The sequence below is a fragment of the Miniopterus schreibersii genome (genome assembly GCF_964146895.1).
Source record: "Miniopterus schreibersii genome assembly, chromosome: 8".
NCBI lineage: Eukaryota > Metazoa > Chordata > Mammalia > Chiroptera > Miniopteridae > Miniopterus > Miniopterus schreibersii.
Genome location: NC_138109.1, coordinates 81374383 through 81445795, shown reverse-complemented (window position 1 = coordinate 81445795; position 71413 = coordinate 81374383). Strand labels below are relative to the sequence as shown.

Below are 71413 nucleotides of genomic sequence, written 5' to 3'. Positions count from 1 at the left end.
TTCTTAGATATGTGGATTGATTGATTGTATCAGAGATGGAACATTTTCAGTCATTATTTCTGCAAGTAATTTTTGATTTTGCCACCTGTATCTCCTCTTGGACTCCAATTATATTTATATTTAACTGCTTGATATTGTCCCACAGGTTGCTGAGTGTGTGTGTGCGCTTGTCTGTTTTCCCTTCTATTATTTGAATATTTTCTATTGCAATGTCATGTTCACTGATCTTTCTTTTGCAGCATCTGTTCTGCTGTTAAAATTGTCCAATGAAATTTTCTCAAGAGATAAGTGTATTTGTCTTCTCTGGAATTTCCAAATGATTCTTTTAAAAATATTTTTCATTTGTCTCTTTAGCATATTCATGTTTTCTTTCAAAATCTTAAATATATGTATAATAGTTTTTAGAAGTTCTTCTCTGCTATCTCCAAAATTTCTGTCATTTATGGATCTGTTTCTTTTGACATTTTCCTTCTGGTCTATGTATCATAATTTGCTGATTTTTTTGCATGTCTAGTAATTTTTGATTGGATGCAGGACATTGTGAGGCTTATATTGTTGAGTATTTGGAATTTTTTTTCTTCCTTAAAGAGTTTTGAAATTTGTTTTGGTTGACAATTAAGAAATTTGATTAAACCTTACCAGACTTGTTTTTAAGCCTTTTTAAAGGGCAGTTCTGGAATGGGCTGTACTTTAGGGATAAGTTAGCCTTACTACGAAGGGGTGACTTTTTTGGTATCTCTACATAGTGCCTTTGAGTGGTCAAGAAGGGGAGTCCACGCTGGCTGGCTAGAATCTGTGTGCTTCCCAGCCCTGTGAAAGCTCTGGGAACTGCTCTGATTATAGTTCTTCAATTCTTGGTATACCCTGGTAGATTTTTGCCCTACGAATGCACAGATTAGTATTCAGTCAAAGACTCAAGGAACCCCCTATGCAGATTTATAGAATTCTTCTTTGCATAGTTCAATTCTCTCTGGTACTTTGCCACAAATTCCAACAGTCTTAGCCTCTCTAAACTCTGATCTGCTTCTCCTCAACTCATTGAGATTGTGGAGCTTCTCTTCGCTTCTTCTGTTCCTTTGCTGTTCTTTAAAATTGCTTTCAGCCCTGGCCTGTGTGGCTTAGTGGTTAGAGCATAAGCCCATGCACTGAAGAGTCATGAGTTTGATTCCCAGTCAAGGGCACATAACTGGGTTGCACATTAGATCCATGGTGCATTCAGGGGGCAACCAATGGCTCTGTCTCTCCCACACTGATGTTTCTCTCTCTGTCTTTCTCTCTTCCTCCCTCCCTTCATCCTTTCCTTTCTCTCTAAAAATCAATGGAAAAAATATCCTTGGTTAAGGATTAACAAAAAATAAATAAATAGTTTTCACACAAAAATTCAAGGTGGTTGTAAAATTTATCTCTTTTGTTTCATTTTCTCAGGGATCACAGTGATATTGCTTGATATCTTTTGCCTGAAAAAATTTAAAAATATATTTTGTACAATTTCTATTGTTTCGGGGAGGAAATATATTCAGTACCACTTTCTAATTCATGGCCAGGATTTTGTCATAATTTTAAAGGACAGTTTATATATTTGAATCAGGATTGAAATAAAGGCCACACATTTTGATAAATTGGTGTGTATTTTTACTTTAATGATTAAGTTCATTTGTCACCTTCCTCATTGTCTCCTTTTCCTTCAGTTTTCTCTTGCTGAAAAAAACTGCAAGGTTTGTATGTAGAATTTCCCACATTGTGGATTTTATTGATTGTATTCCTGTGATGTCTTTTAATATATTTTTTCATCTGCATTCTCTGGTAATTAGTAATTGAATTTAAAGATTTGATGAGATTCAGATAATTTGTTTTCAAGACGATTTTAAAGGTGTTGGTTTGCTTTTTCATCAAGAGGCACGTGTCATGCCCTGGCTGGTAATGCTCAATGGTTAGAGTGTCATCCTGGGTTCGATTGTCGATCAGGGTTCATACCCGGGTTGTGAGTTTGATCCTGAGTCAGAGCTGTGCATGAGGCAGCCAATTGATGTTTCTCTCTCTCTCTCTCTCTCTCTCCCTCCCTCTCTCTCCCTCTCTCTCTCTCTCTCTTCCTTTCTCTCTCTCCCTCTCTCTCTTTCCCCTTTCCCCTTCCTCTCTCTCTAGAATCAATGAAAAAAATCCTTGGGTGGGGATTAAAAATAATAATAATAATAAAGCGGCACGTGTCTCTTTTGGTAACCTCAACAGCCATTGATGCTAAATAACTAGACCAGAACACTTCTTTTAATTTGTTAATTTATTGTAGAGACTGGGCCTCTGCTAGGCTGAATTTCTAGACCATGCAACTGGGATTACTATTTCTAGCCACGAACTTGTTTTCGAAATATCAATTACAATGACAGATTGGAGCTCCAATGAAAAGGGGAATGTTTTTAAACTTGCTCAAGGAAAAGTTGACCCATTTTTACAAACTGGAAGGAGGCCAGCCTGAGTTATTCCAATCCATACATGTTACTTTCAAGGTTATGCTCCAGCTAAAGTTGGGCTCAAATGTCTGCCAGGAGAGAAGGCTCCCCAAGTCTCTTCAGTGAGAGGCAGGAATGGCTTTTCTACCAGTCACAGACAGGGGTGCTGCGGGAGTGCTAAGGGCATGTAAAAGCTGTTTCTAAAGTAAATTTGTGCAACTTTTTTAAATGCTAGCTTCTGGAGTGACTTATATTAGCTCTGAGCATAGGATTTTCTCAGCAAAGGTGAGCATCTGTCCTAACTCTTATACTGCTGGAATTGAAATTATTTATTTTTATGAAGCACTTTCTACTCCTTCATTTTTCCTTCCTCATTATTTTTCCTGGTTTTATCAGCCTTATTTTGTGCTAAGACTTGGAGTCGGGCGCAGCTGAGTGGGGGCTTGGAGAAGTCGTCGGGCGTGGCTGCAGGCGGTCGCCCACCCGCGCTGCCGCTGGGACACGGTGGGAAGCCCTCGCTGGTCTCCTCACTCACCGCGCCGTGCGGAAGACCAACGCGACGCCTTCTGAGAAGAGTTGGGGACAGTCACTGCAGGCCAAGCCTGCTCGCCGTGTCTTGCTTTGAACTCCATTTCTCCGCAATGTCTGGGAAACTCTGGAACCCTTTTCTAGTGTGTTGGTTGGTCTTCAGTGGTGTGCTCAGTAAATTGTGTGTAGGTTCCTCCCCCAAATGGTCTGAGCCGTGCAGGCAGCCGGTCTGGGCCTACCTCATCTGCATCTCACCCTTTTTCTTCTGGGATGCTCCCAGGATGATTTGCATACTTGGTAAAGCACAACCTTGGTTTCTCAAGCCCTGTGCTGTTTATTTTGGGAGTATTGCACATTGGCGTTCCTTCCTCCACCGCACTCCAGGTGCGCCTTCGAGGGTAACTCCTCCTCTGTAAGTTAAAATATTTGTTTAGTGTGGGATTTTGATCTCAACTTTCTGGAAAGTATTTTTCAAAAGCTACTTTAGCAATCTCAACTCAGGTGTGGCGTCACCGTCTTAGCATTGATGTGGCCCGTCGTTGGCTTATTGCCAAACAAGGCCTGATATTCTTTGCCTCTTTGTCTCAATCCTTTGAGGGAAGTAAAGTTAAACTTTGTTTTCACCATTCTTGTAGAACAAAAGCCACCATAGATCCCGGATTTGGGAACAGTCCTACTTTAGACTTTCTGACCAGTGATCTACACCGACTGGGGCGGTGCTCGGGAACTCTGTCTATTTCAGGGCTCAGGCCATGCCCCCCAGACGGCCTCCCTGGAAGGAGACACGGCACAGAGACATTTTGTGTAAGGCCTCATGTCCTGTTTGTTGATTTTAAAACTACCGTCATTGAATTGTACTGCAGGAAGTGATTTGTCTTAACCGCATGATTGGGTCACTCTGAGGCAGAGCCTGGAAGAGCGGCCTGCGTGCAGGTACTTTATTAGGGCAAATAACGTCAGGGGTCAGGAGTGAGGAGCGGAGACTGGGAGACAGGGATGGGAAGCTCCTCTGTGATGCGTGTGGAGAGGAGACCAGCTCCAAGAGGATTCCTCAGGTGCCTTAAGAACTGTCTCTCGGAACTGCCCACTTTCCCCCAGAGGGTGAAGCATTTATCGGTGGCTTCAGCTCCCCTTGGACAAGGGTGGCCCAGTGGGCGTTAAGCCCCTACTTCCTATTTTAGTGCCCAGAGGTCCCGGCAGGCAGCAGAGAGGCTTTGGGCAAGGTTTGTGGAGCCCCATGTGCTCAAGGCTGCTGGCGGAGGCTGGGGCGAGGTGGGCCCAGGCTGGACGGGGAGGTGAACCACGGGCAATTTCAGCGGGGCAGATACTGTATTGGGGAGGGGGGGGAAACAAATGCCAGTGTATGCATCCCTTCTTTTTTTATTCTCAGCCTAGAATATGTTTATTGATTTTAGAGGTAGAGGAGGGGGGTACAGAGAGAAATATTGATGTGAGAGAGAAACATCGGTCGATTGCTTCCTGTACTCACCCCAGATGGGGACCAAAGCTGCCACCTAAGTGTGCCCTGACCAGGAATTGAAGCAGCAATCTTTTTTGTGTACGGGGTGATGTTCCAACCAACTGAGCACCCAGCCAGGGCAGCATATGTCTCTTTAAATGAAAACATCTTCTTAAATTTTACCAGACCTCAATTCACATTGATAGGTGAGTAAAGACGAAGAGAGTCTGCACCAGTAAAGAGCTGCCTGCAAGTCCCTCCCGCCATTTCATCTGGGTTACATTTGAGTGTGTGCTTGGCTCTGGCCCTGGGAAGAGGCACAGAGCTCACAGTAAATGTAATTTAAACAACAGCCGCTTTTGAAGGACTGATGGTGCACTCCACGCAGTTCAAGCAGATTGTATGTTTATTTCAGTATTCCCTTTACCTTTCATTATGTTTTACAGGCCATTTAGTATCACCAGAATTGCACGAAGGGATTTGTACACATTAAAATGCACTCAGCTGTGCACAAGGGCCTAACAGCGACCAAGGCTGTGTCACAGTGAAGGGCCACAGGGACGTTCTTATTCACATGGGCGGTCAGTTTGACGTGGCAGCGGAAAAGCAGCCTGTTATCCCCAGAACTGGACAGATGTGCAGGCTGTGTTAACTGAGAGATGCCTCCTGTTTCCCCCAGAGTCCTACCAAGGGGATGAAGGCATGCGCTGGCACCAGAAAACAGAATGGCAGGAACCGCAGTCAGGGAATCCACCTTTTACTGAGCACTTACTATGTGCCAGTCAGTGTGTTAAGCTCTTTATGTATTTTAATACATCCAGTCCTTATACTAATCCTATGAGGATGCTAATACCATGCCTCAGTTTACACATGACGAGAAAAAAGCTGAAAGAGCATATTCAGGGTGGCTCAGCTGGTCGGTGGTGAGGGGCGTTTGGATTTAGGTCTGGAAGGTGCCAGAGTGGTCTTTCATCTCTTTCTAGCAACACAGTCTCGTCAAGTTCCAGGATCCCTCAGCAGTGGTTTCCTCACTAGGAAACAGGAGGTATCATAAGGATTAAAGCAAATGTGATGACGTTCCTGAAACAACCAGCTTAGAAATGTAGAGAAAAGATGCCCGGCCGGGCGTGGCTCAGCAGTTGAGCATTGACCTAGGATCCAGGCGATTGGGGTTCGATTCGCGGTCAGGGCATATGCCCGGTTTCGGGCTAGATCAATGACTCATCATTGATGTTTCTGTCTCTCTCTCCCTCTCCTTTCCTCTCTCTGAAATCAATAAAGATATATTTAAAAAAAGAAATGTAGAGAAAAGAGAGCAATTTATGGGATCTGGACAGTCTGGTGCTAAACCCTGGCAGCTCCTAAGGAGGCCCCAAGTCCATGAGCTGGGACCTGCCTACACAAGGCCTCGTGTAAAGTTAGGCCACTTGTGTGATGTTTACAGTTTGAATTTGGAAATGCTCAGGCTGGGCCCAATGTCTCTGTGTGTGTGTATGTGAGAGAGTGTGTGTGTGAGTGTGAATGTGTGTGTGTGTGTGAGCGTGTAAGTCTGTGAGTGTGAATGTGTGTGAGTATGTGTGTATGTTTGAGCGTGTGAGTGTGAGCATGTGAGTGTGTGTGTGTGTGTGAAATGGTGGGGAGTTTGCACACTGACCTGCCAGCAGGGACTTCTCACAGTTGGCTCAACAACACCTGGTTCTTTCTCCTGCCCCTCACTGCTGGTGCTTCAAGCATTTCCAGACTTGAGGGACGACTCAGAGCTGGGCTCCTTCACTGGACAGGTTCGGAATGTGGGAGACCCCAGAGACCAACTTCATTTTGCAACAGGCCATTCTGTGCAGTTTGGTTCTTTGCACCCCGCTACTGAGAAGCTGGTGTGAAGAGGGGAAATCATGGTCTTCCCGTACCCTTCCCCTCGCACTGATCGAGTCCCTGGGAAACAGCGACTTTAGTCGAATCCCTTAAAAGATGGCAGGGTCTTCGCCCCAAGGTTTCACTAGGCGGGGAGAAAAGGCGCAGCAGCAGGCCTGTGGGTCCCTACGGGATCAGCACGCTCTCAGCTGCCATGGGGTAAGTATTCCCCTCCCGGGCCTTATGACCTAGCTGGGACGAGCAAACCCAGGTGAAACAACTTGAGAATGCCTAGCAAGGCACTAACAGCAGGCGGAGGGCAACGTGCAGAGATCAAGTGCTGAGAATCTACAGGGTAGGACCCCGCGTCCCCTCAGAACCCCGAGGGAGGTGACACTTCCCACCAGCTGAGTTTGGAAAGGGCCTGGAGAAACCCGTCCACAGGCTGGGCGCTGATGGCCGCACCCCGTCCTGCTGCCGCCAGACCACCCTGGCCGGGAGGAAACTGCAGACCTGAGGCCGGGGGGCGTCTCCCGGCACGTGCGCAGCGCCGCCCTGTCCCCTGCGCGCGCGTCGGTGCAGCGCCGGGCAGCCCCGCTCCGCGCGTCCACTCCTCGCAGTGGCCACGGCGGGTGGGCCGCAGAGCGGAGGGCGGGAGGCGAGCTGCCCAAGGCAGGGCACTGCGGGCGCCTCGGCCGGGCTGGCCGGCCACAGAGCCCGTCCTTCGCCCCCGGGTCTTCCGCCCCGCGCGTGCCCAGGTGGGTCACGGTTGGGGCCGCGTGCGCCAGGCGCATGCGCAGTGCTTCGTGGCCCTTTTGCCCTCGGTCCGTAGCCCTGTAGCTCACCGCTGCCACTGGCCTAGGAGCTGAACAACAGGCACAAAGACAAAGCTAAGGGTAAAGCAGGTCCCTCCTGGTGCACGGTGGTTCTCTCCGCGAGCTGCACCGTCAGCCTGCTACCTGAGTTAGTCCTGCTTCAACGTCCCGAAGGGCTGGCTGAGGCTGTGCTCCGTGGAGGGTGAGGCAGTGCGTGAACACGCGTGTGCATGTGTATATATGTCCATGTGTATGTAGGTGTGCGCAAGCATGTGTATGCATGTGCACGTGCGTATGTAGGTGCATGTGCATATGTAGGTGTGTGTAAATGCGTTTGTGTGTATGTATATGTATGTGCATGGGTATATAGGTGTGTATGTGCACGTGTGCATGCATGTATATATGTGTGTGCCTGTGCATTTGTGTGTGCATATGTAGATGTATGCATGTGTGTACATGTGTGTGCATGTAGGTGTGCGCATGTGTGTATGCATGTGTGTGTGTGTATGTGCGTATGTGTAGGTGTGTGCACACACACATGAATTACTTAAGTATGGAGGAAAGAGGATTGGAGGAAAGTTTGTGTTCTTAGAAACGTGAGGATATAACTGGAGCTTTGCCATCTGATTTCTGTTCATTTTTCGGCCAGTGACCGGCTATGTAACTTTGATCAAGTCCCGTAACCTATCGTTCCATCAAATGTTAAATACAGGGATTGGACTGGATTTTCCGAGTCTTTCCCACTAGGACAGTGTGCGATGCCAGCATGAGTGCTCCAAAGCCTTCATGATCCCTCACTGAGGGCAGCGGAGGCCGGTGCAGCCTGCGGTGCTGGTGCCTTCTCCCGCAAACAGGCTGGCCTGGGTAGCGAATGCCCTGAATAACGTGGGGAACCTGTGCTCCATTGTGCCAGCTGTTCTTGTAGGCTTTTTCTCATCCTTCATTTTGGGAACATTTGTTTTGGCTGCATTTCTGAATTTCTTCCTTGTGTTTGGTTTTACCTCTGAATGAATCCCAGTATTATTTCATGTAAATATAATTATGCCACCTTGTATAATCAAAGGCAAAGACCTCTAGGCCTGTGTGCTAGTGCAGGAATAACCAAGGAGGCACCCGATTGTTGACGACAGGCACAAGTGGCAGGGAAGCACCTCAACTAGAATTAGGGTGTTGGGTCGATCACTGCCTTGCTCTTCAGCACCTGCAATGTCTTGTGGGACACTTTGGGAGACACATAAACTGAACTAGTTCAATAGTAGGCAGCTGAGGCATAGCGAGCCTTCCTGTGCCTCCTGTGAGTGCCCACAGGGTCTCTCCCTTCCGTGCTCATGATCAGGAAGAACCCCAGGCGGGGCAGAGGCCCTCTGCTGAGCACTCAGGGTCCTAGAGGCACCAGCACTTGATGAAAAATTTCTTAGGTAATTTCCAAGCTACTCATTTTGCTAATGAGGAAACCGAAGCCAAGGGAGTGGAACAACTTGCTTATGGTCACACAGCAAGTCATCTCCTGGCTGGGCTCCAAGCCGGGACCTCTGACTCCGCATTCTCTCCATCGCACATGTCCCACCTTCCGGAGGATGCTCTGTAGCCAAAATTCAGTCTTCCTTTCAGTAAAGAGTGATGTGAGTTTGAGAACGAAAACAAGAGAGTTTTAGATCCCTATGAACATACCAAGTGATAAAACCCCACTTCTTGGGGGTTGGCAGAGTGGCACAAAAAGTCGTGCAAGGGGGAGAAAACTCAGAAAGAGACCCATTAAAGGGAAAATTACCACTTCCTGGCTCAACCTTCTGCCCTTCTTCCAGTGCTATATGCTCTATGACCCAAACCCCTTGGTGCTGGTGATCGGGCCACCAGCAAAACCCAGCAGCTTCCGCTGGGCTAACCTGCCAGGGTGCTCCATCAGTCTCATTGCAGTCACTGCTCAAGTTCTCACACTAATTATAAACAAGGGAAAGTTGCAAATTGGGTATGAATACATTTCATAGAGAATCAAAGTGGTAGCAAAAATGACAATGAATTAATATTAATATTCTTAATATATAAGGAGATATTTCTAATTAATAAGAAAAAGATGAACACTAACTGAAAACTGGGCAAAGGACATAAACACAGAAAACTCATATATAAACACGTACATAGAAGAAACACAGAATTAGCACGTGAGCACTTGCATCTGGAAATATATGGAAGCATAATGCCCTGCTCCACAGCATGGCTTTGGGGCAGACCTGCCCAGACTCAGTTCTGGGTTCACTATTTGCTAGCTCCATGACGTTCAGCAAATTGACCCCTCCAAGTCTGTTTTCTTTTGTGAAATAGGGATATTAACTGTACCTACCTAGCAGGGCTATCATGAGAACTAAAGAAGTGATTCTGTGAGGTGCTGGCCCGTAGTACACTTTCAGTGGATGGTGGCTACTATCACCACTATATGAGCATGACAACAAGTAATATTAACAGCACCTCACTGAAATCAAAGAAATGCAATTTAAAATAGCAGTGAAATGTTACCTGTCAGATTGGAGAAGAGTGAAGGAAATGATGGTACCCACTGTTGTTGAGGTGCTGGGGGTGGGAATGGCACCCTGTTTCTGCAGGGCTATTTGACAATGTGCATTAACATTGAAAATGCAGGTGGATTATGGTTTATTTCTCTCCTAGAAATTTACCCCAAGGAGATCATTGGGCATGTGCACCATGATATATGTATTAAAATGCTTATCCTGGTATCATCCATGCAAGCAGCAGTTCTGAAGCATCTGTAAATGTATCAAACCGACCATTGTACATCTTAAACTTACTCACTGTTTTATGTCAATTACATGCCAATTAAAAATTCAGAAGCAACTTAAGTGTCCTTCAGTAAGATTCATTAATAAATTACGCTTCATTCCGATGCAGGGATACTACACAGCTACTGACAACGGTGTTCTCGATCTTCATTCACCATCACAGATCAAGCTCTCTGACCTATTGATGGATGAAACAGTGGGTCGCAAATAACTTCTGTGCAATGTCTGCGCACCTGTCAGCTCAGGAAAAGAAACAGGTTTGGGAAGATGCACTTTAAGGTGCTGGCACTCCTTTCTTCTTGGGAACTAATTTTATTATTTGATTTTTGCATGTCTATTATCTCTTTAATTAGAAAAAGAACAGGAGCAGACTTTTCCGTCTTTTAGCGTGTACCCTAAGCAGAGATCTACATGCTGATTTTGCTCGTGTAAACTGGCTCGGAGCTGCGTTCCAAGAACACATCAAAGCTTTCTTCCTTTTCTCCTTGTTTGCCTTTCAGAAGTGTTTCTTCATACTTCAGTGTGTGACTCATGCAAAGAGACATTAGAACCAATGTTTTGCAAGACCTTTCCATGCAGTGGAAAGAACATTAATGCCGCCCCAGTAAGAGGCGTGCGCACGGCGTTGCCTCGTTTCAGCAGGAAGTGAGGGCCTTGCCTGGACCTCCCACCGCCCGTGGAGTGGGTGGGCTGAGCCAGGAAGAACTGACCAGCACTCGACTTTCAGGTGCTATGAAGACCAGCCAATGACACTTCACAAAACAGACTTGAAACTTCCTTTGCTTGTGTTGCTTAGAATCATTGCAGTAGAAGGATTCCTGAGGCATCGCCTGGACTGTGCCTCGCAGCCGGACACATGGGGGAACTGAGAGGATGCGGGTGCTATAACTGGAAGATCTGTAATGCTCCCTGAAATCTCCAATAGTTCCCAAGTAATGTCATTATCCATCTCTTCCACCATACACCAGAGGGTCAGCCTTGTCCTTCAGGGTGGCCAGTGCTCCGTCTGCCCCGCATAGCAGGCCTGTGAGGTCGGCAGAGCAGGACCTATCGTCTCTATTTTACAAGTGAGGAAAGGGCTCAAGGGGGTTATGAGACTTGGCTGGGAACACACAGCATGGCCAGGACTAGAATCCAGATCCTCTGTCCCCATTGGTTTTTTCTTTTTCTGCTGTGATGTTACAACTTTTCTGAAAGCCATTGTCATTGTGGATTGAGTATAGCCCAGTGCAAACTCCATGGGCTGCCCAGATCTACCTCTCAGCTTCCTGAGACACACAGCTTTACACTGTGATCACACACACACACACACACACACACACACACACACACACACAATGAATGTTTCAAGAAGCAAAGCTTCAGCCTGGCTGGTGTGGCTCAGTGGTGGAGCATCGATCTATGATCCAGGAGATTGTGGTTCAATTCTGGTCAGGGCACATGCCGAGGTTTTGGGCTCCATCCCCACTGTGGAGCGTGCACGAGGCATCTGATCAGTGACTCCCTCATCATTGATGTTTCTCTCTCTCCCTCTCAGTTCCTCTCTCTGAAGTCAATAAAAACACATTAAAAAAAAAAAAAAAAAAAGAGGCAAAGCTTCATTCCATTCCATTCTACTCTTTAGAACAAAAAAGGGAGGAAAATGTTGCCCATGACTCAGTGACTTGATTTCGTGACCCCTGGAGATGGTCCTTGGGCTGCATGTGGCACCGTGCACAGCAGGGGTGCTTTGTTTTCCTGTGTGGACTTGGGAGACACGGCTACTTGGCCCTTCATGGAGATTGGAACTGGAGACAAGGGGGCTGAGATTCACGGTTAGTGTTCTCTGCAGGAGGAAAGGGAGCCTGGCAGAGTGGGTGCAGCCTGAGTGGGCAGGTGTGGATGGAGCACCTCAAGGCAATGGTCCAAAGACCTGCTTCAGTTTTATGACTTCCTGTCTTTCTTTTGTGCTGAGAATTTTACCAGTAGGGTAGGGGCCACGTGACTCTGCGGGCAAGGCTGAGGCCTGACATGTGCTTTCTTCGGCTCCGGGCGTGGCGGGCCTGTTTCTAGGGAGAACCACGGGAAGGGATGCAGCTTTCCTGATCCACTGCTCGCCAAGGCCATCAGCATCACGGCTGCAACCAACAGTGGAGGAGCCAGACTTCGGGCATGTGCCCAGGGTAACTGGCCTCAGGGCTCCTGGAGTTGGAAAGGACCTTCTGCTGCCCTGGGCTGGGTCCAGGCGGAGCTGCATCTCCACAGAGCACCACCTGGCTGTTGGCAGGTGAGCACTAGGATGGGTTCTTTATCTTTTCAGGTGACAGATCCCTTTGAGATCTGATGAACACTGTGACCCTTTTCTTATAAAATATACACAAATGCACAAGTAAGAAAATCACTTAAAATTTCTTGGGTTTCAGAGATGTAGAAGTCAGTGTGTTGTCCAAAGCCTTGTGTGGGGTGTTGCTCAGGAGAGTCCTAAAGGTTGAATTCAAAGAAGATGGTACCAGAAATTAATTCGGGAGGAGAAATTCCCCCTTGCCAACTCGCTTTTATCCAGACTGCCTGTCGAATCTCACCATCAGCTTGCTTTTGGCGTCACAAACTAGCCCTCTTCATTTCCATACCCCTCCCTAGAGATCGTGCAAGTTCTCCTCTCGTCTCGTGCTGTTTACCCTCCGCGCTGGCGCCTGACCGTGCACAGGAAGAACCCGACCGAGTCACGGCGCTGCTCCTGCGCCCCGCCGGACGGCTGCCTGGGCTGGGCTTGCTGCAGCCGCCACTTCCAGGTCTGTATCCACACCTGCAACACAGGGAGAAGAAAGCCTTCCCTTGAAGTTACTGTGAGGATTACGTAAGATCTTGTATAAAGTTTAGCGCAATGTTAAGCACATAGTAAGTGCTCAGTAAGGGCTCATTGTCACTGTTGGCACTGCCTTCATTCTGAGGCTCTGCACGAACTATTACTTCATTTGCATTCGGTGTCAGGACGGCCTTTCTCTCAGATTTCTAGAGCCTATGTTAACCGTGTTGTTGCGTTTTCACAGAACCTATTTACTCAGAGTGGGACAAAAGTAGGTTTACAGTTGTTCACATGGAAAAATAATACAATAATTAATAAATAACAATACAAGAATAAACTCTGTTTTGCATAATCACAGCTCTACACCCACTCTTGCCCCACCCTGTACATTTTTAACTGTAGGTCTAGACCCAAATTCAAGCAATATGTATAGAATGGTCCCTGCATGTGGAGCGCCTGCCGGCATCTCCGCATGTGCCGCTCGCTTCGTGCTCAGAGCGGGACGTGGAGGGGAGCGTTCGCAGGCCCATGACTGCAGTGAGAATGTCCAGCACGCGGGCGGCGTGGCCAGTGTTGCTGGCCCATTAAGTGGTGGATCTGAGATCTAAGTCTTCATGTCAGATCTAGTGCCCTTTCTATTAAGCCACTGGGTCTCCTTTAAGCTACTGCCTCGAGTCTTCTTTCAGAAAAAGGGCAATTTCACATAAACTTCAGTTTTCCACGAGTCTTACTGAGTGCTCACAGTGTCTGGGATGCTCGGCATCATGGTTAAAACGTTCCCTTATAGCCATATTTTCTGTTGCAGTGAGCGAAAGGGCCCTTTGATATATAAGGACGTTTGTAGACTGTTACTGTGATATATTAATTTATATTTAAACAGACTTATAATTTCTGATTCTGATTTCTGGTTTAAACAGAAACACAGAAAAATATCCATAGTTAAAAACTGATGTGGTTTCCATAGAATCATAGGAAAACTCATATGGCTATTGTCGGGGACCCTGACAGCAGGAATCACTTTGCATTTTTGTCCCCTGGCTTCTAAGCTCCTAGGACCGTGTAGGACACATGTAGACACTCAGTTAAGGCTCAGGGACACCTACCAAGCTCTCAGTTTATACGAAGCAGCAGCTATGAGAAGATGCATGAATTAACAAGACGGTATAGTTTGGTCCAAGAGGCCGATTTCAGAGAAGGCTGAGCCCCGCCGAGGCCGTGCAGGGCGAGCTGGCCTCTCTCCCCCCGCAGCGCCTCCCTAGAATGCTGCCCCTCTCCTGGCCTAAGAGGCACATGCTCTGGAATAGTCGCAGGAAGAAAACAGCTAACCAGCATGGTCAGCGCGTTGCATAAAGAGGGTAAGATTCTAGATCACTCCCAGATGCTTATCATTTGGGACAAAGTGTCTGAGATGTGGAGGCTCCTATTGCCTTTATGGGAGACAGATGTCATGGCTGATATAGGGCTCTGGGCTGCGCGGGTGAGAGAATTGGCTGAGTTTGGTTAGTAGTTAACGATGCAGAGCAAAGGTCACCAATGGGCCGTGAGGAATCAGCACCAATGAGGGAAACTGGACAGTTTGCTTCTTCAGCTGAAGAACCCGCTGTTTTCAAGTCTGCCTCCCCCATGGTGCACTGTGGTGTAGACAGAGATATAATGTCCTCTGATCACAGGCAGCTTTTCCGTTGTAAGAGAGTCGGCTTGGATCACTCAGCTGGTGACACATTTAATTTAGAGAAAACAGAGGAAATAGCAATAGCTTCTCCATAACCTTGTTGCCTGTATCTGTGAGGAATGAGATTAGTTATTAGTGAGAGAAACTCAGATTAACAGTGACTCAGACACTAAATGTTTGAGGCACCTTTACAAGGTAGAAAGGGGGAAGTGCAGGGCTGGTCGGGCTATTCCACCAGGCGCCCAGAGGCTCCGTCCAGGTTTCCACTCTGCCCCTCCCGAGGCTTCATCCTCCACAGAGGATGTTCAGGCTCCTGCCAGCATGTCCACCCTCCGGCCAGCAGGAAGGAGGAGGGGCGATGAGGTGGCCTCTCCTCTTTGTATACATTTCCCAAGAGGTGCACATTACACGCCTGCTTGTACCCCATTGAGCAGAATGTGTTCATGTGGCCACGCTGGACACAGGAGCCTGGGAAATGTGCCCCTAATTCAGGCAGCAGGAGGGTGACTAAGAACTGGGAGCTCTACCAAAAAGACACAGGGGGAATCTGTATTAAGAGCCCGGTGTTGGTTTCTGGCACACTGTTTTTGGGACTTGATTGCACACCTGGATGTGGGACTAAGAGGGTCTCCTGTGAGACCCTGGGAGGGTAGATTTTAGTAACTTAAACTCTGCTCTACAGAGCCGAAAACTGCGGGGGACTGGCCCGTGTGCTGTGTCCTGGCCTTTTCCTGTTCTGTGCACTGACCTGGGCTGGGCGAGAGGAATCGTCTGGTAGAGCGGGAGAGAGGAAGAGGCAGAGCTCCAGGACACACTGGAGGACAGTCAACTGTAGTGGGCAAGCCAAGGCTGCAGAGGCACCTGAACTTGGCTTTAAGCCCAGGTCTGCTGTGTGGCCCTGGGCACGTTCCATAGAAGCTTCGTTGTCCATCAGCACCATGGGGAGACTGGTATTCACCTAAGAGTTGCAGGCAGGCTTAGGTCGCGTGATGTGCGTAGAGTTTAGTACAGACTATGGCAAGATGTAGGTGTCCAGACATGGTGTCCACTTCCATAGTTGTCAGCTTGGGAGCCAGACTGGGGTAGTATAGCTGGAAACCCTTTGGAGCCTTTTGGTCAAGGGGCCACCTTGGGGGTGACAGGGCAGCACCATGACCCTCTAGGCGCAGGCAATGGACAGGTTACTGCGCTGTGCCCTCATCTCCCCCTCTGTCCCTCTCATCCAAGTCACCAATCCCTTAAACATGTATTTTTAAAATATCCACTCCGTCTCCCCCGTTCACCACAGCAGCCCTACTTCAGGTCCTTGTGTTTTCTTGGGGTTATTGCAGCCGACTGAGAATGCTGACCACCTCTCCTGGCCACCTGCCAACTCGCCACCAGCACAGCCATCTTTCTGAATCACAAGCCACCTCCTTGGCCACCCCTCCACACCTCCCATCAGTTTCAGGACAAAAGCCACCTTCCTCTGCTGGCTCTCCATGTCCCTGACCTTAGGTACATGTCAGCCTTCTCCCTGGGCCTTCTCCCTAACTGAGCCCCTGCTTTAGACAAATCAGACATTTCCCCTGTGACTCTGTGTGTCTCCTCAGTACCTAGCAGAGGGGCTGACTCAACAAAAGGTTACTGAATGAATGAATGAATGAATGAGTGAATGAGAGGTGTTATGGGAGTTGACCTGCTCAAAACAGCCCAGCAAGAACCCTAGAGAGAGGTTCTCTTTGCATTTTTATGACCTGAAGTACAAAGTCATTTGGGAACATTGCTAAGGGCACAACATGTTATTTAGTTGCCATGGGGCTCTAAGGGGAGGGGGTCTCTCCAGCTCTATATTTAGCCAGCCTGTCTGTTGTTGAAGGATCTTGTTTCCTTGTGGTAATGAAAATATTCAGTGCACTATGTGTCTTGTGTTAACAACGATCATGTAATGATTAAAAGAAAAACCTTTGTGCTTCTGGGGAATGTGCTAAACCAGTTCTGTCAAAATGCAACTAGTGGGTGCCGGTGATCACAGTTAGAGTGGAATGTGAGGAACAGAAAAGAAGAGAGAGCAACCGCTCCAAATTAATTGTTCAGGTAAGTCCCTGGAGGGCAGAAATGGAGGCTTATTTTGCTTAGCTGGCCTCCCAGTTAAGCTGATGAGGGTTTCCATGCAGCATTGTGAAGCTCAAGCATTTGACGCAAGATTACTTTGTGTGGGTGACATCTGACTGGGACAACTGCTGTTCTGACAGAGGGTGGCTGGCTCCAAATCAGGGCAGTGGGTTCTTCACTGGGCCATAATCTAAGTTGATTACTTCAATAATTCCATAAAACATTGAAACAGGATCAGGGTGTGTAAGTATGAAGAGTAGTCCAGCGGGAAGTGAGGGTCCTGCCCTTGGGTGCAGGGGGCTGTGAACTGCCCGTGGAAGCCCTGCCAGGGCGTTTTGCAGACTGGTGAACAGAGGCTTTCTGAACACAAGGACTGCGTTAGAGCCTAGACTCTAGATCGACTCTTCAGCAGTGCATCGTGGTGCTTCAGAGCTTGGCTCAAATTATGCAGATCAAGGTTCAAATATCACCCACGTATAGGCTGGGTGACCTTGGACACACTGATCTAACGTCTCTGAATCTGAGTTTCCTAATCTGCAGGCCGAAGGTAGTGAGAGTAGGGGTCGCGGGGGACTGTGGTGAGGGGAGCACAGCGCTCACAGCTGCCTGCCTGCGGGGGGAGGACCCCTGTGGCCCGCCTGCCGGAGCCAAGCCGAGCTGAGCTGAGCTGAGCGTGGGGTCGGGTCGCGTCGCCCCAGGAGAGGCCGGGCTGGGCGAGCCCTGGTCCCTGCGAAAGGGAAACCCACGCGTCGCTGTGCTGAGTGCTGGGACTGCAGGAGAGGGACCTGGGCAAGAGGGCATTTGAGTAACTCAGTGCAAAGCGCTGTAATTTCTGTTGTAAAGTTATATTGAAAGAACAGTGCAAACCCCTGTTTCCCTCAGTAATTCGGCAGCACCCTCCTCTGCCCCGCGGCAGCCCGGGCTGGGAGGCAGGGACCCTGGCCGGCCTCCGCTCCAGCGTCATCAGCTGGCCTCGGGCAAGCCCACAGCATCCAGGCTTCCCCTGGAAAACGAGGCTGTTGGCTTACGGAGTCCAAGGTGCCTTCAAGCTCCAAAATCCTACGACTTCTTAACCTAAAGCTGCTCAGCACAGTATTGTGGCACAAGGCATTTTAAAAAATTTTTATTTTTCAATTACAGCTTATATTCAATATTATTTTGTATGAGTTTCAGGTGTACAGCATAGTGGTTAGACAATCATATACTTTACAAGATGCTCCCCCTGATATTTCAAGTACCTACCTGGCCAACCTTTCATAGTTATCACACTGTATTTCCTATGACTTTGTTGTGACTGTGTTGTGACTACCAATCCGTACTTCTTAATCCCTTCACCTATTTTCACCCATTCCCCCACCCTCTTCCCTCTGGCAACCATCAGTCTGATCTTTGTATCTATGAGTTTGTTTCTATTTTGTTTGTTCATTTAATTTGCTCTTTAGATTCCACATATAAGTCAAATTATATGATATTTGTCTTTCTCTGTGTGATGTATTTTACTTAGGTCCCTGCATGTTGTCTCAATGTAAGATTTCATTCTTTTTTAAGGCCAAGTAATATTCCATTGAATATATGTACCAGTCTTCTGTATTTAGTCATCTATTGATGGATATTTAGGTTGCTTTCATAGCTTGGCTATTGTAAATAATGCTGCAATGAACATAGAGGTGCATATATTTTTAAAATTAGTGTTTTGGAGTTCTTTGGATAAATACCCATAAGTGGAATCGCTAGGTCATAGGTAGTTCTATGTTTAATTTTTTGTGGAACCTCCACACTGTTTTCCATAGTGGCTGCCCCAGTCTGCATTCCCACAGCAGTGTACCAGGGCTCCCCTTTCTCCACACCCTCCACAGCACTTGCTGTTTGTTGATTTGTTGATGGAGCCATTCTGACAGGGGTGATGTGATATCTCATTGTGGTTTTAATTTGCATCTCTCAGATGATCAGTGACTAGAACATTTCCGGTCTCTTGGCCTCTTTACTTCCAGTGTGTGTGTTTTTTAACCTGTGGTGGGTCTTTTGTAGACAGCATATATATGAGTCTGGCTTTATTGTTCATTCAGCTTCCCTATGTCTTTTGATTGGAGCATTTAATCCATTTACTTTTAAAGTGATTATTTATAGGTACATATTTATTGCCCTTTTATTATACCTACTTATGTTCCACTTTTTTCTTTCTTTCTTCTTAAAGAAATATCTAACATTTCTTGTAATGCTGGTGTGGTGGTAATGAACTCCTTTAGCTTTTTCTTGTCTAGGAAGCTCTTTATTTCTCCTTCAGTTTTAAACGATAGCCTTGCTGGGTAGAGTAGTCTTGGTTGTAGCTAGTTGCTTTTCATCACTTTGAATATTTCATGCCAATCCCTTATGGCCAGAAATGTTTCTGAGAAATCAACTGACAATCATATGGCAGCTCCCTTGTAGGTAAATAACTGTCCTTCTCTTACTGCTTTTAAGATTCTTTTTTATCTTTAACTTTTGTCATTTTAATTATGATGTGGCTTGGTGTGGGCCTCTTTGTGTTCATCTTTTTCCTAGACTTGTGCATCTTTTTCCTTCACCAGGTTAAGGAAATTTCCCATAATTATTTTTTAAAAAAATAGGTTCTCAGCCTCTTGCTTTCTCTTTTCTCTTTCTGGTATGCCTGTGATGTGGATGTTGTTATGTTCAGTGCTGTTCTAGATATCCCTTAAGCTACCTTCATTTAAAAATTTTTTTTTTTTCCTGCTGCTTTGTTTGGGTGTCTTATGCTACCTTATTTTCCAAATTGTTCATTTGGCCCCTTGCTTCACGTAGTCTGCTGTTGATTCCGTCTGGTATATTCTTCATTTTTGATACTGTAGTCTTAATTTTTACTGTTTTTTATGGTTTCTATGTTCTTTTTTTATGCTTGCTATCTCTGTGCTGAAGTTGCTCACCGAGTTCCCTGAGCATCCTTCTAACCGCTGTTTTGAATTCCATATCTTACAGTTGTTTCCTTTTCATTTAGTTCATTTTCTGGAGTTTCCCCCTATTCTTTCATTTGCTGCTTGTCTTACTTTCTCCCTATTTTGGCTGCCTCTCTGTATTTGTTTGTGCATTAGGTAGATCTGCTATTTTTCCAAGTCTTGAAGTAGTGGCCTTATGTAGTAGGTGTCCTATGGGATTATTGGCACAGTGTCCCTTATCACCTGATCTAGGTGCTCCAGGAATGTCCCTCGTGTGGCTTATGTGGGTCCCCCTATTTAGTTGAGGATTCATTGCTGTTTGCCTGTCATGGGTGGGGTTGGCTGACTAGGAGGACTGACCTCAACCACAGTGTACAAGCTGCTTTGTGGGGGCTCACCCCATGAAGCTAAATTTGCCCCAGCAGGTTCTGGTGCCTGCTGAGATCTTCCTTTGTGAGCATTGCTGAGAAGCTAATCAGGTCATGCTCTGATGTGTTCTGAAGCCAGCCACCCGGTGTTTGGGATCTGGGACCTCTTTGGGGGACTCTGGTGCAGGTCAGTGTCAGATGTTGCCTGTGATGAGCCTTGAGCTGTTATGAGCTGTCAAATGATCCATGCTTGGTGGCTACCTCTGCTGGGCCTGGGTGTGCATGGGAGGGGCCAGTTGCATATGGAAGCTGGCTTCCACCAGCACCAAGCCTGGGGCAGGTTAGCAAAAGGCCAAAGGCACCCCAAGATCCACCTCCTCCTATGGGCTATCTTTTTGGCTCAGCCACTGAAATAGCCTCTGGCAGTGCTCAAGTTGTATGAGGCAGATTCTCAGTGAGTCACCAAGTAGGAGCAAGTGGTGCTAACCAGGTTGATCCAGACTCATGTTCAGCACCAGTGCTGGGTCTGAGGTCACTCAGCAATAGTCTCATGTACACCAAGGCCAGCCACCATCTGCCTGGGGCTTGTGGGACTTTGTGGTGGGGTGGGGTCTCAGGCAGACATCAGGGTGAGGCCAGTAGAGTTCATTATGCTAAAACAGAGTAAGATTTGGCCGTGTGAATGGAGGGTTCTGCATGGAAATGGTGGTGCCAGTAGAGGCCATGGGGAAGAATGGCCCCCTCTCTAAAGCCACACAACTCAGTGTCTCCCTGTGCATCTCTGACAGCCCCTGAGGTTCCCCGGACCACCTCAGGAGCCTTCCAACAAAGACTGCCATGTGGGCTCAGGCTGGCTGCAGTCAGCAGACTCCTTTGCCGGACAGTTTGGCAGGGCAGGGCCCAGAGAGTCAGGAGGGTGGGGCTAGTGCATTCCCCAGGCTGAGGCCTTATGGAGGGGAGTGCTGGACCCATTAAAAATGGTGTCTGTGGGTGACAGGACAGAGGGACTCAGCAGAGGAACACTGGTGGCTGTCCCTCCAGTCCTCTCCCTGAAGCCCCACAAACCAATCTTTCTTGTATGACTCTAGTCCACTCTGAGTCACGGCTCCTCTGCTGGAGCCTGGGGTGAGTGCCAGTGAATGAGAATTTGTGTCCTGGCCCTTTAAGAGGGCGAGAAGACCTTTTTTTTTTTTTTTTTTTTGATGCTTACACAGTTCAGTTGTTCTTAAAATAGTTGACATAAGCAGAGAGAAAACATATTATTTTTTATTTACTTTTTAGGCATGAGTAAAGACTGACAAATGCTCTCAGGTAAATTTTGGTGGTAGAATCAGTTGTGTGTGAAAATCCACATTGAATATCTAATGGTCTACAGCTGGAACAGCAACTCGGCATTCAAAAGTGGAGGGTAGAGCTAGGAACTGGGACAGGGAGAGGTCTCTGCTGGACTCTCTTCACCTCGCGATCCAGTGACTTTCACGGGGAAATTGCTGTAGAATTGTCCACAAAATGTCTCTAAATGTAATTTAAAAATTATCAACAGCACCAATTTTATATTAATATACTTAACCGAGAATTCCTATCACATTAGAAGGAGGATTTCTGATTTTCTCTCGTTTGGTTATGAATGCGTGCCTATGGGGAGGAATGGAAAGGAGAAGAGGTGCCGTCTCAGTGGGCTCAGCGCCTGAGTGCACGCTGGAACGGAGGGGGCTCTGCGGAGCTGTCAGTGTTCGGGCCCCACCTCCAGGCTATGCCTCAGTGGTCTGGGATGAAGCATGGGCACCCCTAAAGGATTTGTATGTGGAGCCAAGCCTGGGAACCACTAGGTTAAATAATCCTGCCACTACCTCCCTCACCCACTTGCTGAAGGTCAGTTGTTTCGGGAGTCCCGCTGAGGTTGCCGCTTTGCTCCAGGGAAGGTCCAGGGTCGGCAGATTTCCTGAGTCCCTCTGGGCCATGGTGCTTTGCCAAGGGGTTTCTCGAGCTGAATCTCCTTTGTCCCTAAACTGTGTGATCATGCTCTCTGAAAAATAGCCTATTGGTCCTTTCCCTCTAGGCATATCTAGAGCAGTAGTGTCCACAGAATGTTCTAGAATTACACTGTCTAATGTGGTAGCTACAAGCTATAGGTGACTCTGGAGCACTTGAAATATAACTAGTACGACTGAGAATTTTTGTTTTCATTCAATGTTACTTAGTTAAAATTTAAATTTAAATAACCCCCGTGGCTAGTTGCTACTCTACTGGACAGCAGGTTTAGACAGAGGGTGCGTCACAGAATCTTTGAATGTCAGGCCTAGTGACTTGCACTTTATTTTATATGAAATGGGGAACAAGCTGAGGCTTTTGGATAAGTTCAGGGAGCTGGGACTGGTGACAGGGAGACAAGTTGGAGTTGGCTGTGGTGACTCAGGTGAGCGACCAGGAGGGACCTTGCCTGAGGTGGTGCCAGTGGGGAGGAGGAGCTGGTGGATGGACCAGGAAGGAGTTAAGGAGGGACACAGACTGGGCGTCGCCAGGGAGGTGGGCTCGGGCTGGGCAGCTGGGCCAGTAGCGGTGGTGCTTTGAGTCAGGATAGAAACTTCAAGATGCTCCTCCCTCTGCTGTGCGGTGGGGGCTCCTCCTGCCTCCCACACAGGGGCTGCCCTCAGGCGGCTCATTCCTGGAACCCAGGCGACAGTGCTGGGCCCGCCGGCAGGTCCCTCCTACACCTTCCTCAGACCCCACCCCTCTCTCCACCAGGCCTGAGCCTGCCCCTCAGCTCATCAGGTCGCTTTGTCACAGAGACCAGAACGGAACGCCCCTGGCCTTCCCGGCTGGCTGACTTCATGTTTCATCCCGCCGGCATTGCTGAGCGTGTGGCCAGTTTCCAGGGTCGGGGGAAGACGCGAAACTGAATGAGAAGTCACGTCTAGCCCCATGTCTACCCTGGACGAGTTCAGAGTCTGATTGCAAAGACAAGCAACTCAGCTATCACACAGGAGACGGCCTGCCTTGGAGGGGCGGTGCTCGGTGACCAGCTTTACCCGGGCCTCTGCGAGAGGCTCTTAAGGGGCGCTGACAGCGGGGCTCAGGGAAGCAGGTGTCCTCCGAGTGAGGAAGGGGACGGCACCCGACAGAGGGCCACTTGCGCATACCTTGTGGTTCCTCTGAGCACGTGGCGCGCAGGGATAGCGTGGGGCTGTGTGAGCAGAGCCCGGGGTGCTTTCAGGAAGGTCGGGAGGGGTGCGAGTGAGGCAAGTGAAATGGACTGGCCCCACGAGGAGGAGCCTGCACGTCTTGCTAAAGAGCTTGGGCCTTACCTAGTGGACACCGGGGCTTGGTGCTGATTTTAAACCCAGGAGTGAGGCAGTGGTATCTGTATGTTTGAGTTTGCACAGTTTCTCTTGGATCATAACCAGAGAGCTTCTGCTTTGGTCTCCCTCCCTCTCTGCTCAACATTTCACTGTTGTAAAATGGGTGTGTGAGGCTGTTGAAGAATACTTGATGCTATAGAGATGTGGAAACAGCTGTCAGTGCTATCTAAAGTGATCATTGTTCGCAGTCAAGGAGTTACAACGGCAATTACCTAATTGCAAGCACGGCTGGATCCTTTCCCCTCCAATTAGCTGATTGCAGGTGCAATTAGTTTGCAAGAACAATTTTTTGCCTAGGTGCAAATTTTCCCAAAGCGCAAAACAGAATGTGTAGAAAACTGAGGCCAAGTTGAGTTTCTTTAGAGTTTGTCCTAAATGTTTGGTAATGCCTGGCCTGAGGGAATTACCAAATTCGTTACTTCCCTTCTGTCGTTTATAGATGACTTGCATGAGATGCAGTCCTACTTATTTCACAGTCTCTGAGGCATCGCACCACCGGGAAATCCTAAAACTCTAAAGCCTGTAAATAAGGAAGGCGTGCGTAGGCAGTATCCACAACTGAAGATCTTCAGGGGTCCTGTTTGCTTTTCGAGGTGAGGGTTGAAGGATAGTTGGTGTGACAAGGGCAGGGTCTGCAGCCAGGGGGAGGGTCAGTGATCTTGCATGCAAGCTGAGAAGGGCTGGCCAGGTTGGGCCCCACGGGAATGAAATTACCAAATGCCATCCCGCCCCTGGAATTCTGTGCTGTGGATGGTGGTGGTGGGTGCAGTGCTGGCTCTAGGATTGGGATTCCAATATGAATGCTGGCTGATGTTTGCTTACCATTAGCAAAATGAGATGAAAGTGAAAACAATGAAGACAGGATGTGATACACTTTTCTGTTGAACCAAACAGTAGTTTTCAGATTCTGGAGTAATATTTTCTTAATTATTTTGAGATACTTACAGTGTAATGTCTACAGGTAACCCATTTAAAAGCTTAATCTGCAGTATTAATATTTTCTCTATGACTTTCTGATGTCTAGACAATCAACAAAACAATAAACCAAGCCCTGATTTACAGCATGTGCCAATTTCCACAGTGTAAATACTCCTACCATGGGAAATTTCAAACCAGCAATTGTTTCACAACCAGCTCACAGAAAATTTAGCAACTAGCTCCAGTGAGCTGGCAGGAGCTGCTTCCAGCATCCTACTGCTGCTGGTAGAACTTAAACAAAACCTTTTAGGAGCCAGTGACAGATGTATTTTAGTTTCCATGATTTGAAAGAAGCATGGAGATTTGGAACAGATGTGAAGTATCGTGGGGAGCGGAGAGGGAGAAAACCGCTTGCACAAAGGTGTTTGTAGGGAAAAGCATCCCTGCTGTAAAGGGTCACCAGATACGTGGACGTGGGAAGGAGGAAAATCAGGATGGCACAGGACAGGAAGAGGCTCAGCCCCTCTAGGGTGACAGGCACCATGGTTTTCAGTAGGTCTGGTGGATATTCATTCTCCCGCTGCCCTGGGGAGGTGTCTGCTAATCTATATTTGAAGATGCAAAGACTGAGGAGCACAGGCTGTGACTTGAGCTGAGTTAAGAAGTCAAACAAAGTCAGAGATAAGGGAAGCTTTTATTATTTTAGCCTATGTTAGGCTTTCCTTGTTAATGGGGAAAAGTCCACACGGTTATCAAAGCACTGCAGAAGGTTTCATTTATTGGGGGCCCATTAGGTTGTCGGCATGCCAGGCAGGAGTGCTGTGGGCAGACTCAGGGCCAGAACCGCTCTTCATCTTTAGCGCGGCGGGGGACACGCCTGGGGCTTCCTGTTTCGTCCCACGTTCAAGTTCGTCGGCTGGTTTTCCAAGCCCTCCGTAACCCAGGCCTACTATATTTCTCTAAGCCAGTGATTTTCAGCCTTTTTCATCTCATGGCACGTAAACTAATCACTAAAATTCTGTAGCACACACACAAAATATATATTTTTTTCCCACCTGACAAAAAATATAATTTTGCTTCATTCACACTGGATGGCTATTGTTGTGTTGGCTGTTGTCATTTTTTTTGTTTGACAATCTCATGGAAAAGAGGTCAGTGCCCCTGACTAAATAGTCAGGCATTGCATGTTTTAAACATTCTTGCGGCACATGGTTGAAAGTCGCTGCTCTAAGACAATGTTCACACACTTCTCAAGGGATCCAGACACTCCCAAGCCTCGTCTCCCTGTCCCGGGAGCGGCTGGGCTCATTCCTGCCCGGGGCTGGCTAAGAGCTCAGACCGCAGAGCTTTTGGGCTGCATCATGCTAGGGGTTCCCAGGCATCATTCCCTTTAATCGTCACCCTAATGATGTGAGGCCACTATCCTTTCCCCGCTTTACAGGGAAAATGGAAACAGAACAGGTAAGGACTCAAGATCACACAGCCAGCAGAGAGGTGCAGCAGGAGTTAGCGCAGGTCCGGCGGCTCAGAGGCTGTGCTCACGCCCCCGGGTCGGCTGCCTCTTCGCTCCCAGCGTTCCTTTCCCGCCCTTTCCCCTCTCAATTCCAGCTGGGCCTCCTTCCATTCCCAGTTCTCAAGACCTTCATCTGTCTTCTGCGCAGTCTCCCTAACTTACAAGCTCCCATTCCCCTCCTGTGGGTCACTGCAGACAAATCCTAAAGTGCACTTCGCCTCCCAAGTGCGTCCTTCCCAACAACAGCATCAGGCGTTTAGGGAAAGCAAGCACGTCTCCTCCTGCTCCGTGTCCCACGGTGTCTTGCACATTTGGGGCCTGAAGACAGATACTCAACCAATACTTGTTGATCGATTGAGTCAGGCCTACGCTCAGGTCATGCTCAGCACCATCTGCCCAGCAGGTCTAACATCAGGCCCCGAACTGCAGATGCAAAGATGAAAGACATTCCCTTAGCACAGATCTCCAAACCCAGGCGAGCGAGCTGGCTAACCAACAGTCCCAGTGCTCCCTGATCAGTATAAGGCCAGGTTCTGGGGAGCCCAGATGAGGAGAGTTCTCTGGGTAGGACCCACTGAGAAGGTCGCAGCTGAGTCTTGAAGGACGAGTGGAAACCTGGGTTCGCCCAGAGCTGGCGCACTGCATGCAATGTTCAGTGTGAAACTGAACAGCCTGATGTACTTGTCCAAGCCCTCCCCTGTTTGACTTTCAACTAGTATACTTTAAATCACATTTGATACATACCTATGTTTTCTTTACATTACATTAGTTGAAGTATGTTTACTTAAGTGCAGGGCAAGCAGTGACATGGGAAGGAGCAGGTGACTGATGCCACCACAGGTGGTGAGGGTGGCTTGGGCTGCCTCTCTGAATGAGAAGGGAGGGGCTGGGGAGCCCTTTGTGGTACCAGGGAGCCCACCCTCCTCTCCTGTAGTCTCTCCGTGGCTCCCATCCCCGGTCCACCCGCTATACTCCTCTTCTCTACACCATGTGCTTGGCCGCCTCTCTTTTCCTGGGGCGGGGGGGTGAGGGGGGACAGTGGCAAGCAGCAGTGTCCCTGCAGGGGGTCCCACACAAGGGTAACTTCCCAGCGAGTTCAGGATCCAGACACACTGGAAAAGGGACTTGCAGGTGATGCTTCTTCAAGTATTTGATACAAATACTTTACTGGGAAATTCTGATTTTCTCTCTCTAGCCTCTGTCTCCCTAGGCCTTGGTAACTGCTTACATTCACCACCTCCGGGGCAGAAGGACCAAGCAGCCCCTGAGGCTTGAGGAAGCTGCTGGTGGAGGCTAGGTAGATATACCTCTATTTTTTATTTCTATAACACCAACTCAACAGAAAAATCCCTGTCCTCCCTTCTCTTTCCTTGAAAAAACCATATATGCTCATCCACCCCATGGCCATACATGCATGTGCGTGCGCACACACACACACACACACACACACACACACACTCAGAGTAGGGAAAAGGAAGGGGAGCTGTTCAGATTTTTTTTAATCCTCACTCGAGGATACCTTTTCCATTGCTTTTCAGAGAGAGAGGAAGGGAGAGAGAGAAAGAGAGAGAGGGAGAGAAACATCGATGTGAGACACATTGATTGGCTGCCTCCCTCCTGCACATGCCCAGTCGGGGGCTGGGGATCAAACCTGCAACCTAGGTATGTGCCCTTGACTGGAATCGAACCCGGGACCCTTCAGTCTCCAGGTTGACGCTCTGACCACTGAGCCAAACTGGCTCAGGCTGTTCAGATATTTTAGATCAATTCAGTAGTAACAGTTCTGCTCAATAAACGTAATTGAATAGAAGTAACATGGTTTCCTTTCTTCTTGAAGGAGAGAGATTTAGGAAGTTGGGCGGACCTCTGGAGTCAAACCATTTCATCCTGTGCATTTAGGATTCAGAACGTGTGTCCATGCAGCTCATCAAATTCTAGGGACAAGGGACACAAAGTCTGGATTGACCCATACAGGTCATGCCCCAAATCGGAGCCCCGAGTAGAGTAGAACATTCCTGTCCTGTGCCCATTTTTGGATACATTTCAGGGTAATGCTATCATTAAATAATGAGCCATTAAAATCAGGCTGGCATTTAAGAAGCCTTATGATCTATCCTTTGCAGTAATATATCTCTTCTCCGCCAGACAATAGGCAAAAAATAATTATACTTCACTAATATGAAATTCCGTTGTCCTTGATTCACTCTTGAGATTTCTGATTCAAGAATAAAGAACTTAGATGAGGGAGGGCACACGGATTCCAGTTCAGCTGCCAGCTAGATGGATGGGCAGATGCTGTCGGAAGGTCTGAGAGGGCGAGAGGCAAGTCTGGACCCGAAGGGGAAGGGCGGTGTCGCGGGCAGCTGCAGTCGGCCTGGGCTCCGAGGGAGGCGGCGCGGTGCCTCTGTCTCGCACTTACCACCCTGCAGAACAGCTGAGAGGGAGGGTGTGCGTGTGAATGTGCACGTGTGTGCGAGCATGTGCACATGTGTGTGAGGTGTGAATCTCAATGTGAATGAATGTGTGTATGGATGTGTCTGAGTGTGTATTGTGTCTGAGTGTGTGTACTGTGTGTCTGAGTGTGTGTGTGTACTGTGTGTGTTTGTGTGTATTGTGTCTGTGTATGTGTGTATTGTGTGTCTGTGTGTGTGTATTGTATGTCTGTGTCTGTGTGTATTGCGTGTCTGTGTGTGTTGTGTCTGTGTGTATGTATTGTGTGTCTGTGTATATGTGTACTGTGTGTGTGTATTGTATGTCTGTGTCTGTGTGTACTGTGTGTCTGAGCATGTGTGTATGTATGTGCTGTGTGGTTCTCCCAAGCTCTTCTTGGACCTTTCTAATAGAATCCACTTTGCTTCATGAGGCTCAACTCTCCATTTTATTTATAAGGTAAAGCACTTGTGATAAGTCATGTTAGGTTTGGAAGCAACATTAACTCCTGTCCCCCATTCCTTGCAAGCAAAAATAGTTCCTAATTTTCTTACTGTGAGTGCTGAGAAGAGGAAACGCCTCTCTTGCGAGCCTCTTTTCTGCGCAGGGCAGCGCTGGGACACCCATGCTTTCGGTAGGAACGAGGGAAGGATGGCCAGCGTCGAGCTTAGGAAAGGAGGCTGGTCGGGTGAGTTCTGTGTTCTGCCCACTGAGTCTATATGCTGTCTTTCCTGTGCAAAGTGGATCTCTGCTAAGAGACCAGCATTTGTCCCTACTGCTCAGAGAGACCAGGGTGGCTTTTTCATACGTAAATTTTAAAAGCAGTCAGTTCCCAGGGTAGATTTGGGGAAATCCTGTCTGATATTTCACCCCAAATGACTTCCAAACAAATATACTTTTATCTTCTAAAAAATCATTTTGGCGAAACATGTTGTGGAATTTTTCATTGCTCAATCTATTTACAAGGGTAGTTTTTATAGAGGCCCTTATTTTCAAAGAAATACATGCTGCATGTTGATCTAATGGGCCCGACAATGCCTAAGGAGCAAATTACATAAAGATTATCACATGGACTTAGTGTGTGTTTTAGTCCAGTGACTCATGAGGCAACTTTTCTGTGTGGCATTTATGGGCAGAGGTGTTCTAAAAAAACATTTGGAGAGCAAGAATTGTAAAAGAATGCCAGTCATTAAAAACTTCTGCCAGGACGGGTGCGTTTACAGCTAGAGACAATGCTGAAAGTACTGTTGAAGTTTGAAATATGTCATGAAAGCCAAAGAGCTTTCTGCAGCTCAGCTGCCTCAGCACAGCCCTTCTCCCATTAGGAGAGCTCAGTCCAGGCTTAAACCGAAGCCGTTGCCCCAGAAATGTCCCTGCTCCTCACACGTGTGGCAATGCCAGGCGTGCTGAGGAGACAGCGTGTACAGTGGTGGCTGTGGTTGGGTGCCAGGGTGGGCAGAGATGGCATAAACTGGCCATAGCTTCTTTGGGAGAAGTGGGGTTTTTGTTTGTTTTATAAATAATAGCTGATGCTATTTTTTAAAATTATGGTAAAATACCCATCACATAAGATGCATCGTGCTAACCTTTTCCGAGGGTAAGCTCGGCAGCGGTAAGTACAGTCACACGGTGCTAGCACCATCGCCACCGATGTCCTGCAGAACCGAAACTGTGCTCACTAAGCGCTGACGCCCCCTCCCTTCCTTCCAGCGTGGCGGCCACCCTTCGACTCTCCACCTCTGTGAGCCTGCTCCCCCAGGGGCCTCATCTAAATGGAATCTTGCGACAGGTGTCCTTCAGTGACTGGCTTATTTCACTGAGCACGGTGCTCTCGAGGCGCCTCCAGGCTGTAGCTCATGACAGAGTTCCCGTCCTCATTAGGGCGGACTCCTGCTTCATTGTGTGTTTATACTACAGATGTATCACCCGCCATCTGTTGAGGGACACTTGGGTTGTCTGGGGGACATTTTGATTCCTGTTTTTTCTCAAGCTGAACGCAGCCCTTGGGAGCAGGTGTGCCGAGTGTGGAGCAGCAGAGAGGAATGTCCTCCTGGGTCCCGTGGCCGACGTGGCTGCGGGTGGACAGTGCCGCCTGTAGGAACAGCACTCACGGGCTGGGTGAAGCCGCTCAGCTTCAGGCCGCCTCAGCTGCACACAGTTGGCGGCGCAGGTCTGCTGGTCGCGCTGCGCCACAAAGGTTAGCTCTCTGGCGGAAGGTTTCTGTCCCCCTCATATTTGTACGGTGAAGCCCTAACTCCAACGTGGCTGTTTCTGGAGATGAGACCTGGGAGGAAATGATAAAGATGAGATCAGGTCCTGAGGGTGAGGCCCTGGTCCAATGGGCCTGGGTTACAGGAGGGAAGGACCCCGTGAGCAAGACGGCAGTGGCCCGCAGGCCAGGAGGAGCTCTCCCGGGAGCCCGAGCAGGCCAGCGCCTTCGTCTTGGACTGCCAGCCTCCAGGGCTGGGGGCAGTAAATGTCTGTTATCAAGGCCGCCCTGTCTGTGCTGTTTTGTTACGGTGGCCGAGGGAAGGAAGCTCCTTTCTCCTCGGGGGCGCTGGGCTCTGTGAGTTCTGCAGCCCTGCTCCGCGGCATCTGGCCCGGGAGGCTCAAGCCTGCGGCCCTGCGCGCCGGTCCCTGCTCGTCCCAGCCTTCATCACCGCCCAGAGCGCCCTCTCAGCAGCGCCACGGTCATGAAGGCTTCTGTGGAGATATATGACTTCACTTGGAATGTCTTTGTGATGGTAGAAATGCCATCTTCTTACTTTCCCTCCCAGGGAGGAAATAAGTATTGTTTTAAGTCTTAATATTAGGCAGATGGGTGGGAGTCAGGACTCAGTTAATTCAGTAATGACTGTAAGAGAAATTTCTAATTTGCTCTTGGAATACCCTGCAGATTTGCATCGTACTAATTTCTCCTCCTAATTACTTTTCCCCACAGACTAACAGTGAAGTGAAAACTTGGACTATGTAAGTTAACTGGTGGATGGAGAAAGGCAGTCAGCTATGCATTTAGGTGTGAGGAAAGCCAGTGGGGCTTCATATAGAATTGGCAAGGGCTAGAAGACCTGTTGGGCCTATTTAACGTCATGTCCCCAGCAGCAGACACCTCCATCCAGAGAAGGGTTGCAAATGACCCACTCCCCTAGAGCAGCGTTTTTCAGGGAGGCAATTTACAGGAGTTCAAAGGAAAATGGCTCTGATACAGGGCTTGGACATGCTGGGTCCCACAGCGTTAAACAGGCTTTTTTCCTGAGCAGGGCTTCGGATGCCTTCAGTCCATTCATTCACTGGCTCCTGCGTGGCTCGCAGTGAGTGCTTGCCTGTCCCAGGCCTCCGGTTAGGCCCTGTGAAGACAGGGCAAAGCAGGACAGCGCATTCTCTGCCCTCAAGGAGATGAGACTTGGTGGGGTTCTCAAATGCTAACGCCACAGCGAGAAGGCACTAGGACTGGGGCCTCTTACATGCTAGTCCAAGGCCACGTGTGTGGTAGGAAGGAGAGTCAGGATTGGAATCCAACTCCATAGCTTTCCCCCTTCCATTGCCGTTTCTCTCCTGAAGGGTCTGTGTCTGGGGCTAAGGAGACAGAGCTCTAGTCCCAACCTTTCCGCTAACTGGCCTGGCAATCTTGACGGAGCCTCAGGTTCTCAGAGTCTGAGTCTTTTAAACAGTTGGAAAGAGCTCAGCTCCGTGCTGACCAGGGGTTGTGCGGATCGGATCAAGGAGGGCGTGCCCTCCCCTTTGCGAAGTCCACAGCAGGCACAGGCCGTGTGCAGTTGAGCATCAAGTGGCATTTGCTGGAACGGCGAGGAGAATGGACAGCGTTGGACTCAACAGGATCCACAGACGGCCGCTGTGCTTGTCTCCGTGGAGCACGTCCCGGAGCTACAAGCAGGTCGGTGTTTCTTTAAGGAACGGGGAGGGGGGGCTGTCTGGACAGCTGCCTCTGAGAGGGACTTCAGTCCTCATGACTGTTTGTTAGAGGAACTTTTCTAAGAGCAGCAACACCTGGAGACTCATTTATCACTGTCGCTGCCTCCTGGAGATCCCACCTACACGTTGAGGAATGATGGCAAAAATAATATTTATGCCATAAACCGCTGAGAAATGTGAAAGGGGCCCCTCTGTGCTGAGGCAGCGATGGCTGACCTCTGTGTGATGATTCTGAACGGCGTTCTGATCAGCAAGATTTGTGGCTTCGCAAACACAGACAGTTCTTACCTCACTGCTAAGGGGGAGAAGCATTTTCCTCTGGAATCTGAACTGACGAGGGGCGCGTTCATTGGTCCAAGGCAGGCTCCACGCGTTTTTATCTTAGCTCGACGGGAATCCTTTATTCCAGGACTGGGCTACGTTGGCAGCATGAATTCATGGAACCCGTCCAGGCAGACCCTCTGTCAGCTGCGGCGGAGACTGGGCAGGAGGCGAGAACAGGCCCAGGGAGCAGGCGCTGCCCGGAGGCAGGCAGCCGCGGGCTGGGTGCAGGGCAGCAGGTACGGAGCTGTGGCCCGAGGACCGTCCTTGGAGGAGAGGAGCGCACAGCCGCCCGTCTCCCGCGGAGCTGTGTGGCAGCACTGCCGCTCGTGCCTGTCCCTGTCTCCCTGGGAGCCCACCGAGGGAGGGCGGGCGGCTCACGGCAACGTGCCCGGCTGAGCTCTGGGGCAGACGGAGCCCAGCGCGCGCAGTGGTTTCCTTGTTGTCACGACCGTCCCTCCTTTACGTGAGTGAAGTGCTCTTCAGACTTTAAGTGGCGAGCTGACAACAGGGCTTGGGGTGGGCCCTTCAACATTTGCTGGGGTGGCCGGGCAGTCATGGCAAAGCCCAAGTCTAGACGCACAGGCACAAGTCACACTACAGCAAATCCATTGTTTCTTGTGACAGGGCCACTGGACTGGCAGGTCCAAGAAGAGCTGCCACTGAGGGGTGCTCAGCAAGGCACTGGCTCAGCCTCGCCCGAGGCTGCCCTTGTGTACAAACGCGGGCATGTAGTGGAGGGCAGTAATTCCTTAGAGGTTCGGCGACTGCATCCTGCAAATGCTGCTCTCTGTGAGCACCCCCAGCGACCGGGAGACGCTTCCTGAGAACCACCCACCCAGCTCTGTCCTGCCCCGGGATCTACGTGTTTGGAAAGACATTCTGGGTCAGATCTGAACAGACCTCATAGCACAGATTAGACAGAAAGGCTGAACAACGTCAAGTGGCATATTAAAAGATTAATATACAGTCTCTTTACCTGAGTTCAGAGAACTAACTTCACTAGTCTCCAAGGGCGCCATGGCTTGGCGGCAGGATAAAGCGAAAGAAGCCGGCTCTGGTGCCAGGCAGACTTGCATTTGCTGAGTCCGCCTTCGGCTGCGTGTGGCAGGGCGCTCCTGCTGCTGTTCTGCACCGCCCCTCTTCTCCAGGCTGGGCAGCTACATCGGCATCGGCACCCAGTTTAGGGGCGATGCACTTCAGAAGACAAGAGCACAGTACACCCAAATTGCGGAGATCAGCTTTTAAAGGGGCTGACCTCATGCCTCAGGGAGGATGGCAGAGGCTGACGAACACACAGCTACCTTCGACTCTAGGCATGGCCTAGAGAAGCAGGGTACAACTTGTGTGAACCTCCAAAGGCAGGAGGAGGGCTTGGGGTGTAAACTAAGCCATTTTTACATTCGGAGATGTCCAAAGTCAGGACGGGCTGCCCTGGGAAGAGGTGAAGTCAACCTTACCCCCCAGAGCTCAGGCACAAACTAGTCCCACACCTGGTGCAGGTGTGGTGACAGGCTGGCTGGACCAGGCAGTTCCTCCCACGGCGGGGTTCTGCAAGGTCATGAAGAGCAGCCAAGAAAACAAGGCCCCGAGCCCAGTTTTGCCACTAACTGCCGTGGTGGCCGCAGTGTGTGGTTCGGGCCTCTGGTTCTCACCTCTCCCCTCTGCTAAATAGGAGGCTGAAAAGGATTGCCTCAGCTTTTGTTGACCCGGCTCTTCTGTTACCACATCACTGTGGATCTCTGCCAGGGACAGATAGTCTGTGACCTCTTCCTTCTTCTGTGGACCAAGAAGAGGCGGAGGGAATTCTATCTTGACTGCCACTGTAGGAGGTGTACCCACTCACTGTCTTGCTGTTTTCTCAGAACCTTGGCTCCCTTTTATTTGGCTTTCTCCTGTTCTGTATTTTGAGATCAATTGCAGCAAACCCAAAGACAACTAAACTAAGAGTAGTTTTATGTGGCCGAGAGGCCATGGTTCCAGAAAGCTTCAGGTGAGGCTTAAGTCAACAGGAAAAATACGTGCAAAGGATTCTCACGATGTTTTAAGAAGTTACTTTAGTTTGGGTGTTTCGTCTTTTTCTTGCAGTTCTTCTTCCCTAAGGCTTCAACGACCATCACTTACATGGAGGACTCTAATTTTTGTTCTATTTTGTGGATTATTTCAGTGTTCACATCTGAATTCAGCCTATTGCGTATGCTGGCTGCTCTCACCCGACACTGAGCTGGTGGCAACCAAACCTGGCCCGTCCGTCCTCGGGGGCTATTTTTTTCTGATAGCTCTATATTGGGACAGAAATGTATGTTTAGAAAAAGCTTCAGTCTAAACATTTAAGTAACTGAAAAGCCAGTGAGGGACAAAGAATAAGCATAATTTGGATGGAGTAAGAGCCCACCGAGACGGGCAATGGGAAGTGGCGGATGTGCGCGCCCACGTGTGTGTGGCAGTGGCCCTCCTGCAGCCCTGTTGTCATGCCCAGAGTCCTGCTCGGGGTGGCTGTGTCCATCTGAAGGCGCTGGTGAGGCCCGCTCTCGAGTGGGAGTGGGTTCAGGTGGAGAGGGCACGGTTTGAACCTGCGTATCCCCAGTCACATATTGACTGCAAAACTCCATTTCTTCCCGAGATGGCCAGCTACGTGGGAGTGAGGAGGGAAATGAGCAAGCACGAGAGTCACTTCGTCTACCAGTCCCTAGCTCAGAGCCAGCCTGTGTGGTCGAGGAGAAGCAAAACTGTCATTCTTGATCAAATGCAAAGCAAAAGCAAAGCACGACCAAAGCCGACGAAACTGGTAACAGAAATGAACATTTTCTTGATTTCTAAGAAGCCAACATATTTTTCGGATGCTGACCCCAGGAACAAATGCAGCCTTATAAATATGCGTCCTTTGCCTGCTAACCTGCCCTGTCTCCTGGCCCCAGACGCTCTGCGAATGCTGTTTTCAAAGACTGTCCTTCCACGGAAAAGCCCGGGTGAGATGACAACAGCTTTCAGCAGCTCGCTGGGTCTGCCAGCGTCCGGGACAAAGCAGGCAGCTCCGCTCAGCACGGACACCGGAGCTAAGGGGTCCGCATGTGGCGGCTCCACCGTTAGTGCTTTTTGTTAGAAATGGAAAATGGTCCTCTCCCCAAGACCCCTGGGCTTGGCCACTCCTGTTGGGACCTGGATGTGAGAAGGTCATGGGAAGATGAAATGCCCCTGGTGCGGAGAGGCAGTGGCCGGCTTCCTCAGGGCTGCCAGCAGCGCGGGTGGGTGGGCGCTTCGGGGCTCTGTGTTTTGTCCAGTGCACCAGCTACCGGTTCAGGCTCGGCTTGGACAGAATGATTTTGGACACTTACGAAGAGGATGTTGCTCACCAGCCCTGAATCCCCATAAAGAGGGAGAAAACATGATGGGAAATCAGAAAGGACACAATGCACACACTTTAGACCCAGTCATCAGTCTCTCTTCAGTGTCAGTATGTACAAATCATCTTCACAGCCCATCCGAGCCGGGGGGCTGTCGCACCAGCGTTTACCTAGATATGGAAATAGCAGGGCGCAGGGCGCAGGGCGCGTCTGTGCGGGGAGGGGGATGGCCAGCATGTCCCGTGTGGATGCAGGGCAGGTGGCTGGATTCACGCCTCGCCTGTGCCGCTACTAGTCCCAGGTGATAAAGAGACAGTCATTGCCTCGAGACCTCCGTGAAATCCTCGAAATGCCTTTTGTCTTGTTATAATTCGTTACCGTGAATTCCTTCATGTGGAGAGTGGCGGTGGGCACTGAGTAAATGATCAATTGGTGCTGCATCCGCACAGGACGATCCGATTACCTTCCTGAGGTGCATCTTCAATAAAACTTGCCATGCTGGGGTGTCGTGCAGATTAAATGAGATAATGCCCAGGAATATGCTCTGTAGACTGCGCCAGCCAGTGCTGTCTTCCTTAGAAAAACTGACCTTTGGAGAAAGAGGAAACGGTTCCGAGAAAGATCACTTCTCTGCCCTGCTGTCCTCTGGCCCGCGCGTTGCAGGACCATTACCATGTGTTGGAGTCTCTCCAGGGGCAAACTGTGTGGTCCTTTGGAATGCATCTGTGAGACTTAGTTGCTGAAAGGGTTCTGAGAGAAGGCAAGGGCATATTTTAAAGGCTGAAAGAGGGGACAAGGGCTGTAGCTCTGAAAAGTGAGAAGAAGCGCTGACTGCAGACAGGTCCCCGGGTGGAAAGATCCCCGGCCTGGAGTAGGGGATTCATCAGGCCTCCCGAAGCTTTGCTCACTCATTGAACATGTGTTTAGTGAGCCCCTATTATGCACCAAGCCCCTTTCCAGTCTGGTAATGAAAAGCCATCTAGAAAACAACACTGTGTTCGCTCTGATGTTGACCCGGCAGGCCATCCACTGAACAGCAGCCTGGTTTCCTGTCTGAGCCCAGGCATCCTGAGGGGAGTCCCTGGGGAAAAGAGTCCCTTCCAGTTTTAGGAGAGCACCAGGCAAGTCAGTTGATGACTGTGCAGCAATAACCTCGACAGCAGCTCTCCTGGCTCCTTCGAAACATCCTCCTGCCAGTTAACTCCGCTAAGGCAATGACTTGGTAAGTGTATTAATGTGGTAGAGCTGTCATAATAAAGTGCCACAGGTTTAAACAACAGAAATTTGCTTCCTCACACTTCTGGAGGCTGGAAGCCTGGGGTCAAGGTGTCGGCAGGACTGGTTTCTTCTGAGGCCTCTCTCCTGGGCTTATGGATGGTCGTCTTCTCTCTGCGTCTTTCCACAGTCTGTTCTCTGTGCATGACCACGTCTCAGTCTCTTTTCCTACAAGGAACTCAGTCACATTGGATTAGGGCTTTCACCCTGATGATCTCGTTTCAACTGATCACCTCTTTAAAGACCCTATCTCTAAAAAAGGCCACCATCTGGGGTACTATGGGATAAGACTTCAACATAGGAATTTTCAGGTGTGGGTGGTTCAGTTCAGCTGGCCACAATAAATAGAAATTCCAGCTATAAATCTGCTGTTTTGTCTCTGTCAAACTGCTTATTGTACTGGTCTTCAAGGCCCCCCCCCCCCCCATTTCCTCAGTTCCTCTGCTTTTCTGTGCCAATTTGGCTGCTGGTTATGGCACATGGTAGGGGAAAACAGAGAAACACACACGGTGGAGAAAGTGGGGCTCACCCTGACAGCACCCTAGGTGTGGTGGTGGGTGTTAACAGCTTGTGTCTTTTTTTATTTTTTTAATATGTATAATTTTTATTTTTGTTTACAGTTTGTGTCTTGGTGAAAGGAGAGCAGAGCTATTCCACAGGCTAGCAGAAATCCTTCGAGTAAGGGTGTGCATGCACTGCTCCCAGCTCCCAGCTCCCAGAACAAGCCAGAACGTTGTGGCTGAACGATGGTCCCCATCACCCTCAGTCTCAGACAGTTCTTCCTGTGCATGCTTTTCTATTAACCTAAAACCCTTTTTGAAAGGGCTGTCGAGACACTGAGATGAACTAGATGGTTTCTAGTAAGAAGGGATCTCGAGGGGAAGAGAAAGAGCTGCAGGGCTCCCGTACTGGAAGGAAAGTTTCCAGGTTGCAGCATTTCATGGTCTCGGTGGTTTGCCAAAGCCAGAAAATGGAATGTTTGCTGAGATGATAAAAAATGTGATTGGAAGACCAGGTAAAGAGCATATATTTTTGTACCTCAGTCCGAATACTCTCACACATTAAAGGTTTAAATAAAAGATAACAAAAAGTGAACTGACATTGATAAAAATGCAGTGACTAGATTCACACTCCTGTGAGTGGCTCAGGGATCATCTAGTTGAGCAACCTCTTTGCCAGATGAGGAAACTCAGGTTTAGACAGTCCAAGGCCAGAGCTGCACCTTGACTGGGTGGTAGAAACAGAAATGAAAACAGTTTCTCTGCTCCTAGCCCAGTGCTATTGCCACACTGGCCATATTTATTCATTTGGAGGTGTTTTATTCTTCAAAGCATACTGTCTCCATGAAGCTAGGTTTTCCAATTGTATTTTTTGGTCTAAACTGTGTACTGACTTAAAAAGTCTCGACTACTCATTCCCACGCTAGGTTAATTTTAGTAAAGTAATGCTTTAGTATATTCCAAATACGATGCTTCAGTTTTTTCTATCATTTTTAACCTTTTTATCCTTTATCCACGAATACAGACAAATACAGTGGATTTTTACTCTGCACCGTTGGTGAGCATTCTAGAGAATGTAGATTAAAAAGTCCAGGGCCAACTTTACAATTAAACATTTTTGAAGTAATGTTTCTTCTTTCTTTATTTTCTTTCCTATTGACATACCTGACAATGTTGTCCCAAATCACCTAACCCACTAATATTTTTATTTAAAGTTATTATATTCAGCTTTCCCTTAGCACATTTTTCTAAAATAAGAAAGGAAACAGAAAAAAAAGTACTTTCAGCTTTTTGCTCTAACACAACTTTGCAGTTCTTTTAAAGGCAAGAAAAAAAAAAAAAGAAAAAACCTCCAGAAAAACCCCAAACCCTTTGCAATATTAATCATTCTCTTGACAATCAATGAAAAGAAAGTCTACACCCCCAAAGAAAATGAAATGAACAGACTCCTTAAGAAGCCAGAATTTCCAGTTTCTGAGCTGGATTTTTCACGGGCATTGACTCTACCTCTGTGCACTAAATAAATACCAAGCGATACAGAATAGCAACAGTTCCCTTTTCCCTGTTCAGCGACCAAGCAACACAGAAGAAAGCATTTTTTGTTTAGAAAGAAAATAAAAGAAAGCGAAGTTTTTCAGACAAGGAGAGCCGCTACCACCAAACTAAAGGCTTCCTGATTCTCACAGTGACTTGGGTACTGACTTGGGTCCCAGCCTCTCTTTGCAGGTCGTGGCCAGAGGACTTGGCCAGGGGACTTGAGTCCACCTGGAAACCATTCAGCGGTGGCAAGATTCCGAGGGCCACGCCCAGAGAAACAGAGCTGGAGGTTCCTGAGGTTGGAAACCCCAGCAGTGTCACAACCGAGCGCAGCCTGTAATTAAGCAGCTGCTATGATCTCAAGTAAAGGGCGTTTTGTTGTTGTTTTGACCTGACTCACCGGGTGGACTGCCACTGACTAGTGGTTCTAAAGCTGAAAGCCACATAAACAACCAGCTCTTCCCCTCAGCTCACCTTTCTCTGCAACGAGCCAGGGGTGCAGCAGGCGTCCCTGTGGTCGGGGTGGGTCAGGAGGCCGAGCACCGGCTTCCCCGCGAGGTGACGCGGTGGCGCCCAGCGCCGGCGGGCCCGCGGTGAGGAGGGCTTCGCCGGGCCCGGGATAGATGGAGGAACGCCAGGGCCCCGGGCCTGCGAGTCGGGGGCAGGGGCCGCTCCTCCTGCCGGGGCTCCGCTCCTGCCCTACGTGCCATTTGACATGAAGTCTCAGTGTTAGGAGCTGGCTTGTGTAAGTGCTGTCACCTTGGGCTCTGTAGCCCGTCATTCTGTCCCATCCTGAGAGGCAGGAAGCTCGGCGTGTGAACTCAGATCCCGGCTCTGCCACCGGCTGCCGCGTGAGCTGTTCGGGATTCGTAGCCTCTCTGAGTCTGTTTCCTGACGTGAGGAGGGGTCGAGCTGGTCCTCAGCTCACAGCGTTACCGCGGAGCTCTGTGTGCGAAGCACTGGGCCCCGAGCTCCAGAAAAGCTAACTTCCATTGAACAGTGACTATGGCTGCGAAAAGAGCCACTGCCCTCGGACGCTTGGCTCTAATTCCAGTCTAATGGCTGGTTTATCTTCTGTGTAGAACAGAATTCACCAAAACAACTTGAAAGATGGCACTCTGGTTGCTGCCCAAAGATGGATCTGTGCAGCCTGGAGGGCACTGAGCACGTGGCAACATTTATTTCAATTCAGGGGGAACCTGGCACCTCGGGTTTAGCACCGTTCTCCTTGTGAGTGCATCTGAGCTCTGGCACACTGAGCTCTTAGGGATTCTGGTGAGGCTCCGCTCAGTTCTCCATGTATTTATTGTCCTACTTGTATGTATTGTCACTGTCACCACCTGCTGAGCTCCTGGTGTTCCAGAGAAAATAGCGCTGGATGTTCAGGGTGGGACTCTGAGGCCTTTCGCACTCTGTCTCCGTGTGACTGCCTCCAGAGTGACAAGATTCCGTGTCACGGGCTATAAAATGAGAGTAGCTAATGTAATGGAGCCCAGAGAAATACCCAGATTCCCTGGAGCCTAAAGCTCAGACAATTCGGGGGCGTCTTTAAAGGAAAGGACGAAGCCGTCGTGCTGAACGGCGGCGGTCACTTTCCAGATGTGGGGCTGTGGCCTGCACGAGGCTGCACAGGAATGCTGGACGCGAGGCAGCCTCCTGCGAGCCTGATGCCCAAACCGGGGCGCTACTCCGCTGGGCTGCATGTCCCCGTGGAAGAGACCGGCTGTGCGTGCTGGGCGGGCAGGGAGGTTTTGCTGTCACCGGGCTCTGCCTGACCCATCCAGTTTGATTCCCTGGTCACACTATGACGCTCGCCCTGCACTGCATCTGAGCCCCTGCCCCCCCACCCCCCATCTTCACTCCCGGCCCTTCTGCTCATGAGGACCTAGGTTCTGGTCTGACCCCACCACTTCCTAGTGACATGATCTCAGGTGCTTCCAGAAAACACGGACTCATTAAGCCCTGTTTATTTCATAGCAGTTTTAAGAGTAAAGAGGAAATAGCTGGAAGTACTTAGAAAACAGTAAAGGGCTGGGGAGTGTAAGTGAGCTGTTGTCATTAGGCCTGAATCCTACTTCCCTTCCCACTGTCCAGCCCGTACTGAGGTTTCCTGGCTTAGGGACTCGGACTCTGTCACAGGTTAGCATGTCAGTGTTATCGAATTGCTTCATGTGAGTTTGTTTTATTTCTATTACCAGATCATAGATTCTTTGCAAAGGAAATCAGACTTTTTGCTCCCTCTGGGTCCTTTCCTGAATAGGACACATAGAAGTCTTTTTTTGGTATTTGTTATAAAATTTTGTTATTTGTTAACTTTTTCTGATTTGTGATAACTTAAAGTTTTACTGGTTGACTCATATATTCATAATTTTGTCTCAATTAATATTTGGATTATAATTGTTTTCTAATATGTTTGATCTTTGAATTGTAAATTCTGTGGACTCCTATGTAAATTTGATTTTTTCTTTTCTAATTGTTTATGCTAGTGTTAAAACTAGACTTGACTTGTATCCCAGACTTTGATGAATAATCATGTAAGTTTTAGTGGTTGTTTTATATATTTCATCGGCTTTTCTAAATAAACCATTGTGTCATCTGCAAACAGAGACAGTCTTACTTATTCCTTTGTAATCTTCTCTTAAATTTTATTTTTTATGTTTAAGTGAATTTATTGGGGTGACATTGGTTAATACAAGTATACAGGTTTCAGGTGTACAGTTCTATAATACATCATCTGTACGTTGTATTTTCTCTTACCTGAATACAAATGGTTAAGACTCAGTATCTTTGAATAAAAAAGTGGGAATCCATATATTCACTTTATTTTCCATATTAGGGGAAACAAAGCATTCAGCACTTCACTGTAGGCTTTGTCTACAGATTGCCAGCTTGAGGAAGCTCCCTTCTATACCTCATTTGCTAAGAGTTTAAAAAAAAAATAATTAATGGGTGTTAAATTTTGCCAAATGCTTTTTGTGCATATATTTAAATGATCACATAGTTTTAGTGGTTTTACTTTTAATGTGCTTAAGTTTCTGGCCTTTGAAGTGTTTCTAAATGTTTTATCTTCACGGATTCTGAGGGTTCAATTCAAAAATAAAAAGGGCTGAGATTTTAGGACACGTCTAGGTATTCAGGTCTGAGTTAAATGGAGGGGCACTGCGGAGAGCTCCTCAAAGGCAAACAGCTAGTTCTGGCGGGAGCCGATGGCCTTCAATATGGGCCTTCTTCATGTTCTTTTCTTCTTTAAAAATGTATTTTATTTTTTCCATCACCATTTATCCCTTCTATGTCTCCCCCCCCCCCCCCCCCCCCCGCCCCTCGAGCGGCCTGCCTGCTCTCTGTCTAGGAGCCTGTCTCTGTTTGCTTGGCCTGGGCCTTTTCCTCATCGCAAAGAACACGGCCACATCCCTTCAAGTCCACTTGTCCTTCTCAAAGGCCCACAGGCAGCCCTTCTGCTTTCTGAATATTAGGATGATGAAAATTTTCGTTACGTGATAGACTGCAGTCCAGAAGAAAGCATGCCAACTTGTTTGAAAACAGATTTAGTAACTCACACTGCAGACCACCTCTTCAAAATAAAATTAGATATGGCACACCTACATATTCTAGCTTTTGTTTCCCTATTTTCAATTCTTATCTTCAGTATTTTCAGTTAGTATCATTGCTATTCACATTTAGATCACTGTACTTCATGGCAGCCTTACCCAGTTACTGGATTTCATAGTTTAAACCAGAAATAATTTTACTTTGTGACTCACTTTATATAATAAACAAATCATTTTATTCATCAAGGATATTTCATCTCATGATGATGGCAAAGAATTTGGGGATTAACTAAATTATGGATGTAGAATTTAATAGGTAATGACAGATCTGAGGCTTAAATCTTTTAAATCTTTTACAAATGTACTTATGTACCATGCTTTACATAAATACCAAATAATAATATCTTTGAATTCTTATAAAATCTCTCATATATTTCAAAGCATAAGAATTAATATATGCATAAATTATTCATTGGTTTATTTATTTATTTTAAAAAATTATTTATTTATTTTAAAATATGTTTTTATTGATTTTTAGAAAGAGAGGAAAGGAGAGGGAGAGAGAGAGAGAGAAACATCAATGTGAGAGAGAAACATAAAACAGTTGCCTTCTGCTCCCACCCCTAACAGGGATTGATCTGGAAACCTGGGCGTGTGCCCTGACTGGGAATTGAACCTGTGGCCTCTCGGTTTTTAGAACAATGCTCAACCGACTGAGCCAACCAGTCAAGGCTATTTTCATTTTTTTAAATTACAGTTGACATTCAATATTATATTAGTTTCAAGTGTTAGCATAGTGGTTAGACATTTATATAACTTACAAAGTGATCCCCCATAAGTCTAGTATCCACTTGGCACCAACATAGTTACTACAATATTATTGACTATGTGCCCTGTGCTGTACTTTATATCCCATGACTATTTTCTAACTGCCAATTTGTATTTCTTAATCCCTTCACCTTTTTCTTCCAGCCCCCTAAGCCCCTCCTGTCTGGCAACCGTAAGTTTGTTCTCTGTATCTATGAGTATGTTTCTGCTTTGTTTGTTCATTTGACTTTTAGATTCCACAAATAAGTGAAATCATAAGATATTTGCCTTCCTCTGTCAGACTTATTTCACTGAGCATAATAACCTCTAGGTCCATCCATGTTGTTGCAGATGGTAAGATTTCGTTCTTTTTTATGGCCGAGTAATATTCCATTGTATACATGCACCAGTCTTCTTTATTCAGTTGTCTATTGATGGACATTTAGGTTGCTTCCATAGCTTGGCTATTGTAAATAATGTTGCAATAAACATAGGGGTGCATATATTTTTAAAATTAGTGTTTTATATTTCTTCAGATAAATACCCAGAAGTGGAATTGCTGGGTCATGCAGTTTTGTTTATAATTTTTTGAGGACCCTCCATACTGTTTTCCACAGTGGCTGCACCAGCTTGCATTCCCACCAACAGTGAATGATGGTTCCCTTTTCCCACACCCTTGTCAACACTTGCTGTTTGTCGATTTATTGATGATAGTCATTCTGGTAGGTGTGAGGTGACATCTCAGTCTCAGTCTCTGCAATAACTGGTGTTGGGTAAGCTGGACAGATATGTGCAAAAATGAAACTGGACTACTTTCTTACACCCTATACAAAAATAAACTCAAAATGGATTAGAGACAAATATAAGACCCATGGCCCTAAAAATGTGACATTATCACGCCCTGCGGGTGTTGCTCAGTGGTTAGAGCTTCGGGCCCCGGTAGGGGCTCAAGCGAGAGGCAACCAATCAATGTGCCTGTCTCTCTCACACTGATGTTTCTCTCTCTCCTCTCCCCTCCCTGCCTCCCTCCTTCCTTTCCATCCTCTCTAAAAATCAATGGAAAAATATCCTTAGGTGAGGAGTAACAAAACCAAACAAAGGTTACATGGTCCCAACTGGATAAGGACAAACATAATAATAAGGCTTTGTTATTTTGGGGTAAAAGCCCACTGCTTGGAGATAAAGGTTTATGGGTGACAGGAACAACCGTACAAGGGCCTTGACACACCTGTGGACAGAATAGGGCGGCAGTGGTCACTGACACTCGTTTCAAAACCAAGAACAGTTAAAAGAGAATGAGCGACTTGCATGAATGTTGTGGGGACTCACATCACCAGGTGTCACTTTAGGTGGAATCCTCACAGCGGCCTCGCCAGGGCAGTGCACCGTGATTGCTCCCATTGTACAGATGAGCATGTCGAGGCTGAGTAATGTGCAATGTCATAAAGTTAGTAAGAAGCAGAGCTGAGAGTCGGCGTGGGGCTTCGGGTTCCAACTTCCCACTGCCGCTGCTGCCATCCCAGGGGAGCCAGTGACTGTCCCGCAGGTCACAGCAACACAGTGGGTTGGCAGCCACTCTTCAGGTGACATCTCAGTGTGTGTGATTCGATGCTGGGTCTTCATGATGTGAGGTCCACGAGTTTGAAGCATGGATTAGTACTTCACATCTGATGCTAAATGGAAGTCAGGTTTCAGCTTCCTGGCAGCTCACTGAAACCGGGTCACCTGTCCTCTGAATTTTCACCACTGTGTGTGGTGCTCGTAGATTGGACTTGGACCTTTTGGCTATTGGGTTTTTTGTAGTGAAAAAAGTATCTTGTGAGTTGAAACTTGGAGGACTGTGATGCCAGTGCCTTTTCCACATGGCCATCGCACATGCTTTGAAGATGCCTGGGGCCCGTCCCTTTCTGCCTAGCAGGAGCCCCACCCAGCAGGACGCTCCGCTTAAAAGAACATGTGACAGTCAAACAGTCATTTGAGGGTGAAGTGGGAGAGGCTGGGTGTCCTTCACTATTCAGCACCCATCACAGACACACCCTGGGGCCAGAGTGGGGGCTGTTTGGGAATCCCCCTTTTCCTCTCTTTTCTCCCCTGCTTCAGGCTTATTCAGCTAGCTGGTGAAGCTGTAATTTTGTGGACTTTTTTGATATGAGAGATGGCAAGAGGGTCATTTATTCTGATTAGACTTCCGTTGCATAATTCCGAGTCAATTTCCTTAAATTCACACGTGACATAATGCTGGGCACTCAGTGTCTTTTTCTGCCTCCTTTGAACTTACCCCGATGTCCTGTTCATTACATGCATTCCCACCCTCCAAAGCAGTTCCACTTGGGGGGGGGGGGTAGACGGCGAAAGAGGAGACACCGGGAGGTGGCAGGAGAACCTGGTGGCCCTGACCTGAAACTCCCTCTGTGTTCTTAGTTACGAGCAGGTAGGCATGTTAACAGGACAGTAGAAGATGGAACAAACAAGAACGGGCTTAGTAATAAAATAAAGCTCACTGTAAATGCAATGTGACACACACTGCCGTACCTAATGGCTATTGTGCTCAGGATAATTACCCACAAAAGAGAATCAATTCTCCCTCGAGACTGCAATTAACACGTGCTTCACAGAACACACATCAAGTACAAGATTATAGCTCTTCTCTCCCCTGCGTTGCCTTTTGTCAACAGAAGAACAGAGGCTCTCCCTGCCCTCCACACTGGCTGTGGAGCCACAGCTTCTTTCTACAGACCGGTTGTGTTGACGGTGAGTCCCCGCAGCCCACCGCCCAGGCCGCGGCCTTGCTCCCCGCGTGGTGGTGGCGGCTCCCTTCCCTGCCCCCGTCTAACGCTGTTCTGCCCTCCATTCGGGTCTCAGCTTCTCTGAGTTTGCCGACACTCATAGCCTTCTGCTTCCAGGGCGGGGTGGGCCAGGCCTCTTTCTGGAAGACCAGGAGCCACGTTTGGGAAGGAGGAGGAGAGGAGAAACTTGGGGAGGAAGAGCCAGGCCAGGCCTCCAGCAGGCCTGGCTGTGGCCCGCACTGGCAGCCATGCAGCCCAGGAGACGAGCCCTGGCGTTTGCTGGGAAGCTGCTCTGTGTCAGGGGAGGCAATGGGAGCACAGTGGGGAGATCTCCCTGCTGTCAGGACGGGGCACGAGGCCTTCCAGAGGCATTTTCAGGGGCAGTGGGGAGAATGTGTCCCACTCCCCCCAGCCTCCAGGCCAGGACTCTACTCCAGCCATTACCTCTCCACCCTGTCTTCTCTCATCATGGGCAGGCAGGGGCGCGCCCCCTCCCCGGGTTCCGTCCCGCTGGGAGGTGGGGGCAGCCTTGGGCAGATGGATGAAGGTCCTCGCTCCTGAGGTTGCCTGAGAGCAGCACTCCCCGGACCGCGCTTCAGGCTCCACCCGCCCTCTCCAGTCGGAGTTCTCAGTTGCCGCAGAAGCCAGCTCAGTCTAATTTCAGAAGAAAAAGAAAGTAGATGCCTTGCAGACCCTCAGGGAGGGCTGGAGAAGTAGCCTTGGAGGCCCAGAGCCAGGAGTGCCCACAATGACGTCACAGACTGGGAGCAATGTCACTGATGTCCTTAATGCTGACATCACCAGGATGTCAGCCTCCAAGTGGTCACTAGATGCCACCTCTGCAGACCGGAGGGAGCTCCTGCCAGAGGAGTCTTATGTTTCACCAGCTGCTGAGCCAGAGTCCCAGCGGGACACATGGGCAGGCCTGCACCCCCTGCCTGTGTGCCAGATCAGCTTCCCATGGCAGGGCGACCGTGGCCTCCCACGACGACCTGAAAACCAAGAAAGGAAGCTGAGATGGTGGGTGGCCACCCAAGAACGACATTCGTTATTACAGCTCTGGCAGCACCCTCTGCTTTCTTTCTCTACTCTTGATCCAGTGAACCTCTAGTTTTCCCTCAGAATGAGCTTGTCCCCAGTCACCCATCTGACTGCAAGCTTTGGAAGACGAGGCCCTGTCAGTGCTAAGAACCAAAAAGGAGAGATGGGGGAGATGGTAGAAAGAAAGGACACATGTTGTACTCAGGTTGACCTGTCTACCTTTTTGTGTGTTGAAAGTTCATGGAATTTACACTCTGTCCTTAACTGTTCTAGGTCTAGACCCACTTGATTTAATACGGCGATCAGGGTCACTGTGGGTGCTCTGGTTCCTGCCCGTAGGCAGCCCGCAGGGGCTCTTTGGAAAGCGCCTCCAACATTCCTGCTCTTTTTCCCCTTTCCCCGGAGCCTTGCCAGGCTTCCCCCGCCCAGCTGGCGCCCTGAGAGCACCAGCGCGTCTCACTCTCTCCTCCGAAGCATCTAATACTTGCCTGGGGGACGGAGGCCCGGGACTCGGAGCCGCAGAAAGGCTCAGCTGAGCTCACCTTGGGCCTGCAGCAAGGACTGTTCAAAGAGCTAACGTCTGAGACATAGGTTTGGGGGCAAATAAGAGTGAGCCAGGCTGAGAGCCAGGCGAGAGCGTGCCTTTTGCTCAGTCTGTCTGATCCACACCCGGGTTCGATCCACCCCTGAGGAGAGGGCTTGGCGACTGGCAGAAGGGCTCCAGCGAAACGATGGGTAACACGAACTCCAAATGCAGTGGGCACTTTGAAAGCAAATATGCTTATTTGGGGTGTGTGTGTGTGTGTGTGTCCAGGGCAGTATTTGAAAGCAAATGTCTGTCAAACCTATGGCAACTTCAGCCTCAGGATATTGTTGAGCCAAATAGCTTCATAAGATTTTAAAGAGGATTAGCAATGCATATGAATAAGACCAGGTACTGTAATTATTCTTGAAACAGTTTCTCAATGGGCAATTAGAGGATTAACCATACAATTTCATCCAATGTTCAGACATTTTACATACTGCACTTACCAGGCCTAGGAGTAGATGCATTTGCCTTCGTATAATTGTCAACCTTAAAAGAACCATTCAGCTAAGATTTACCACCAATAATTAAACTGAAGGCGTAACTGCTCAGAATAACAGCAAAACTTAATGATTTTTATGTCTTCGACATCACAGAGAACTGTAGCACTCCTTGGAATTTCTCAATCTTATGTGATTAGTCCTATGTGGATGGGCACTCTAGATCAAAGATCATGCACATGGACACGTTTTATATACAACCTAGTAATTTTTAGGTAAGAAAAATGGCGTGACTAAAGGTTAATTGTAGGACAGGGAATAATACTGTGAATGTTATTAATTCAGTGAGCAACAAACAGATGTTCTCTTAAAAACAAGCTTCCTGCTTCTTAGTAGTACATGAGAATAGTAGTCTTTTTTACAGGTGAATTCAGATTTTCCCAATCAAGGCTTCAGCTTCAGTCTCGGTGTCTTCTATTTCCTTTACGTGAAATGTTCACTTTGAAAATGATGAAACTGTTTGCAGTGATATATATGCAGGCTGGGCAAGAGTAGGCGTGTTATTCGTATGGAAAAAGACACACGGGCTGTGATTATTACAACAGCTTTATTAACTCAAAAGAATGTTATGATGCAAGTGTAAACCTACTTTTGCCCACCCTTGTATATCTATATACATAATATATATAATTATATAATGTGTATATATGTCCCTAAAGGCTATATGTAAAACAACTGCTGCCTTTATTTATTTATTTATTTATTTATTTATTTATTCATTTATTTATTTATTTATTTTAATCCTCATCGGAGGATTTTTTTTTTTCCATTGCTTTTCAGAGAGTGGAAGGGGGGAGGGAGAGAGAGAGAGAAACATCAATGTGAGAGAGACACATCGACTGGCTGCCTGCAACCGAGGTACTGTGCTAACCCTTGGCCGGAATCAAACCTGGGACCCTTCAGTCCTCGGACCAACACTAACCACTGAGCCAAACCTGCCAGGGCAACTGCTACCTTTAAAAGTTACTTACGCTTCAGGATAAATTATGAAGGCTGTAGTTGTTTAAGTTGGTTGTTCTCGTATGTGGCCTGTTCTCACTGGGAAGGCATACCTTGCGAGAATCGGTGTCATTTCTAGCATTGTTTATAGTACTTTTATTTTGTGGAGAATGTTAGGATCATATTTATTTGTAAGTTGCAAGTTGCATATGGCACATGACAGGGTAAGAGGGGGTAGCCCAGAAGCCTCCAAGAGACAGGTTTGCATTTGCCTGCTTCTGCAGAGGACTGCACGAAGGAGACTCACAAATCCCTGCCTGACTGCCTCCCAGGGTGGGATTTTCCCTCCGTGGGGCAGTTGGTGTCCTCTCAGTAAAGTAGCAGCACCCAACGGTTGCATTACAAGTACATACTCAACTTAGGAAGGAGGAGAAACCTCACACAGCCATTCCTGACTCCTGCTCAATGTCTCTGTGTTGATATATTTGTGGTTGTGTGTCTCTGCAGAGACAACTCCAGTTGTTACCACTGGGCTCTCTCTGGATGGTGGGCAGACTTGGGTCTGGGAGGGCTGGGTATTTTCTTTTGGTTATCTACTGGGAGGCATGCAAAAGCAAACGCAGCCACACTGAGCAGGGCTGTGTGACCTCTGGCAAGGTATTTCCTACCTATGATCTTCAGTTTCCGTGTTCTTCATGGGAATAATACTACCTTACAAGGCTGTGGCCACATTTAATTTCAGTGTTTCCAAAAATAGTTAATTCAGCACGTATTTATTAGTTACCTGTTTAAATATAGCTCAGTGGACCTTATTGTCTGATTTATATAACATATATTATAACTTTACTTCGGCTGGCTCCAGTTAAATCTACAAACATAAATAAAGAAAATAGCCAAGTTTTGCTAAAACTGAAGACATCTGATCTCAAAGTGGTATGAGTGCAAACGCACTGAGAATAGTGCTTAGAATATGAACTCTCTTGGTCAGTGCTGCCTGAGTCAGGTCCTTGGATGATCTTTATTTAGTGTGATGGGAGAGTACACAAGGTACAAACATCTAGGAAAACCCTCCAGGGAGTGTTGTAATTTCACAAGCTTGGAGGAGGGCGCCCATTTACATTGCCCCCTGGGAGCTGTATTTGTGGGACTAGGTTTGGCCCGTTTTCTATCAAGTTAGGGAATGAGAAATCCTAGTACTTACAGAGGTTATCGGTGGAAAAGAGTCAATGAACCAAATTCTCCCTGTTCCTGACTCACTTCCCAGCAGCGAGTCGTATCCACCAGCGGGAGCCCGTGGCCGGCTACAGTGACCCAGAGGGTACGCGGGAGCACTAATTCCCTTAGCGACAACCTTACCGCACCCCTCTGGGCTGCGAGGGGAGGAGAGGCCGACCTGCGGAGTAAAGTGTCTGTCTTCTCTTCGGGGCTTACTGTCTCGCTGGGGAAATAGGACCGACACATGACAAGACCGATGACAGCACACGCTCAGGCTCGTTGAGTGGAGCAGCAGGTACGGCAAATTCCTGCCACCAAGGTGGCACGAGTGGGGCCCGGGCCGTGCCCCCTGGGTAGGGAAAGCAGGACGGGCTGCGGGAACTGAGGTGGTCAGTGGGGCCGGAGCCAAAGATTCTCGGTGAGAGGAGCGGGTGCGTGCCTGAGGGCAGCTGCAGGGCGGAAGGGAGGTGTGGGCCATCACCTGGAGAGTGAGTGACGGGGGCTAGGGGGATGCTGCCGAGGGGGCTGACGGGACGCTGTCGGAACAGCGGGTGGGTGTGCTGGGGGCGGGACTCGGAGGAGGCCCCAGGGACGCAGAGGGAGGGAAGGAGGCAAAGGACGGGGGGGGGGGGGGGGGGGGAGGACTGGTGAGACTTGGTGAGAGAAGTGTCAAAGCCGGCCTTACGGTTCCTGCCCTGGAGCCTCGAAAAGTCACGGTGAGAAATAGGGAGCTAGAGCAAGGTGAGACATTCGGTGAAAAGATGGTGATTTTGAACAAACTCTCAGGCATGAGGGGCAACATTCAGTTAGATAAGCCAGCTCAGGGCTGCTGGCTTCCCTCGTGACCATCCTCAGTGTCACCACTTCTCCCGTCTGCCTGGGGGGTCTGCCCCCCTCTTCCCGTCCACCACCCAGTCTCAGAGCGATGTTTCTGAGGTATGCACCAGGTCACAGGTCCACTGCGGGGAGAGCCCACCCCGCTGCTCACAGTTCACACCACAAAGAGCCGTCTTCACGGCTGACAAGGACCCCGCCTGGGCCTGCCTGGTAGGGCCCCTCCGTGCGCCTGCCTTCAACTGGGGCCCCAGCAACGGCAGACTGCCCGGGCCTCCCTGCGCACACTGGCCGCTTGCTCGGGCTTCCTTCAGCCCAGGCCCCTCTCTGGCCCTCCCCTGCGCCTCCAGGCTGGCTCGTGCCCCCCTCTTCTGTGTGCTCCCTCACAGGCCACACTGGTCCGTCCTTACTGGTTACCTTCCTGACTCCCTGCTCAGACGGGGAACTCCTAGCGAATGCGGCCTGTTCCTCCTTATATCCCCAGCCCAGGGGCGTGCTTCTGCGGAACATGGACTCAGGATGAACGAATGAATGCAGGGAGGGGGAACTGACTGGGGCCTGTGACAGAGGACTGGACAGCCAGCTGCTGGGAGGCCCGTGCAGCCAACTCCTTAAAGAAAAAATAGATGGGGAGGAGTAACTTTGGGAAACAGACATTTAGAGAATGAAGAAAGGAAGGCACTGCAGGTAAAATGCAAGTGACTGTGGGAGAAAAGTTTAGAAAAGGAAGGTACAGTCCATAGGGCTCTCACTGGGGAGCAGCAAGGAAGGCTCAGTCGCCAGGGTGCAGGGACTGTGGGTGAGTCAGATTCAGGGTCCTGAGGGCCCAGACAGCCGACAGCCAGTGAGAGGGGTGTGAAGGAACAGCCAGCACTGACGGGACACGGAAAAAGACAGAGAGACGCCATGGGGAGCTTTCTCAAACTGTGCTCCCTGGAGGCACTGTGGATGTGAGGTGTTCTCCTTAGAAAGGATCCTTTTCTCGGGTAAACGTGGACAGTGGTGGCTGCTCCTGAAGCCCTTTCCCACCTTTGAAAGGTGACAGTGTGCACAGCTCTCCTGGGGGTAGAGGCCTGTGGGATTTGGAAATCTAACTGCCAAAGGGGTGCGAGGTGAGGAGCACTGGCTCGAATCTCAGACATCAGCTTCTTCAGATGTCGTTTGGGAACAGTGAGTAGAAATTCCGAGGGGCAGACGGCACATTGGTGTGGGCTGTGTGCCTGCCATCTGTCTGTCTGCTCACAGGCTCAGTGCACAGCTCTGGCACCCTTACTTTCTGGGTGTTGGCTCCCCTGGACCTCATCCCGTCCTGGACACGCAGGAGAGTGTGTGGACTGACACACACTGTAAGCCCAGCGCCCAGAGGCTAACACACATTGTAAGCCCAGCGCCCAGCTCTCTGTTCCCCGTTGCATGTGTCCTCTGGCCAGGACTTAGGGACAGTGTGCGTGGGCCGTCTGTTAGCAACAGGCTTGACTTTGCTCTAGTTCCCAGACTGCCCAGTTCTTTCGCCCACAGCTTGCAGACCAAGGGTGATCACTTCCCAGAAGCCGAGCCAGGGTCTTTGTCTTGAAGATGGGAAGGCGAGGCGTGGGCTGTGCCAGGCAGTGCTGGGAAGGGAGCTGCAGGTTGCCCCAGCTGGGTTCAGCGGGGGCAGCTGCAAGCACCTGGGTGAGTCACTGTTGTGGGTGCCTAGGAACGGTCAGGTGGGGGTGGGGGAAGCAGAGAGAACAGAGAGCAAGAACAGAAAAAGTTGTTTTAAAATTTCTGTCTCTTGTCAGGTTCTCTCAAGAGAAATATGTTCCACCTGTTTGAAGAGGAATCGGCTTGGTCTTTGGCGGACAGTGGCTGTCAGGCCACCGGGCCCTAGGAACGGAGGGCAAGGGGATGGTGGCTGACATTGAGCATGCAGCGTGGGTCAGGCGCTGTGCCAGCGTTCTCCCTGGGCTTCCTCCTGGAACCTCAGGGCGGGTTCTCGAAACCCTCACTCTATAGTTAGGGGACTGAGGCTGAGCGAGTCAGTCGCTGGGCCACTGTCACAGAGCAAGGGCTGGGCGGTGCCAGCCTCCAAGTCAGAGGCTCTCCCTGAGCTGCCAAGGGTGAGGGAGAAGGACCTGGAGCTCCATGGGGAATCGGAGACGGGGCGGGGCGCTGGAGGCGGCGGGGGCAGGCCGGGCTGAGACAGCTTCTCCGTTCAAGGCCCTGAAAATGCCTGTTAAGTTCACGAAATGTGTTTGCTTGGGGAGGGAGGAAGGTGCTGCGGTGTCAGTTAGGTGAGGTCCTGGCTGGGCCTCCTCTGGGTATGTGAGGGAAGCGGGGCCTGAGGCACCGACGGGGCACAGGCTTCCAGGGAATGACAGAAATGTTGAAGGGTGTCGCGAGTGCCTCTGGTTGCCACAGGCCATAGGGGCATTGAGGTAATTTGACTTAAATTTTTGCGACAGGAACATCTCCCCTCTCCCGTCGTGATAATTTTAAGAACCTCCCGTTCCTGTCAGTCAGCTCTGCTCCTCTTTTTAAACAACCATCTCTAGGCAGCTCGCTGACGCCCAGGAGCCGGGCCCGCTGGGCGCCCACCCCGGGCGGCTTTCTCCCGGGGCACCTGGCTGCTTCCTGGCTGGGTTCTTGAGACCCTCCCTCACACTGCTTGGGGCTGCAGCATGTCATTGCCTAGCACCCACTGTCCCTGGGCCTCCTGCTGGGCACGATGTGGCTCGAGTAAGGCGTGGATGCCTTTCAGGAGCATCCCCCGGCTCCTGTGTATTTCCCGATTCTCTTTCCTTTCCCGTCACTGAGGTTAGGTGCCTCCAGGCAGAGAGCACACGGAACAGCTAAGATGGCTTTCAAGGGGACTGGGAGGGACGGGAGGCCTCACTGGGGGAGATGCGGACAAGGAGGTCGGAGGTGCTGGGGCGTGAAAAGTAGCACTTGAGCTCAAAGGCCACAGGTCTGGCTCGAGGCTGAACGGCGAGGATGTCTGCAGTCCCCTGCGAGGCGAGGACTGAGGGAGCTGCACTGGGAGCTTTCTGATGGGCTTTGCTAGAAAAAAACCTGTGCACGTGGAAGAGAAGACATAGCACCAAAGATGAAGGCAAAGAAGGGGCTCAGGCTGCGCCTAGATGCCTGCAAGTTTTATACTATGGTTCATAGTAATTAAATGTATAAACAAACAGGTTTCTTGACCTCAGCACTATTGACTCTGGGGTCAGATAGTTTTTTTTTGCTCAGGGTAGGGGGTAACCTATATGCTGTAGGGTGTTTAACAGCATCCTGGTCCCTGTCTCCTAGATGCCAGAAACACCTTCCTCCCCAGTCGTGACAAATTAAAATGACCCTGGACATCGCCAGATGCCTCCTTAGCTGGGTCCTCCCTGGAAGGCAAGCTACCCTGCTGAGAGAGAACCATGGGTACAAATAAAACAGCGAAGGTCTTTTTGGGTGGAGGTGGGATGGTGTGAGAAGGCAAAGCACAGGCAAAGCTCCAGACGTTGCAACATTTTACTTTCTGCATCCACGGAGACACGGTTCATTGTAATGTATTCCAAAAATTATATGAGAGAAAAACACGTGAGCTCCAGTGTTCTTGTTTACAAATGGATCCTAAAATAAAGTCTAATTGTGAATCTCTTGAGTTCAAATTAATGAATAACTTAGCACTTTCAAAATAATAGGTGTATGTGTCCTAATATATCTAAGGAGTCTCAATAATTTGAATGGGCCTTTGGTGGTATTTCTTCACCCCATTTTGAGGACGCTATCCGACCATGAAAAATATTTAAATCAAAATGTGGATACTTCTAGTGAGAATCCGTGGCTTGAGTGTAAGTTGGGGTGTGCAGGTTTAAGGGAGTTTGGGTAAGACGGGCGTGTGGGTGTGTTCACCGGACTCACCACGGCGCTGAAGAAAGGGCGAGTGCGCCTCAGCAGGCCCGGCCGCGGAGGCGGGCGGTGCTGTCCTGGACTGTGAGCCGCTGCGGAGGCGCCGGGGCGTCCGGCTGCGCGGCACTTCCTGGCGCTGTCCTTCTGACTCCAAGCGGTCTGCAGGGAACTTTGACGTTGGGTTCCTATGCTCATGTTACATGTTTTCTACTCGATATGCCGTTTCTGTGAGGCGTCTCGCCTGTCTCGTCACTTTGCAACCTGTGAAGGAAACCACCTGATGATGGAGCCACCACTCCTTTCCCTGGCGTTTTCCAGAACCCGGAGGGGCCCCGGCTTGGTGCAGACCCTGCTTGCCCTGCAGCCCTGCTGGCCTGGGTGTGATGGGAGGGGATGGCACTGCCCAGCATCCCGCTCAGCCAGGCTCAGTGACTGCTTCGTTCCTAACCCTGGAGCAGCTCCCTCCGTGGGGAAAGGCTGGCCCACTCCCCACAGAGTGAGGCAGAGGATGGTCAGGGGATTCTGCACCTGGAAGTCACTGGCTCTGAGATCTGTCCCCACACAGGCGCCATCAGAGGGAACTAGCTGGGCACTCGGGGCTGGCGCTCTAGGTGGCAAGGACTCTTCCTTGCAGTGAAGGAAAGGGGTAGAGTTGGATGTCTCTGCCTCCAGCAATCCATCACTTTGAGTTCATTAGAGCAGTGGGTGTGTGTATCTGTCAGAGCAGATGAATTACTTGAATTTAGGACCAAGAGGTGCCTTCCTTCCACTGTGGAAATGTTTGTTTTCAGAAAATCATTCTTGAATAACAGCCTGTTTAGCACGTGAAGACACCTTTGCAACAGAAGTTTGCAAAACATGGTCCTCCAGCCAAACCCAGCCTCTGCCTGTTTTTACTAATAAAGCTTTATTGGAACACGGTCTCACTTGTTCACTCACACACAATCTCTGGCTGCATTTACACAACAACAGCAGAGCCAAACGGTTGGGAAAGAGGCTGCCAAGGCTCCGCCACACGCTAGGCTTTCGGCTGGTGCTGGGACTCAGAGAGAGACCAACACCGGTCCCAACTCTGAAAAACTCGCAGCCTTGTGAGGAAGGAGCCAGGGGCTGCTCTATTAAAATAAGAAGCAATAAGACAAACAATGATATTACTATTACTCATAAGAAGAGTCACGTCCAGTTCTCTTTACTGTGTCCGCACAGGATGCGGCTGTGTGGTTGGTAGTTTCTGTGTCTCTTTTCCGCGCTGCATCTCAGTTTTCCTTACAGCAGTGGCGAAGTCTTTCTGCCCGTGGAATAAAAAACTTAACAGCTTTACTCATGTCATACCCCTGCTTAAAATAGTCCGCCGTATCCACGCCCAGTCCTCCGAAATCAGGCAGCTGCTGCTCACTGCAGCCCCCTCTCCCCTGCAGTCCCTGCAGGTTTTGCTCCTGTTTTCATGCGCCCCGTTGCTTTGCCTGGACCTGGGCACGCCCCACTCCTTGTCTCATCTCCTGGCAGATCCCTACTCTCTTTTCAAGATCTTATTCTAACATCACTTCTTCTGAGTTCCTTTTTAGGCAACAATGCTATACTCTCTTTTGTATGACAACCACAGTTTGCATATAATGTGATTACTAAGTTTTTCATACAATATTGTAAATATTTGTCTATGTCAGTGGTTCTCAATGCGGGGAGGGGAAGAGCGTCAACTTTGTGCTCCAAAAACCCCTGGTGGTATCTGCAGACATTTTTGGTTGTCAACGTGGGGAGGAGGTGCTGTGGCTAGGGTGAGTTGAGGTCAGGGACACTGCAAAACATCTCACAGCACACAGGGCAGACCCACCGCAGAGGGTGCTCCGGCCCCAGGTTCCAGCGGCGCTGTGGCAGAGAAACGCGGGTAGACACAGACTGAGTCCTCAGCATCAGGGACTGGGTCTCTTTAGCCTTTGAATGTTTAGGGCCTGACACGTAGTAGGTACTCAAATTGTGTTGAGAGAAAGTCCTCTATTTTGTCTCCCATCTGAAATCCATAGCAAAGAGCTAGACTCATGGCAGGTGCCAATAAACAGGTCTTGATGAATTGTTTAACTGAGGTACTGAGCAGAAAAAGAAATAACCTCACTCTTACTCTGGAGACAAGCTTTCCTCAGGGACCCAGTTACCTTTCCGCGTCTCCTGCTGGGAGTTCTGCGTCAACATCCTGCTCTCCCACCTCATTAGCTTCCTTCGGGTCCCTCCTGGTTACAGATGAAGACGTTTCTCTTTTTGCTCAGATTTGTTTTGCATAGAAAACATTTTCTCCTTTCCACCTCCTGTTTCCCACACAGGGCGCTTGGGCTGCAGAGCAGAGAGAAGCAGCTGAGGGAACCAGCTGAGGACGCTGTCCCTCCCCCTGGGTCCCGGTGCAGGAAGGAGTGTTTGGAGGAGCATTCCCACGGGCTCATTTGGAAAGAACACCTAGGGAAAACATCCTGCTCAGTGCTCTGCAACTGCTGGCCAGAGGGCCCTGCCCTCCTTGAGAAAGCTGGGAGATTCCAGGCTGGCCAAATTCAGAAAATCGCTAGCCTGCGGTGCTACCGGAGGGCTGGAGAGAGGGGTGTGGAGAGGTCACAGGTCGTCTTAGCCTGTTGCTTAGGCCTATGCCATCACCGGCCACGCACCTCTTTGAAGAGTGGTTCACTAACAGGGCAGCCTCCTTTCCTCTTGCCCAACCTTTGAAAGAGTTGTGTTCCAGTGACCATCCAACTAACCAGCAGATAAAGGTGCGAGACAAGGAACAGATGCATTTACTGAATATCTAAGTCCGCTTGATAATGGTCTTTGCGGGCTTTGATGCCCAGTGTCGGAAGTGTGCGTTCCAGCGGAATCCACAGGATGGAATGACTCGGGGCACCGGGGAAGGCAGGAGCGTGGTGTCTCCATAGACGAAGGTCACCTGCCCGCCCATGCGTTCCCAGCTGAGACCACGGCATTCCAGGAAATCTGTTCTCTGGAGCAGGCCCCTAGGACTGCTGCCTTCTGGAAACATTCCCAGTGGGGCTTCAGTCTCAGCTTTGAGTGTCGGCACCCAGCGTACGAAGGAGTCGCCAGCCCATCAGTGGTTAACCTGGTGAAATGAGCTTCCCAAGGCGACTGTTTGATTTAGATGTTGTCATTCTGGTTACTTCAAGGAAATGGTGTGTGATTGTTTTCCTATGTGTGTGTCTTCTCCTTCTCTAAACACGCAGATTACAGGGTGATTTCACTGTTCTTGGGAAACCAGTGATTCTGGACTGAACTAGTTACACAATGAGGGTGCTGTGAGTGGTGCAACATCGGCGCTCTGCCAGGCGGGGCCCAGGTGCCCGCTGCTTGTCCTGCTGCCGTTTATTCGCAGCCTGCATTCGGCAGTGCGCCTCACCAGTCCTGCAGAATCTGCAGAGTAAGTTGGGGTCTAAGGCTAGTCCTTTCTAGGAAACAGTGGCAGGTCTTCATAGGACCTGTGGAGACCTGTATATTAATTTCTTTCTTTTTAAAAAGTTTATCTTTATTGTTGAAAATATTACAGATGTCCCCCTTTTCCCTCCCATTGACCCCTGCCACCCAGCTCCTGCCTCCCCCTCGCCTTCTATGGCTTAAGTTTTGCATCTTGGAAGTTTTAGCTGTAAGTCCTGAACATGCTAATGAGGTCTCCAGTGAACTGATTCTACTCCAGTGTTCAGGGCCAGTGGAAAATGGGGGACAAATAGTTGTTTCTTTAGGTTGTCATTAAAACAGGAATAATACTGGACCACAGGGCAACTTGATGTTTGTTCTTGGAAGAAGCGAGTCCTTCACGGCATGTATTTCTTTCTCTTCCATGGCTCAGCTTCCTAGGTACCTAATAGGACCAAAGAGGAATGACACCAAGGTTGTTAGGGGTAGGGCAGAGGTTCCCCACTGGGGTGATTGTGTCCCCAGGGGACATTCGGTAACAGCTGGAGACATTTTTGGTTCTCAAAATTGTGTGTGTGTGTGTGTGTGTGTACGCGTGTGCATGCATGCACATGCGCGCGTTAAGGGCATCTAGTTGGTAGAGGCCTTTGGATGCTGCTAAGCATCTTACAATGCACAGGACAGGCCCCTCACAACATAAAATTATCTGGCCCAAATTGTGAATAGTGCTGAGGCTGGGACACTGTGGGACATGTGACTGAGACGCTTCCCTCTGCTTCACTATAGAGCCACCTGTTTACTCTACCAGAGCCTACAGGCCACAGGGCCCTTGCTTACCCTGAAATCCTGAAGTAGTGCTGCTTTTTCTCCCAAACCTCAGAGAATGTCAAGCCTGGAGTTGGAGCTGAAAGCTCACCTTGGTCCTCTCTGCTGTTCCCCACCATTTCTCTTGTTCGCCTTGAAAATCCCCACCTCTCTTGAATTCCACACCCAAGACAATCCCATTCTTTGCGTTTCAGATTCTTTCCCCTTAAAAAAGTCCTTTGGCCACCACCTGTGCCTGCTCCTGGCTTATTTTTCTCTCCATTTTCACAGCAAAACTCCTGTGAGCAGCTGTCTGGGCTGCGCCCACTTCTGTGCTCACCGCAGTCACCAGCGAAATCCGCGTTGCCCCATCGGGTGTTCTGATCTGCGTCTGCCACTCAGCGCCAGTCCACGTAATTGATACCGATCACTCTCGCTTTCTTCCTTGGCTTCTGGAACTTACAAAGTTGTTCTGCTTTTGTTTGTCGATTTGTTTTTATTTATTTTAACCTCATTAATAGCTTCCTGTCAGTCTCCTTGGTGGTAGCCCTTCTTCCTCCCAATCTATAGATGCTGGGGTGCTCCAGGACACGGGCCTCCGCCTGGGCTGGGTGCTGCAGGACACGGGCCTCCGCCTGTGCTGGGTGCTGCAGGACACGGGCCTCCGCCTGGGCTGGGTGCTCCAGGACACGGGCCTCCGCCTGGGCTGGGTGCTCCAGGACACGGGCCTCCGCCTGGGCTGGGTGCTGCAGGACACGGGCCTCCGCCTGGGCTGGGTGCTGCAGGACACGGGCCTCCGCCTGGGCTGGGTGCTCCAGGACACGGGCCTCCGCCTGGGCTGGGTGCTCCAGGACACGGGCCTCCGCCTGTGCTGGGTGCTGCAGGACACGGGCCTCCGCCTGGGCTGGGTGCTGCAGGACACGGGCCTCCGCCTGGGCTGGGTGCTGCAGGACACGGGCCTCCGCCTGGGCTGGGTGCTCCAGGACACGGGCCTCCGCCTGTGCTGGGTGCTGCAGGACACGGGCCTCCGCCTGGGCTGGGTGCTCCAGGACACGGGCCTCCGCCTGTGCTGGGTGCTGCAGGACACGGGCCTCCGCCTGTGCTGGGTGCTGCAGGACACGGGCCTCCGCCTGGGCTGGGTGCTCCAGGACACGGGCCTCAGCCTGTGCTGGGTGCTGCAGGACACGGGCCTCCGCCTGTGCTGGGTGCTGCAGGACACGGGCCTCCGCCTGTGCTGGGTGCTCCAGGACACGGGCCTCCGCCTGGGCTGGGTGCTGCAGGACACGGGCCTCCGCCTGTGCTGGGTGCTCCAGGACACGGGCCTCCGCCTGGGCTGGGTGCTGCAGGACACGGGCCTCCGCCTGTGCTGGGTGCTGCAGGACACGGGCCTCCGCCTGGGCTGGGTGCTCCAGGACACGGGCCTCCGCCTGGGCTGGGTGCTCCAGGACACGGGCCTCCGCCTGGGCTGGGTGCTGCAGGACACGGGCCTCCGCCTGGGCTGGGTGCTCCAGGACACGGGCCTCCGCCTGGGCTGGGTGCTCCAGGACACGGGCCTCCGCCTGGGCTGGGTGCTCCAGGACACGGGCCTCCGCCTGTGCTGGGTGCTGCAGGACACGGGCCTCCGCCTGGGCTGGGTGCTGCAGGACACGGGCCTCCGCCTGGGCTGGGTGCTGCAGGACACGGGCCTCCGCCTGGGCTGGGTGCTCCAGGACACGGGCCTCCGCCTGTGCTGGGTGCTGCAGGACACGGGCCTCCGCCTGGGCTGGGTGCTCCAGGACACGGGCCTCCGCCTGTGCTGGGTGCTGCAGGACACGGGCCTCCGCCTGTGCTGGGTGCTGCAGGACACGGGCCTCCGCCTGGGCTGGGTGCTCCAGGACACGGGCCTCAGCCTGTGCTGGGTGCTGCAGGACACGGGCCTCCGCCTGTGCTGGGTGCTCCAGGACACGGGCCTCCGCCTGGGCTGGGTGCTGCAGGACACGGGCCTCCGCCTGTGCTGGGTGCTCCAGGACACGGGCCTCCGCCTGGGCTGGGTGCTCCAGGACACGGGCCTCAGCCTGTGCTGGGTGCTGCAGGACACGGGCCTCCGCCTGTGCTGGGTGCTGCAGGACACGGGCCTCCGCCTGTGCTGGGTGCTCCAGGACACGGGCCTCCGCCTGGGCTGGGTGCTGCAGGACACGGGCCTCCGCCTGGGCTGGGTGCTCCAGGACACGGGCCTCAGCCTGTGCTGGGTGCTGCAGGACACGGGCCTCCGCCTGTGCTGGGTGCTGCAGGACACGGGCCTCCGCCTGTGCTGGGTGCTCCAGGACACGGGCCTCCGCCTGGGCTGGGTGCTCCAGGACACGGGCCTCCGCCTGGGCTGGGTGCTCCAGGACACGGGCCTCCGCCTGTGCTGGGTGCTCCAGGACACGGGCCTCCGCCTGGGCTGGGTGCTCCAGGACACGGGCCTCCGCCTGTGCTGGGTGCTCCAGGACACGGGCCTCAGCCTGTGCTGGGTGCTGCAGGACACGGGCCTCCGCCTGGGCTGGGTGCTCCAGGACACGGGCCTCAGCCTGGGCTGGGTGCTGCAGGACACGGGCCTCCGCCTGTGCTGGGTGCTGCAGGACACGGGCCTCCGCCTGTGCTGGGTGCTCCAGGACACGGGCCTCCGCCTGGGCTGGGTGCTCCAGGACACGGGCCTCCGCCTGTGCTGGGTGCTCCAGGACACGGGCCTCAGCCTGTGCTGGGTGCTCCAGGACACGGGCCTCAGCCTGGGCTGGGTGCTCCAGGACACGGGCCTCCATTGTTTTCTGTACTCTGTCTTCCTCTTCTCCCCAGGCAGTCTCCCTTTAATCGATGACTTTAAATGCCATCGATTAAATCAAGTGTCCTCTGCTGATTCTCACATTGGTCTCTCCCTTGGGTCTTAGACTTGTGCACCAACTGCCTACATGACCTCGTTTTGTGCGGCGCCTCAAAGTAAAAATGTATAGATTAGATCTTCACTCTCTTACCGCGTGCGCCCTAGGCTCTGTGCCCCACTCTCCATCCCGGGGATTAGCGCCAGCGGCCCTGACACATGACTGACGCTTGATTCCTTTGCTTTCCTCCCCTCCCCGGCCCCCCACTGCTGCCTGGTCCAGGCTGTCGTCAGCTCCTTTTTAGTCTGCGGCAACGGTCCCCTGACTGATCTTGCTACTTCCACCCTCTCTCCTGGTCTGATTTCTTCGCACCACCATCAGAGTGGCCTTTAAAAAGCCTGTATTAAGATCAGTCGCTCTTGGCCAGAGCCCTCCAAAGGTTCCCGTCATCCTCAGCACTAAGTCTAGCTTCTCACCATGGCCCACCGCCCTGCAGGCTCCCGTCCCGGCTCCTCCTCCGACACCAGCCACCGTTTGCGGAGCTCGCCCAGCTGGTGCTGGCTTCAGCCCCTTCACCCTCACTGTTCCTTCTGCCCGGGAGCTTCTGCCCCTGGGCTTTTCCAAGTGATTCTTTGTATAACCCAGGCCTCTACTAAATTCCCCTTCTCAGGGAGACCTTGCTGAGCACTGCACCCAAGGGAGCATCCCCTTCACCCCTCCTCTTGCTTTATTCTCTGCACAGCATTGATCGCCCCGACATTATTTTCATATGTATTTGTCTTCCCCACTACAGTATCAGATCCACTGGACAGGGACGTCATCTCTTTTATTCACAGTACATTGTTGGTGTCTGGAACAGTGACAGGAACAGAGTGGGCGCATGTTGGATGACCAGAAGGCCTAGGACTTTTGTTCTTGCCCCTTAGATGTACAAGAAGAAAGCTGAGCAAAAGGCTTCAGTTTCCACAGTTCTGAGAGTGACACTCTCATGGAGTTATTTAAGGTCAGTCTTAAATGTAGAAGAAATAGGCAACTTTCTAGAATTCCTTTTTTTTCTCTCTCCGGTACTTAGGAGGAGGGTGGCTAGGAAGTGGTAACCTGGCCTGAGTTTAGAGACTTTGCTGTGGTCTCTACTCAGTTGTGTGATTTTAGGTCATTAACATCATTTATAATGTCCCTTCTAGCTCAGAATTTCTGTATTATTCAACTAGGGACTGATTTATTTGCTCTTATTAAAATGCAAATACCTTTAAGAGAGGTAACATTTAAAGTTTTATTGAACCATTGAGTCATGGTGAGATTTCTGTGTTAGATTCTTTTCAAAAGCAGATTTTGACGAGGGACAGTGAGCAGGGGTGGAGCAGCCCTATGGTTTCAGTGGAGGAGATGATGTTGGGGTGGAGCATGGAGGAGCACAAAAGGCTAGAGCCCCGAGTGAAGCTTCACACCCTCAGCCTCGCCAGGGCCAGGTGCCTGGTGGGTGGGGCGCAGATTATTAGGTGTGTTCAGAGGAGCAGCTAAGACGGGAGTGGGCGTGGGCGTGGGCTTTCCTCATCACTTTGGCAGTGGCCCACTTTCGTTCTTAAGCCCTATTGGTTCAGACCTTGTAACCCTGACCTGCTGAGGTTTAACCTCAACCTGGGCAGAGGTTTGCTTTGGAATTATGAAGAAAGACTTTACCAAGCAAACCGTTAGTGGAAACAAGCCACAAGTGAACTCTCCTAACTTCTTGTAAGAGTGGACTGTTCTAGAAGATTCAGAGTCATGGTCGCAACTGGTGGCCAGAGAACCTGACACCCACTGGGGTGTTGGTAGGAATGTCAGGGAAATGGGGTTCTGTCCTCACATAGACCCTCAGTACATTAATGTGTCTTAGAAACAGGAGTGACAGACTGTGCTGTCTGACTGTAGAAGTTTTGTTTCCCTCCGAACACCTATGCACATCTCCAGTCTCCCTTGGGACACAACTTGAAAAATACTGCTTTGGAAGTAACCATTTGTTTCACAGTAATTCATAAAGTGATTATAACTCATCCACTTATGAAAATTCTTCAAGTCATAGATCTCTCAATAAAGCACTGATAGAATTGACCTAGTTCAAGTTAATGTATTTTCTTGAATAAATAGAAGCAAATTCTTACATAAAACATAGCTGATAATTCAGCATATTCCTCCCTCTTCCTCTCCAATGCTGCCCTTTCTTTACTAATAATTGATCTGGCCCTGGCTGCTGTGGCTCAGCTGGTTGGAGCACCGTCCAATACACCAGAAGGAGGTGGGTCTGATGCCCGGAAGGGCAGGGGATCAATGTTTCCCTCTCACTCTCTCTCTCTCCCCCTTCCTCTCTCTAAAATAAAAAAATAATTGATCTGTTTTAAGGACTACAAATCAAATTGAAAAGACATGCTATTTAAGTTAATAGATGTTTGAAGTCTAAGAGTTTAAATCCAGTGTGATTTGCATATTTTGTAGGTTTGTGTGTTTTCTGAAGGGCCATTTTAGGCATGGCAGACTCTTGCCAAACACCCAGAATCATAAAAATCACTGCATAGAGGCCAGTCTCAGAACAATCACTAGCCATTCTCCTAACAAAAGTTGTTCCATGATTTTTCTAAAGGGCTAAGACAATTTGATATAGCAGAAAGCACCATTTATCGTTTCATTATTCGGTTGAAAGGAAGGAGAAGGCCGTTCTTATGAGTTGGGAGGTGCTGTCATTTGATGTTCAAACCCCGAAGAGGAGAAACTTGGGTGAGAGGAAATAAAATGTCTTGCGTTTCGGGAGCTAGTCACTGTGCTGCCACCTGGCAGTGAGAGCCAGGGTCTGATGCGTTCAGTGTCTCCTTGGGGCCGATCCCCGCAGCCTGGCCGCGGTGGGAGGCGCGTGCCCTCTGAGGCTCGCCCAGGGCAAACCCGCAGCTCGCAGGCCTTTCGGGGGAAAGTGTGACAAGGCGATGCGCTCGCTCTGCTTGAGCCTCTCCTGGTGGGCTCTTTCCCCCGGCTGCCTGGTGCTTGGTTCAGTTTAGAAACCAAGTAATACTAAGAAGTCTCTTGCTGAGCCCGTGCCGGTCCTGGGGTCGGGCCTAGCGCCGGCCCGCCTCCCCCTTCAAGTGCTGTGTGGTGATCGCTGTGTTTGGGGTTTCAACCAAACCAAGCCTCACCCCCGTGGATTCCCGCAGCCAGCGCCCTGCGCTCCGCCTGAAGGCCTGGGCCCGGCAGGAGCTCGCTGCCCGCGGCCGGGCATCTGCGGCCTGGCTTCCCCCCGCCGGAGCCCTGAGCAGCCAGCAGCTCCTCCCTCGCCCCGCTGGCGGGCGTCAGAGGACGGACACGAGCTCACGGACACTTCAGTGAGCTCCTGAGGGAAATCATGAGATTTTAATATTATCACTGTTTTTCCTGAAAACGATTCCGAGGAAACAACAACAAATCCAAGATTTATTATTGTTTATTTTTTGTTGTGACTAACAAAATATATGCACCCATAGGGCTAACTCTCAGGAGTGGAAATAAAAGTGCACTGAAGACAAATGACTATGACCGGTCCTAGTCCTGTTTGAATTCGGGGTTAAAGGATGTCTCAGGCAGCTCACCTCACGGCCGCCGGCCTCGGTTTGCTAGTTCTGCACAAGTCGGGGCTCGAGGGGGCGAACCCGGTGACCTGCAAGCACCCATGTTGCTCTCGGGCAGGAGTTCTGTCGCCTCCGCATGTTCGTTCAACAGGGGATGTGCCTTTGAACATGTAAACATTCCTTATTGGTGCCATGTTTACTCATGTTTAGTCCTACATTATACTGTGAATTTTAGGAAAGACTATATGTTTACAAAGAAAATAAATTTAACATTAAGTTTTTTTGGAATAAGGAGAGTATAGAAATGGATAGACATAATTTTATTTCAAGTAGACAGTCAGTTTGGATGATGGTGATCCTTGACCCAGGTCTCCGGATTTTGCTAAGAACATGGGAAACACCTCCATCATCTCGGTGCTTGGGTTTGGGTTTCCTGGCTCTGTAACGAGCTTTATAAAGGTGCTTATGTAACTGAACTCAGGGCACGCCTGGCCACAGCACCAAACATGTCATCCTGCTGTTCTTATCACCAGTAGGTATTATAACTCCAGATTGCATCACTTTTCTTTTATATAGATTATCAGTCCCTGGAACCATTTCAGGTTGGTGTTACCATTTCCCCCTTGGCATTAAAGCAAATTTACTAAGCTAATATATTACCTTGCTTCTAAAATATAAGCATTGATTGGCAAGATCATGCCAAGCGTCTTGCACAAGCCTCTCCTGGAAGCTGCGAAACCTAACCTGCAGAAGAAAGCGGGAGCGCGGTTCGCAGGTGTTACTGAACGCACACCGAGATAACTTTCTTTGGTGCTGTCCAGTTATCTTTGGAGCAGTTTTTCTTTTCTTTTAATAATTGGAAATAGACTCAGAAGATTCTTATTATTTCAAGCAGATGAGGAAATAAATTTAAATATTTGGTTCTTCTTGGCTAATGTCTGGTGGTAGACTAAATTTTTCTTTGTCACTTTCACATTTCAAATAGTTATAATCGTTCTTTCTTATCATAGAAGAAGAGCAGCTGAGTCCACTGAGGTCACTTTTTCAGCAACTCCTCCCTCCCACACCCCTTTTAAGACATGAAAACAGCTCTCACTGCAGAGAGCAACACTTTGCTCAACTAACGCGCGTCTAGGTGTTACCCAAACTGGCTTCCCTCCACTGCTCTACTTCTCAAACAGCTGGTCCACCCGGAAGGTCTCCATTTAAAACATTATCTATGCCTTGGTTACCTGCTTCTATTGCACTTCTGAAGGCCACCAGTCATTTAGCAAAACATCTGGCCTTTCCTCCACCATCTTCCTCTTGCTCGCCCCACAGCGTTTGGTACCGATGACCACTCTGTCCCCCAAATGCTCTCCTCCCGGAGCCTGGAGACATCAGCATTTCTTGGCCTTCTGTCTCTTTGCTGACCCTCTCCTCTTCACTCCCCCTCACACTGCTCCCCGAAGCCAGTGCTCCCATCAATGTTACCCCTTTCTTGCCCCCAGTAAACAATCTTTCTCTCATGACTTTAGCTATTACTTCAAAGTTGAGACTCTCATCTCTAGATCTATTCTGTTTCCAGCCCTATGTTTTTGACTCTTTCTAAGCATCTTTGCATGGACGCTTCACAGTCATCTCAAACTCAACATGTCCAAAGCCACAAAACACAATTCATTTTCTTGTCCAACTCCTTTATTTCCATGAATGGTGTCTTACTTTTCTAATTAAATGGTTTCAGAATCTTGAAATAATCTTTATATTTTCTTTTTTCTCATAGCTGCATCTCAGCTGCTGAGAAATACTCTCCATTTCTGTAAGATTTCACATTACTCCTCCATAGGACGGATGAGTTATTCCTAAGCATGACTGGTAACATCATTACTTGCTTATAAAGACAAATTAAATTTGAATGATTTGACCAGTAGCCACAAGACAGTATCAGCCAAAACTGGGAGGATAATCATGACGTTTTCAGTTAGTCTTTTGACCCTGAAGTAACTTCCCATCCTTCTACCTACTTACTCACCTACGGACTGGCCCGCCTATGTCTCTGGGTTTCTCAGCCTTGGCACTGTTGGCAGTTTGGACTGGATAATCCTTTGTTGTTCAGGGCTGCCCTGTGCACTGCAAAATGTTTAGGATGATCCCTGGCCACTATCCACCAGATGCCAGTAGCAGCCCCATCCTCAGCTGTGACAACCAAAACTGTTCCAGACATTGCCACATGTCTCTTGGAGCAGCGTGTGTGTGTGTGTGTGTGTGTGTGTGTGCTGGGGGTTAAATCTTCCTCTTTTTCCCCGTTGAGAACCACTGCTTTTTCCTGTCTCCAACATTGCCCCTTAAAAATGCCCTATTCCCAACATTGTTCTATATTTCATGAAAGTATTGAAAATATATGCTATTTTATTCTAAAATGTGTTATTAATGTCTTTCTAAATAATTAAGTATTCTGTAGGTAATGCTATAATATTCAGCTTGCAATGTCTATCTGTATTTATTTATATTTTTAAAAAAGACCTGTTGGAGAAATTGTTTGGACAGTCTTTATCTGTGGCATCTGGTGAGAAGATTTAACCTTGTGGGGAATTAAGTGGTACCAAGGAAAGAGCCTTGCCCTGTGGAAACTGAAAGACATTTTATTGACAAATGCTGTAAGACTGCGGCTAGCCCACCACTTTACTTGTTCTGAGAAGCACATTCCAAAAGTTCCCTAGATTTCGTTTTCTCACTTTAAGAATGAGAGCAATTGCACCTGTCTCATAGCATTGCTGTGAGCTACAAGTGAAATACGTTCATGGCCCTGGACACAGTGCCAGCAACATCGCAACAGGATACGTGTCACCTTCGGCTGGGCACAGGTGCAGTGGAACCGCTCTGGCTGGTGCACTAGGAGGTCTGCACCCGGCTGCGGGGCCCTCTCTCCACCGAGGCCAGCCCAGGTCACTGGGTACCAGTAGCAGCCGTGCTTTCATGGGGCGGTTCCCAGAGGTTCCTCCCTGGTCCGTCAGCCAGTGAACGCAGTGTCACTGTACTGAGATGGCTGGTATGAAGTTACACGCACAGCATCTGGAGCAGTGAATTGGCTTGAGTGACAGTTTTCATATTTATGCAACATCGTGCTTTTTAGATAGAGACCCCCACTGTGAGCTCACACTTAAGAGAGTGGGATGGGGCACTGCGAGGTCATGCTTCCCATTGAAATTGCTTTCCTGAAAACCGGTGGCCATTGATTTATCATCAATTAATTAAAATATATTTATTAAACCTACTTTATAATCATAACTAGGCTCAGTGCTGCAAGGAGTACCATTCAATTTAAGACACAACTCCGCCCTCTTGGAGATTAAAATATAAGCAGAGAGAGGCCTGCCATGCGTGTGGAGAGCTGAAAGCCCGTGTCATGTAACAGAAAGAGCATGAATGTCAGAATCGGATAAAAGCTGAGCTTGAATTTCAGCTCTGCCAAGGTTTTAGTTCTTTACAGGGATAATAATGTTTCTCTAATGGAGTGTTTGCGCAGATCAAATGAAGCTACATTACAGACTGCCCAGTACAATGTATCCTTGCACACTGTAAATCTTTTTTTATAAATAAAAAAATAACTTTTTCTTTGTTACTGCATTGTGCAAAAATGGTTGGGCAGATTTTCATCAAATGTAAAGGGATGTTTGGAATGACTGACTTAAATATAAGCTGAGGTCAACACTCTGTTACGTGGGTGAGGGAGCGGGTGACCTCATGTGCCATTTCTGATAGCGGACCTCTCCGTGGTCCCACTGCAGCCCGGTTCTAATGGTGGGACTGTGCCCTGGTCCCAGTGTCTGAGTCCATTTTTAGAACCCTCCTGGAGCTCAGGGAGTTTTAGGAGGAGGCTTACTCTCCCAGTGGCCCTTGTAGGTATGGGAATGGAGGCCCGGAGCTCAGCTTCCTAGCCTGCCACTGGGACAGGTGTGTGCCTCTCCCCCACCAACCCTCCAAAACCCCATGGGCTTGTCCCCAGGCCTGGCCCCAGCCCTGGCGAGGCTTACAAAACCTGCTTTTTAGTCTATGACAACACCCTGTTTAAAACACCCTATAAGAGAACATTGTGTGGTGTAGATACTTGCCAATGTTATAAGAAAAAAGCTGCAGCCGCTTAAAGCAGCTCCTTCCGAAGACAGATGGTGAAGTCGGCCCCTCGGTGCGAGGAGCTGACAGAGGGCTGTGTGTTGTGCACGGGGAGGACGTTTCGGAGGCTTGGGGTTCCAGATGGCTGGGGGAGAGTAAACCAAGAGAATAACCAGGGGGTTTTCGCTTAAACTCCACCAGCATTTACTGTGTAAGGCAGCCCATCGCCTGGGAGACGCAGATGGAGCAAGAGGCACAGCTGCCGGGGAGCCTGCGGGCCCGGCACTCGCTCAGTGACAGGGCCAGACAGGGGTCTGGGCTCCAAGGCAGCACACCTCGGGGTAAGTGCAACGGTTAATTAGCAACAAGGCTGAGCCGCTCACGCTTAGAACATTGTGTTCTTCCTTACTCTTAACTAGTTAAAAAGCGGAGTTGGTATAAATACCATTTTCTTGTTAGGAAATGATATTTTCTGTAGAAAAGCCCTGAGTGAGTAGTCGTTTGTCTTATATATTTTTTCTTTTCCCCCTAGCATGCCTGAAAACAGCCCATGCCACGGGCCAAAGGTGCTTCAAGCAGCACCGTCATTTCTGGCAGCAATGACTGGGGATGAAAACATGGATGGCGAGTTTACATTTTAGAAAAATTACAAAATGTTTTTTTAAAGTAGGCACACTATAATAGATAACAATACTAAAACCTCTAACGCCGGCTGATTCCTCACTCCGTGCGGGGCATTATTTGCGTGATGTCAGGTAAGTCTCTCAGTGGCCCCAAGGCCGCCTCTGTTGCCTCCATTTGTGGACGCGGCTTCGGCTCAGCTCAGGAAGCTCACCGCGGGCGCCACGCACTGCTGGAGGCCCGGCCACCTGCCAGCGGGACAAGCGGCTTAGCTACCCTTGTGGGTAGGCCTCACTTCTATTTATAAGTGCCATTTGAGATACTTATTTTATTTATTTAGTTTCTTTTATCTTTATTGTTGAAAGTATTTTTAAAAAATATATTTCTATATTGATTTCAGAGAGAGGAAGGGAGAGGGAGAGAGAGAAACATCAATGATGAGAGAGAATCATCAATAAGCTGCCTCCTGCACGCCCCCTACTGGGGACCGAGCGCAGAGCCCAGGCGTGTGCCCTGACCGGGAATCAAACAGGTGACCTCTTGGTTCCTGGGTCGACACTCAGCCACTGCGCACATTGGCCAGGCTTGAACAATATTTCTAACTGGATGTTTTTCTACATTATAGATTTATCTCTATTATGAATTAAACACTTCCCCAATATTCATTTTTAGCCACTTAATACCAATACAGAAAAGCAGGGATTTTGTTGTTTATCTTGTATATAATTACCTTACCCAATTTTTTAGTTCTAAGTGTTTCATTCTCAAAGTGTCTTGATTTTATATGAATAGAACCATACCACCAATGAGAAAATGTATCTTTACTCTTCTAATGCTTATGGGGACCGTCTTCTCATTTGATTTGGCGGATTGCTAAAGCTGTGGTAACACGGGTGATCATGGCCATTCCCGCTTCTTCTGATGGTAGCGGAGGGGACCGGTGTTTTTCCATTTACAGTGATGTTGGTTGTATTTTGGTCCTCTACGATGTATTAGCTTTTCCATTTCTATTCCTGTTTAACTGACGAGGTAGGAACAGCTATTGAATTGTTACAAAAGGTCTTTTCAGTGCCATTTGGTGTG

At 49.5% G+C, this 71413-nt stretch overlaps 1 long non-coding RNA gene across 1 annotated transcript; it reads left to right on the top strand.

Annotated features, from left to right (window-relative positions):
* Positions 1 to 16358: 16358 nt before the first annotated feature.
* Positions 16359 to 38659, top strand: LOC308560696. Its single transcript, XR_013999368.1, has 3 exons — positions 16359 to 16425; positions 36581 to 36781; positions 37455 to 38659. It is a non-coding gene; the product is annotated as an uncharacterized lncRNA (long non-coding RNA).
* The last annotated feature ends 32754 nt before the right edge of the window (positions 38660 to 71413 follow it).